This window comes from Nycticebus coucang, chromosome 1 (genome assembly GCF_027406575.1).
Source record: "Nycticebus coucang isolate mNycCou1 chromosome 1, mNycCou1.pri, whole genome shotgun sequence".
NCBI classification, from domain to species: domain Eukaryota; kingdom Metazoa; phylum Chordata; class Mammalia; order Primates; family Lorisidae; genus Nycticebus; species Nycticebus coucang.
The window spans coordinates 131,914,212-131,986,300 of NC_069780.1; the positions used below are offsets into that span (position 1 = coordinate 131,914,212).

Consider the following 72,089-nt stretch of genomic DNA (forward strand, 5'->3'; position numbering starts at 1 on the left):
GTGGAACTCAACTCTAACAAAAATGCTCGACCCCACCCAAAGGCATGGAAATTAAACAATCTTCTGTTGAATAACAGATGGGTGCAGGAAGAAACAAAACAGGAAATCATTAACTTCCTTGAGCATAACAACAATGAAGACACAAGCTACCAAAACCTGTGGGATAATGCAAAAGCAGTTTTGAGAGGAAAATTCATCGCTTTAGATGCCTACATTCGAAAAACAGAAAGAGAGCACATCAACAATCTCACAAGAGATCTTATGGAATTGGAAAAAGAAGAACAATCTAAGCCTAAACTCAGTAGAAGAAAAGAAATATCCAAAATCAAATCAGAGATCAATGAAATTGAAAACAAAAGAATCATTCAGAAAATTAATGAAACAAGGAGTTGGTTTTTTGAAAAATAAATAAAATAGATAAACCATTGGCCAGACTAACGAGGAATAGAAAAGTAAAATCTCTAGTAACCTCAATCAGAAATGATAAAGGGGAAATAACAACTGATCCCACAGAGATACAAGAGATCATCTCTGAATATTACCAGAAACTCTATGCCCAGAAATTGGACAATGTGAAGGAAATGGATCAATATTTGGAATCACACCCTCTCCCTAGACTCAGCCAGGAAGAAATAGAGCTCCTGAACAGACCAATTTCAAGCACTGAGATCAAAGAAACAATAAAAAATCTTCCAACCAAAAAATGCCCTGGTCCAGATGGCTTCACTCCAGAATTCTATCAAACCTTCAAGGAAGAGCTTATTCCTGTACTGCAGAAATTATTCCAAAAAATTGAGGAAGAAGGAATCTTCCCCAACACATTCTATGAAGCAAACATCACCCTGATACCAAAACCAGGAAAAGACCCAAACAAAAAGGAGAATTTCAGACCAATCTCACTCATGAATATAGACGCAAAAATTCTCAACAAAATCCTAGCCAATAGATTACAGCTTATCATCAAAAAAGTCATTCATCATGATCAAGTAGGCTTCATCCCAGGGATGCAAGGCTGGTTTAACACACGCAAGTCTATAAACGTTATCCACCATATTAACAGAGGCAAAAATAAAGATCACATGATCCTCTCAATAGATGCAGAAAAAGCATTTGACAAAATCCAGCATCCTTTTCTAATTAGAACACTGAAGAGTATAGGCATAGGTGGTACATTTCTAAAACTGATTGAAGCTATCTATGACAAACCCACAGCCAATATTTTACTGAATGGAGTAAAACTGAAAGCTTTTCCTCTTAGAACTGGAACCAGACAAGGTTGTCCTCTGTCACCTTTACTATTCAACGTAGTGCTGGAAGTTCTAGCCAATACAATTAGGGAAGACAAGGAAATAAAGGGAATTCAAATGGGAGCAGAGGAGGTCAAACTCTCCCTCTTTGCTGACGACATGATCTTATACTTAGAGAACCCCAAAGACTCAACCACAAGACTCCTAGGAGTCATCGAAAAATACAGTAATGTTTCAGGATATAAAATCAATGTCCACAAGTCAGTAGCCTTTGTGTACACCAATAACAGTCAAGATGAGAAGCTAATTAAGGACACAACTCCCTTCACCATAGTTTCAAAGAAAATGAAATACCTAGGAGTATACCTAACGAAGGAGGTGAAGGACCTCTATAAAGAAAACCATGAAATCCTCAGAAAGGAAATAGCAGAGGATATTAACAAATGGAAGAACATACCATGCTCATGGATGGGAAGAATCAACATTGTTAAAATGTGTATACTTCTCAAAGCAATCTACCTATTCAATGCCATTCCTATCAAAAAACCAACATCGTACTTTCAAGATTTGGAAAAAATGATTCTGCGTTTTGTATGGAACGGGAAAAAACCCCGTATAGCTAAGGCAGTTCTCTGTAACAAAAATAAAGCTGGGGGCATGAGCATACCAGATTTTAGTCTGTACTACAAAGCCATAGTGGTCAAGACAGCATGGTACTGGCACAAAAACAGAGACATAGACACTGGGAATCGAATTGAAAACCAAGAAATGAAACTAACATTTTACAACCACCTAATCTTTGATAAACCAAACAAGAACATACCTTGGGGGAAAGACTCCCTATTCAATAAATGGTGTTGGGAGAACTGGATGTCAATATGTAAAAGACTGAAACTGGACCCACACCTTTCCCCACTCACAAAAATTGATTCAAGATGGATAAAGGACTTAAATTTAAGGCATGAAACAATAAAAATCCTCCAAGAAAGCATAGGAAAAACACTGGAAGATATTGGCCTGGGGAAAGACTTCATGAAGAAGACTGCCATGGCAATTGCAACAACAACAAAAATAAACAAATGGGACTTCATTAAACTGAAAAGCTTCTGTACAGCTAAGGAGACAATAACCAAAGCAAAGAGACAACCTACACAATGGGAAAGGATATTTGCATATTTTCAATCAGACAAAAGCTTGATAACTAGGATCTATAGAGAACTCAAATTAATCCACATGAAAAAAGCCAACAATCCCATATATCAATGGGCAAGAGACATGAATAGAACTTTCTCTAAAGACGACAGACGAATGGCTAACAAACACATGAAAAAATGTTCATCATCTCTGTATATTAGAGAAATGCAAATCAAAACAACCCTGAGATATCATCTAACCCCAGTGAGAATGGCCCACATCACAAAATCTCAAAACTGCAGATGCTGGCGTGGATGTGGAGAGAAGGGAACACTTTTACACTGCTGGTGGGATTGCAAACTAGTACAACCTTTCTGGAAGGAAGTATGGAGAAACCTCAAAGCACTCAAGCTAGACCTCCCATTTGATCCTGCAATCCCATTACTGGGCATCTACCCAGAAGGAAAGAAATCCTTTTATCATAAGGACATTTGTACTAGACTGTTTATTGCAGCTCAATTTACAATCGCCAAAATGTGGAAACAGCTTAAATGCCCACCAACCCAGGAATGGATTAACAAGCCATGGTATATGTATACCATGGAATACTATTCAGCCATTAAAAAAAAGGAGACTTTACATCCTTCGTATTAACCTGGATGGAAGTGGAAGACATTATTCTTAGTAAAGCATCACAAGAATGGAGAAGCATGAATCCTATGTACTCAATTTTGATATGAGGATAATTAATGACAATTATGGTTATGGGGGGGACAGAAAGAGGGAAGGAGGGAGGGAGGTGGGGCCTTGGTGTGTGTCACACTTTATGGGGGCAAGACATGATTGCAAGAGGGTCTTTACCTAACAATTGCAATCAGTGTAACCTGGCTTATTGTACCTTCAATGAATCCCCAACAATAAAAATAAAATAAAATAATATAAAATAAAATAAAAAAAGAAAATGTGGTGCAAAAAAAAAAAAAAAAAAATGAGTAGGGTCAGGCAAGAGCTAGGATGGAATAACCTAGGTCCGGGGAAGACTATAGAGACAAGGGCAGATGGTCCAGACTTGTTCACAACCAGCACATCAGATAAAACACTTCCAATTTCTCTTGCCCAAGGTCAGCACTGGTTCTTGAGCAGCATGGAGCTTACAATCAGGGGTGAGCTGTGAGGAGAGTCTCAGAGAAGTCCCAGAGATGTGATCTAGCCTCAAACATTAGGCGTCTTAGTCACAGATTCACAACCCCAACTGACCCCAGCTCCCTCACAAATATCCTGGGGTGAAACAGTATAATCAAATCACTGTGACCCTTTGGAATACAAAGTAGGTGCCCCCCCAGGAATACAAGGGGCTGGGATGACATATTTGCTTAGAAAAACCAATAATGAAAACAACAGCCAACAAGTGCAAGACACTGTTCTTAAACTTTCAGTACATTTAGCCATTTAATATGGACAAAAATCTCATGAAGAATGTACCTTTACCATTTTGAAAAGCCACTATAAAATACCCCAATTTTACAGACTAAAACCTGAGCAATGGAGACATGTAAGTGACTTGCTCAAGTAGAGCTGAGATTAAAAGAGATTTGGCTCCAGAGTCAATGAACTTGGGAGGCTGAGGCAAGAGACTAGCCTAAGCCCAGGAGTTGGAGGTTGCTGTGACACCACAGCACTCTACCGAGGGTGATAAAGCGAGACTCTATCTCTAAAAAAAAAAAAAAATTGTGTTTTACTCAGCATAAGGGAGTCATGAGGATTAAGAGCCAGAAACTTTTGATAGTGATGTATATAACTGCCTTAGTTCTTAGATTATTAGAAGGACTGTGAAAAAAAGACAAAAGGATTCACAATAAAACTTCACAGGCTTTATTTTCTCTGAAATGAGGACTTCAATATCTTACACAACTACTCAAGAATTATATAGTCACCCATCCAGCCAGCCATTCATCCATCCAGGCATTTATTCATTTATTTGCTGAAGTAGTCACTCATTCCAAATATTCGCTAAGTCAAAACTTGTGCCAAATCCTAGGTACTTCTGCCCCTTTCAATCAGCATTTTTCCTTCTGCCTAGTTTTCATATTTTTAACAAGTCCAGTGCATAGGGAGCCTAGTATATTCCAATGAACTTTCTATTAAATGTGTCTCAGGATCCATAATCAGGCCATTACATATGGCATAGTTTAAAGCTTCCATCTGTTAATTCAAAATAAAGAGTTCACTTAGAAGTATTTACTTTTGTTGCTCAGAGCCTGACTTTTCTGCTCGAACATGCCTTTTAGATACCACACGCTTATTCTCAAGTCAAAGGTGAGCAAGACTCAGTCAACAGTAAACTGCCTTCATCATCACAGGACTCAGATTGCTGCAACTTGTACCTAAAACAGTTTCAAGGTCTTTGCTGTTCTTGTTGAAAAGCGCATCCGTTGTGACAAAGACATGTATTTTGAGTTTTCTCAGAAGATAGAGCAAAATGGATCTCTGCACCCAGCTTCCCTGCCAGGCCCAATCAGTTAACTTTGCTTCTGCAAACCCTGCAATCCTACCTCAGCTCTAACTAATTCTACTTCAATGATCCAGAGTTCTACCAGCCCTAAGAAGCCCAAAGTGATTGACCTCAGCTTTTGGTTCTGTACCACACAAGAACATTGTTTTCTGCGGGTAACAATGTAGGGGACTACTCTGGAAAGAAATTCAAGCACAATTATCAAGGCGCCAACTTTTGAATATATTTATTCATATCTGTATTTGTGGATGGAAAATGTTTTCCATGCTATAGAGTTTTGTTAGAAACAAGTTGGTACAAATTAATAAATAATAGCTATATATCTATTATAAACAGAATAATAAACAGAATATAACTAAACAGGTGCAACTACCTTACTGGACACAAGACTAAATTTTCTGTTATTAAGCCTATACAAGTACCACCATTTTTCTTCCCTTGAGATACAATTTTTTATTGCACATTGCTCTGCACTTCTCTCACCAGTTTCAGGTTTGTGATACACCAAAGAAGTACAAAGATTTCCATTAAAAATTATTTTCTGCCAAAGAGGGGCTTATTCTGCCACGTGTTCACTTATATATCACAAACAAAGAAGCAAAGCACAAAAATTATGTGTGGGGGCCGGAGGCTGAGAATACTGACTAGTATGAAAAGTTTTTAAGTAGCTGGGCGTCAAAACCATGTACAACAGCCATTACAAACTCACTTAACAGCATGTCAGTCATTGGGTTAGTTACTCAAAAACTGGACAGACAGAATTCCTGGATACTGTTTCCATTTGGGCTTTCCAATTCGTATGGTTCCAGCTGTCGATACTCAAAAGTCACACGATTTATGTGTTTCCCACTGGAGACCACGCGCACAACAGTGTTGTCACAGCCAATTTTCATTTGGGCTATAATTGATGGAAAAAAAATTATAAATGTTTCCCAGCAGGTTAGAAGCCACACAGTGAAACTGTCTACCAGATAATTTAAACGCAAGGAAAGCCAGGGGACTTCTCTTTCACACTCAAACCGTACATCTGTTATCAGGTGAAACGGCTTTGTATTCACTTTCATTATAATACTGTACACAATTAATTATAGAATAGTAAAACGGAACTCAGCCTTTGTCCTCATGTGCAAGAACACTGTTATACAAATAAAACTGGCTGGAGAGAAGCAAGATGTCTCCTGGCCTTTTGCACATTTTCCTATCTGCAAGGCTTGGATGATGAAGGCACATTAGGGCAGTCAGCTCTGCACCCTGGCTTGGCTTGGACGCTTGTCGTGGGGGCAGTCCTGACCTCTAGGGACAGATTAGAAATTTGCAGGGGCAGTTTTTGTGCCCTTAGTGGCCCTTAGTGGGCAGGGGCTAGAGGATGGAACGCTGAACATTTATGGAAGCCAAAAAAACACCTGTTTATTATTTTCTGAGTCAAGATAAAACTCAGTTCCACATATAAACAAACAAAAATCATTCGCGTGCTATAGGCATGCCAGAATATACTAGTGTTTGTTCTATTACCCAGCTGTACCTTTTCCCCTTCATTTTTCCCATACATCTTATATGAAATGGCTTCTGATATCCTCACTTCTTTTAAATCTAAACTTTATAAGCATCCGACAACTTTTATATATACAACTGCTTGAGCAGTTATATATTGAAACTCATATTATTTTTATTAAAAATTGCTTTCCTTGGCTCTGTGCCTGTAACTACAGGCACCCGCCACATGCACCAGGGCTGGTGGGTTTGAACCTAGCCGGGGCCTGCTAAGCAACAATGACAACAATAACAAAAATAGCCAGGAGTTGTGGCGGGCGCCTGTAGTCCCAGCTACTTGGGAGGCTGAGCCAAGAGAATCACTTAAGCCCAAGAGTTTAAGGTTGCTGTGAGCTATGACACTACAGAAGTCTATGGAGGGCAACATGATGAGACTCTGTCTCAATAAATAAACAAACAAATAAATAAAACAAAAATAGGAATTGGTTTCCTTGGCAGTGGCTCACACCTGTAATCCTAGCACTCTGGAAGGCCAAGGAGGGTAAATCGCTTGAGCTCAGGAGTTCGAGACCAGCCTGAGCAAGAGTGAGGCCTCATGGCTATTAAAAAAAGGAAAAACTGGGCGGCTCCTGTGGCTCAGTGAGTAGGGCGCCGGCCCCATATGCCGAGGGTGGCGGGTTCGGACCCAGCCCCGGCCAAACTGCAACAGAAAAATAGCCGGGCGTTGTGGCGGGCGCCTGTAGTCCCAGCTGCTCGGGAGGCTGAGGCAAGAGAATCGCTTAAGCCCAAGAGTTAGAGGTTGCTGTGAGCTGTGTGACGCCACAGCACTCTACCGAGGGCGGTACAGTGAGACTCTGTCTCTACAAAAAAAAAAAAAGGAAAAACTAGCAGGGCATGATGGCACATGCCTGCAGTCCCAGCTACTTAGAAGGCCAAGGCAAGAGGACGGCTTGAGCCCAGGAGTTTGAGCTTGCTGTGAGCTATGATGCCATGGGACTCTACCAAGGGTGACAGAGTGAGACTCTGTCTAAAAAAAAAAAAAGAAAAATTACTTTCTTTTATTTCTCCAGTCTCAAGCTGGTTCCTGAGTGAGATTTATCTGCTCTACAATCATACTTTCTGCTGTTTTAGTTTTCTCAATCTACCTTGCCCTTTGTCTCTATGCGGTGTTTCTAAATTCTGAGAAGGGCAAGCATTGTCAATACGTAACAGGTACCTCAGAAACGTGGACATGGGTTTAAGTGAAGTAAAACAATTCAATAGAGTTATTGAGGTGAAAGCCAATTATAAGACGTAGTAAATATAGACACTACAATTAGTTTAATATAAGTACTAGAGAGTCTAGGTTAAGTTTCTACCAGGAGGTCCAAATTTATTTTTCTTTTTATAATTAGAAGGTCATTCTTCTTCTGAATTTTTATCTATACAACATGACCTATTTATGTTAGTGAATGTGACTAATATTTACATATTATTTTGACATGATTCCTGATAAAATTCAGTAATGAAGTATGTAGCTCTTTTTCTAGGATGAGTTTGTGAACTTAATTGTCATGCTACTATCTGAGTCACAAGTTTTTCATTAGCAGGCAAACCCTTTAGTCTGCAGAGGATGAAAGCAGGGATCCCCAAGAAGATGGAAAGAGCATAGAGTCATAAAGCTTTGACTTTTTCAGTTTTTCTTTGGACCAAACTTAAAATATATACCCTTATTGCTTCATAGATTTCTCTCCCAATGTCAGATATTTTGGTAATAGATTTTGATACTAAACATAAGCTCAAATGTAAAAATCATCATACTGATTCACTGTACACAATTGACTTTTATTCTTTCTTTCTTTTTGGTCAAACTTGTCTTCCCATGTATAAAAAATTGGGAGTAGTTTACTTTTCAAAACACTCGATAAGCACTTAAATAATAATCAATGAAATCTCTCACCGGGGCCATGAAAGGGGTAGCAGAGATCAGCTAAAGGCATCATTTTGGAAGGGTCCAATCCAGCACCTCCCAGCAGCTCCACGAAGTCTCCTACCCCCCCACAACCTGCTGAGGGTTTCTATGGGGACAAAACCACAGAGAAAGATATGTTTGAACCACAAGTCAAACCTTTTAATCATCGACGAATTGGTAAATCCACTCAATCAGCCTCAACATCCTGGCAGTGCCATTTAATTTAACATCTGGGACTCCGGAAATTAAAAGACATTTAAAGGTGAAAAAAAAAGTCATAAGGATTGCTTTTCTAAATCAGATGAGTAATCATTTTCTTATAAAAAATGTGTCAGTACATTTTTTTTTCCCTCAGGCTGAAGGACTGGAATAATAAAATGGGAATCTGTAAGCCCCATATGAGATGTATGAAAATTGAACCTGAAAATGCTTTGCTTTTTGAATCATTTGGACATACATCCTGAATTAGTGGAATCTCTTAATGCCGACAGTCAGAGTTAAACCAAGCCAAATACCTGCACTTTATAGATACGGCGTTCACACTGCTTTTCCTTCACCTTACCTCTTTTCCTCTTTTTTGTAAAGCAATTTTTCTGCTACTGGAACATATCACTTCTGCCAACAAGGATTAGATCAATTATGTGCGTACTAAAAAAGGATAAAACACTGGTTTGGTGGCCCAAGTTACCAAGTCACTATCATCTTTCTCCTTTCAACTAGAGCAAATCTTTTTGAGATACTCAAAGGAAGAATTGATTCTAAGACTGTGTGTGGTTCCTTGTGACCATGTTTTTCAGCTTCCCTTCATCCTTCCCGAGCTGTCTTTTCCACAGTGCCTCATTTTCCCCCACAAAGCAGCCACTCTCAGTCCCCATTACTGTACTTTGGGCCACCCACCTCCTGCAATCAGGGGTGGCCTCATGGTCATGCCACCTGTTGCAGCCATATAGGGCCACACCAGGAAGGCCCTGAGCGTGGTTTAACGTTGTACTGCATTTTTGATAAATTTTAAATAAGGGCCCCTACATTTTCGTCTTTCATTGTCCTCACAATTTATGTTGTCCGTTTTGCCCATAATCCGCATCTCCATGGGGCGTGCTCATTAGGAGAACTAGTAGAACGGGTGAAAGCGTTCAGTAGTTAACTAGATAGACCTGACACAGGAGGACCAAGATCTAAAATAGAGAATTTAAAACACACATGTGCATAAACACACACACTCAGACATTTAGAAGGACACTGAAATACAACTGGAACTAAACTATAATTATAATGGTAATTATTTGGCTAATGAAGGGAAGCCGGTAGGGATATGTATTTTTAAAAGCACACCTACTGTGTGCTTCAATGCTTTACACATAATTTCATCATCTGATGAAACACAAGTTTAATTAGCCCCACTGTGTAGAGGGCTTCATGTTCTTGTATTGAGCATTGCGTTAGCCAGAGGGATGAAGGCAAAAACCCTTGATTGCCTTTCCTGGAAGATGCCCAGAGAAAACTTTTCTTAAGAGTAAACATTGGGCTCGGCACCCGTAGCACAGTGGTTACGGCACCAGCCACATGCACCGAAGTTGGCGGGTTCGAACCCGGCCAGGCCAGCTAACCAACAATGACAACTGCAACAAAAAAAATAGCCGAGCGTTGTGGTGGGCGTCTGTAGTCTCAGCTACTTGGGAGGCTAAAGCAAGAGAATTGCTTGAGCCCAAGAGTTTGCCGTTGCTGAGAGCTGTGATACCATAGCACTCTACTGAGGGCAACCCAGTGAGACTCTGCCTCAAAGAAAAAAAAAAAAAAAGAAGACTAAATATTCATTTGGTTCTGTGGGTTCCAATTTTTAGTAGATGGTTTTGAAGGGCAAAAGGCAGAATGGGGAGGGAGAAACGGGAAGTAGAGAAGGTGGGAAGAAGTAGGAACTAAAAGAGGAAAACAAAACAAAGAAGCAAGGAAGTTGGGAGCGCCTTTTCCCTGCAGTAACTTTCCTCTCCTCTTTGCAAACCTCTCTGCTTTATAAACAATGTCAGAAACTGAGTTATGTAGGGACCTTTCTGAAATTCCTCACCTGTGGACCCCTAGATAATGGTCCGAAGCCACCATTATCTCTTGCCCACACTACAACAGCGTACCAAAGGAGCACCAAATGTAAGATCCAAACATCTATTTGATGTGTAAAATTCAATTCTTTCCTTTTTGGTGGAACTCACCATCCAATATATAAACAAATCTGGAATGTTTTATTTAAGAAAATAATCTTTTTTTTTTTTTTTTTGAGATAGGGGTCTCACTTCATCCCCCTTGGTAGAGTGCCGTAGTGTCACAGCTCACAGCAACCTTAAACTTTTGAGCTCAGGTGATTCTCTTGCCTGTCTCCCAAGTATCTGGGACTATAGGGGCCCACCACAACACCCAGCTATTTTTACAGACAGAGTCTCACTCTTGCTCAGGCTGCTCCCAAACTCTTGAGCTCAGGCAATCCACCTGCCTTGGCCTCCTATATTGTTGGGATTACAGGCGTGAGCCACCATGCCCAGCCTTAAGAAAATAATCTTGATAGGCACATTAATAATAATTAAAGAAACATCTCACCGGGGCATCAAAAGGGTAGTATGGCCCCTACTGACATACTAGACAGTGTAAATCAGAGTGTAAATGTCACTTTTCTGCCTGAACCCCTCCAGTAGGTTCCTATCATGCTTAGAACAATAAAGTCTAACTCCTTAAAATGATCTGCAGGGCTCTCCACACTCTGGCCCTGCCCATCTCCCCCATGCTGTCTCAGGCCACTCCTCCCCACCTTGGCTTCTTTCGGTTCTCAGAGCCCAGGAAGCCCATTCCCACCTCTGAGCCTCTGCACTGCTATTCCCTCAGCTCTCTGTTCTTCCCATGGCAGCTGGCTCCTTCTGATCTATCCCTCAGGTCTCACTTCTCAAATGTTTTTTTCCTGGATATCATATTTCAAGCAGCCTCCTGCCCCATCCTCTACCCTCTTGCTCCCAGTCACTGTCTATCACACCACTCTGATCCTTTTCTGTACAGCACTTACCATTATTTGAAATGCACAGCAACTTCGCCTGTTTTATCCCACTAGAACACACTTTCCCTGTGAGCAAGACCTGTCTTGGTCATTGCTCATTTCCAGCATCTAGAATAGTGCCTTGCCCAAAGAAATAGATGCCCAGACACTGGAGGCTCTAAATTGTTCAGAGGGATATATCAAGATTACTCCTCATAGCCCTAATAACTAATGTGCAGTCCAAGCTCTGTGGCTCACACCTGTAATCCTAGCACTCCCGGAGGTCGAGGCAGGTGGATTGCTCAAGCTCAGGAGTTCAAGACCAGCCCTGAGCAAGAGCAAGATTCTGTCTCTACTAAAAATAGAAAAATTAGCCAGACGTGATGGCACATGCCTACAGTCCCAGCTCCTCGGGAGGCTGATGTAAGAGGATTGCTCAAGCCGAAGAGTTTGGGGTTGCTGTGAGCTATGACACCATAGCACTCTACCCAGGGTAGCAGAGTGAGACTCCGTCACAAAATAATAATAAATAAATAAAGTGCAGCTCTCCCAATTTGTGATCACACCTCCAATCTTCTATATTTTATATCAAGAATGATATACAAGCAATATTAAGCCAATAAGACTGTACCAAAGATAACCAAAGGTGTCCTTATCAAGATGTTATTCTTCCATTAAGGTCTCCCTTAAAAAGATAGGTATTGGCTCGGCGCCTGTGGCTCAAGCGGCAAAGGCGCCAGCCACATACACCTGAGCTGACGGGTTTGAATCCAGCCCGGACCACCAAACAACAATGACAACTACAACCAAAAAATAGCCGGGCATTGTGGCGGGCGCCTGTAGTCCCAGCTACTTGGGAGGCGGAGGCAAGAGAATCGCTTGAGCCCAGGAGTTTGAGGTTGCTGTGAGCTGTGATGCTACAGCACTCTACCCAGGGCAACAGCTTGAGGCTCTGTCTCAAAAAAAATAAGAAATAAATAAATAAAAATTAAAAATTAAAAAAACACTCTAAAAACATAGGTATTGATCCATGAATTAAGGGGTTTACGACGTTGGATGGACTCCTTTTCTCAGTCTTGGCTCTATTTATTTGGTTTTCACTAAAATCTGTCTGATTAGGAACTATGACCGCCTTTAATAGCAACAAATACATGAGTTATCTTAACTTGGCATATGAGCCAAGGAAATGAGGATGACTCAGAGGGAAGAAGCTCCCTACAAGGAGATATGGTCACGATCAGCACTCATTCTCAGGTCCATACAGAAGTTCATCTGAAGACAAGTTGATAGGGTTCCAAGCTAGCAGGGGCAAAATGTTCTGAATTACCTGCAAAGCAAAATACTCCTCAATGCTTTCCTGTACTTTGTGATATAAAAATCCAATTTTGTATTTTATGCTAGAGTTAGCATTCCTTCATAACACAGTTCTGTCAATGAGATACTTCCTTCATGTCAAAAGAAAATTCCAATAATCAGAAAAACAGCTGTGTAGATGACTCATACTAGGTTCTGCTAGGAAAGAATTTTTGTAAAAGAGGCAAGTACAAGAGAGTTCAATTGTAATTATAGACCACAACTTTACCAGTTGAAAACATTTCCTACATCATGAGAAGAGTGTTCAAGTCGCTGGAACAGGCACCTGAGCATGCGACTGGCAGCATACTAAAATAGAAAAAGGACTTCGTGCCAGCAGCTACGGCGAGCACGTGAGGAGTCAATCAGAGGGACCTACTGCTCCAATTTGCTCAGGTCTGTGTTTGGCTGTGCCACTGACGGCTTCTGCTCTGACAAAGCTGGGGCCTTACACAATGATTGGGCAGCAAGAAAGCAACTCACCTTCAACTGAAGACCATTTAGGTGTCCCAGGGTGAGATCAGATATTTTGATTACCACAGGATAAATGATGGAGAAGCTGCAGTTGCGATGTTGATGTGGAACTACCAAAGTGAACTTCCCATTTGGGGTTTGAGAGATGGCATTGCAGGCTTGGTAGGAAAAAAAGGCACATTCACATTACTTGGTTTGCTGGATTTTTATAGAAATGTATTGTAACTTTATTCTAGGCTCCTGTTCATGTCTAGGGCCTTCTGCCTGGGAAGAGAGCGTATGTATCACAAAGGCAATTTTGAAACATTGTCAGGAGGCCCTGGGCCACAAGGGTCTTCTGATCTTGATCTCAGGGGGTTACCTTGTTTGTAACAATCACAAGACATGAATCAATAGCTGAACAAAAAGTACTAGCTGGTAGTAGTTCTAGGAACACTTCAGTTAACGGAGGTCCAGGTGGAAGTTAGGAGTCTGAAAGAATTGAGGCCTATAGTGAGGCCTACACTTAAATCTCGTCTGTCTAAAGCCTTCACTCATAGAATTTAGAGCCATATTATTTTTTAAAATAATAAAGTAAATAAATAATTTTATTTTAAGTATTTTCTTGTCTTTTTTTTTTTTTTTGAGTTAGAATCTCACTATGTCATCCTCGATAGAGCACTGTGGCGTCACAGCTCACAGCAACCTCAAACTCTTGGCCTTAAGCTAGCGGTTCTCAACCTGTGGGTTGTGACCCACAGGAACTGTATTAAAGGGTTGCAGCATTAGGAAGGCTGAGAACCACTGGCTTAAGCGATTCTCTTACCTCAGTCTCCCAAGTAACTGGGACACCAGCACCCACCACAATGCCCAGCTATCTTTTGGTTGTAGTTGCCATTGTTGTTTGGCAGGCCCAGGATGGGTTTTGAACTCGTCAGCTCCAGTGTATGTGACTGGCGCCCTAGCCGCTGAGCTATAGGGGCTGAGCCTATTTTAAGTATTTTTTTTTGTAGAGACAGAGTCTCACCCTATGGCCCTCGGTAGAGTGCCATGGCCTCACACAGCTCACAGCAACCTCCAACTCCTGGACTCAAGCAATTCTCCTGCCTCAGCCTCCTGAGTAGCTGGGACTACAGGCGCCCGCCACAATGCCCGGCTATTTTTTGGTTGCAGTTTGGCCGGGGCTGGGTTTGAACCCACCACCCTCGGTATATGGGGCCGGCGCCCTACCGACTGAGCCACAGGCGCCGCCCTATTTTAAGTATTTTCTAATAGTGATTAAATAGGCTAAGAAAAAATAAAAAGACACGAGGCTGATAAATATTTTCTGGGTGTTATGTGAGAAGTTGACTGAATGTTAAATTTTTTTTTTTTTTTTTTGTAGAGACAGAGTCTCACTTTATGGCCCTCGGTAGAGTGCCGTGGCCTCACACAGCTCACAGCAACCTCCAACTCCTGGGCTCAAGCGATTCTCTTGCCTCAGCCTCCCGAGTAGCTGAGGCAAGAGAATCAGTACAGGCGCCCGCCACAACGCCCGGCTATTTTTTGGTTGTAGTTTGGCCGGGGCTGGGTTTGAACCCACCACCCTCGGCACATGGGGCCAGCGCCCTACCGACTGAGCCACAGGCGCCGCCCGAATGTTAAATTTTTTTGAGACAGAATCTCAAGCTGTTGTCCTGGGTAGAATGCCATGGCATCACCATAGCTCACAGCAACTTCCAGCTCTTGGACTCAAGCAATCCTCTTGCCTCAGTTTTTTTATTTTTAGTAGAGACAGGGTCTCACTTTTGCACTTTTGCTTGTGAGCTCAAACAATCCACCTGCCTCAGCCTACCAGAGTGTTAGGGTTATAAGTAGTAAATTTGTAATATTTAATTTAATATTTAATTTACTCTTATATAAAATTTTTTGTTTTGTATCTCATATCTAGATTTAAAATATATTTATTCTTCTGGATATGAAACTACAAGCATCAGAATTTGTACTCCTTTGCTGATTATAAGACAAACGTTTCTGGTTGATTAGAGCCACCTCTTGCTTCCTTATTATATTTTTAATTACATTTTTTAATTTCTAAAAGAACTGAAATTCCTTGATGATTCTGGAAGGTTTCTCATTTCTAACCAAACAAAATATAGGAAAACTACTGAACTTTTTCCTCTAGAATTATTCTGCTCCAGTCCTTAGAAATGGCCTTTTTGATAAGGGCTTCTTTCAGAAAATTTTTTTTTTAATAGAAATCATAAGATCGGTAGTACATTATTCTATGGCAGATTAGGCCCTATCCTTCAACTACATGAAGAGTTAATATTACTACCGTTGCATGCAATTTAAAATGAGTAAAATTCTTACTTCTAATTTTTAAAAAGATTTTTTTCCCTTAATAGGGGAAAACTACAATAAATAGATAAGTAAGCTCATTTTTGATTAAAATAATGTCCTTTAGGCTGTTCTGAGCGATTCAATTTTATAGCATAATCTATGTGAGTGTCCAACAGAAGGAAACTGCATTAGAGTAGTGGGCTGAGAATTGGAAGGCAGCATTAAGGTGCTCTGGTCCAACTCAGGGCATGACATATGTCCACTACAATCCCTATCTGTAGCCTTTCAGCCTTTACAACTGTAACTTCATATCTGATCCCTCAAGTTTATCTGGGATCAGTAGAATGACTTGGGAGGTTAAAGTTTGTCACTGAATGAATTGTATCTTAGGAGACCAGAATAAGACTTTGGGGGCGGGAGCCGGGGGGGGAACAGAGTTATACTGGTCTTAAATTAGTATACTATCTAGCCTGGGAAATAAATTACAATCTGTGATTTGATTTTTATCATGCTGAATAAAAAAATACCCACTAGGTCATTTCTAATTAAAACAAAATTTCCATGTGAATCATACCTCAGTTTAAATTATTTAAGTCCCTGCAATTATATTACCTTTGAAAAGTAGGTTTGATCCCCAAGTTCTGCCTTTTAATGCAGAAGACAGTGAACCCACTTACGAAAGAGGTTAGGATCTGTCTTTATGGTTAATGTGAATCCATTTCCGGGTTCATGGATCCGGAAGAAGAGCATGGCCACATTCTGGGAGGCTCTGATACTCCTTCTGCTAAGGCCACTCTCGCAGAAATCTATGTACCGCTCAGCCGTGGGGAGAGGATGATCCTGGGAACTGGGGAACTTCTCCCCCTTGAGAATCCAACCATCAAATACCTGTAAAAATATATAGACATAGAGGCTATCATTTCTATCACCTGAAGTCACAGGTGTGTTGGGAGGAGGGGAAGTTACCCAGCAATGGGCCTTCAGTCACACGTGAGGAACAGGCAGTCTACACCCCCGGCCTTCTTGTTTTTCATTTGTATATATTTTAACTTTGAAGGTTGTTCACAAGCAATGTTATTAATTAATTAATTAATTAATTAATGCTTTTTTTTCTTTACAAGCCTGAAAGTTTTGAAAGTACATCAACTTTCTTATATTTATTACATCACTTCAACCGTATTGGTTAGTGAAACTATAGGCAATGTACACTGAATTCTACAGAAACGTAATTTGGGTTCTGTTCAACTGCTCTCTTTCCCGTAGTCATTGAAATGTGAATAAAATATCTCAAAAATAAGTAGCAAAAGAAAAAACCTGAGCAGCAACTTTACCTGCCAATAGTTACATATGCCCATTTTTTTAAAAGTCATCAGATATTACTTTAAAATATCAAGAACTGCTTCAACACTCAGGCTGTTATGCCACTCGGGACTTTCCCCCTTCAATTGTTGAACTTTGCAGTTGGATAAAGGATCAGAATCTATTGACTTTACTTCCCAAATCACCACAGGTCTCCAGTTTAATGAGTCCGGTCTAGGACTCATTTTCCGCAGCCATCTGAGGAAAATTGCCAACAACCGGGCTACACATTATTTCCAACGCGTCTGACAGGTTCCAAAGTAATTCTACTTTGGAGGTTTAAATCATGATTATTTTTAATTGGAGAGTAGAACTCCATCAGCCATCCTCAGCTGACCAGTTAGACTTACAGAGATCGATTGAAGTGGGGATGCTGCTAATTTGGGGGGCTTCCTCTCACCTCCTGTCTGGCTCAAGTTAGATCCCCCTTTAGCATCCTTAGCAGCAGCCACTGCCCTCCTGCTCCAAAATTGAACACAACCCCTATACGCTTGGAACAGCTCCGCCAAGAGAGGGACCAGCAGGAGCGAGGCGGGCTCAGCTCTCAGCCGTGCGCTGGGAACCGGGCCCGCTAACCTAGACCCGCTGGTCGGAAGACTCGAGCTCTGGCGCTAGTTTTTATCTGATTTCGCCTGCCCGGGATTGCATCATACAGCACTTCGTGCTGCGAGTTAAGTCTTTAGAAGTTATTGGTGCCTCAAAAGCGCAAGAAGGGAGTTAAAACCACTGCAGTGTCCGGAGGCACCAGCCCTGCGGGGCGTGGGGCGAGATCCAGGGGTTGGGAAGAGCGTGGGAGTTCCCGAGCGCGCCTCTCCGACTCCAGCACCAGCCGAGCGTCTCACCAGGTGTTGCCACCCGCTCTCCGCACCCGGCAGCCCCGCGCTGGGCGCAGCGCCCCAGCCCTTTCCTCCCCTACCCCTCTGGGGCTGCGCGAGGCGGGGTGGTCGCCTCACCTTCAGGAAGTCTCCGCCCTGACAGTCGATGGAGACCAGGTCGTAGTGGATGGTGATGAACTCCTCGGGCTCGCCAATGAAGAAGGCGGCGCAGTGCAGCTGCGGCCGGTCGGCGGTGAAGGTGAACTGGCCCTGGAGGCTCAGCATGTCCAGGCATCCTGGGGGAGGGCACCGGGCCGGGAGTCTCGGGCCCCAGCCCCCAGCGCTCTGCCCGTGCCGGGGCTCTCCAGAGCGAGCTCCCCGACTCCCGCCTCCGCGCACCGGGTTCCCGCTCCCCGGAGGCGCCACCCCCGCTCCCTCCGGCCCTCCGCGTCCCCCGCCGCCTCCCCGCGCGCCGGGCGCCCCGCAGCCCCGACTCACGCAGCGCGCGGCGGTACGGCTGCTCCCCTGCCAGCTCCCGCTTCAGGTGGGCGCTGAAGAGCGGGAAAGGGTCGTAGTCCGCCGCTTCCCTCAGCTAGCAAGAAAAATGGGTCAGCCCAGAAAAGTTCAAGGGGTGGGAAAGAAAAGGAACCGGGAGCAGGGCACCCTCCTTGCTGTTGAGCAAAGCGAATTAAAGGGAAGGGATCAAGGTTTCCCCGCGTCCGGGGAAGACGGGAAGGTCCTGACCCTCTCCGACAGTCAGGGGCATCTATCCCCCAGCGGCCACAGGGAGGGAGGGAGGGAGGGAGGGATGCTCAGGGGCTGAGAGGAAGACGGATCTAGGGGAAACCAGGGAGGAAAGAGAGGGACAGAGAGGAAAGAAAAAGCAAACCTGCCAAAGGCTGGGAACAGAGGCAGCCTGCCTGCGCCCAAGGCTGAGCACTCATGCAACGCAGCTATGACGGGTCCACGCGGGGATGGCTCACCTCTAGGTGCCGGGTCTCGCCTCTGAGCGCCACCAGGAAGAGGAGAATGAAGTGACACTGAAGTTTGAAGTTAGGTGCCATGCTGGCCTCGCCTCTGCAGCTGGTGTGCTCTGCTCCGGAGGTCTTGGGCGTCCCTTTCCACACCTTTGCTCAGGCTGAGGGCTGGAAGCTGTTAGGGTCCCCTTGCTGGGTCTCTTTTATAGAGCAGTGGGGAGCGGAGGCTGTCTGTCCCTACTGCTCCGAGCTCAGTTACCATGGGTTACCTTGTCTTATTGACAAGTACGTGGTGATGACGAGGGTCCAGCTCTCAGCCACAAATCTTCAGCGTGGCCCAGCATTATTCACCAAGAAGGATTCCAATCACTACAACTTAGTAAACTAAAATGTAGGGGAAAGAATGTGGTAGGGACGAAGAATAAGGGAGGGCATTTTCTTGACCTGCCAAATGGTACCTTATACTTTTCTGTGGACATTGGAGGAATTTTCAGTTTTGCAAATCAAATTAGCAAAACTACACACATGCACAAAATAGCCAAACACATATAAATTTATCATGCTGCCTTGTCACATAACCTTGGATGGACTCATGCTGGGAATTATCAAAGAATTTAGTACTCATGCAATTGCTCATGCCTGTCAGTAAGAAACTTGAAGCACGTTCGGCTTCAAAGAAAGGGCAGCAGAAGTCAAAGTCTGATTTTGCAGACTCTGCAAAGTCTGTTAATTGAAATAACACAATTACAAGCTTTCTTCCTGTCCCTTAATCTTTGTTTTATTCTGATGCAGTTTCTCGTAAGCATTTCCTTAATGGACATCTAACTCTGCTGTCAGTGAACTTCTGGATTTTAACTGAGCTCTCAACTTGACTGAATGTTTATATCATGTACACACTCCTGAGCCAGATAACTGTATTATAGGGGATGACCTTACCATCCCTCTGAATCACTGAGAGATTAAGTTATTCCATTCCACGCCTTCAAATACCTGGATTATTTTAACACCCTGGTAGCAAGCACTGCGATTATAACTGCTCACCGGCAAGTTTGCAGGTCTAAACAAATGACTTAGAAATCCACAAATAAGGCTAAGCTTATCTTTGCTGATTAGAAGAGAAGAAAATTTTACGAATAGCAAGAGCATAATGGAGGATTTAACAGAAGGAAATGGCCATGTTTTTAGTTAAAAAATAAACTCAAAATTAATAGTAATTAGTCTAGTGGTGTTAGAACTTGATATTTTTATGTTCAATTCTAAGCCATAGAGAGTTTGGGGGAGAAGAACATCCAAATGTCATGAACGCTGGCCACCATGTCTTCCTCCCCCACCCAGTTTAGATTATGAATTTTAGAAAGTGTATTTAAAAAACTGAGAGGAATAAAAAAGGAGAAAAACAAATGGCTTAACTCCACCTTGCTTGGCCTCAAACACACCAGGCCACTTTGAGTCTGTCTTCCACCCTTTTTGAGCCCACACTCTTTTCCCATCAACTTAGCCATAGCCTTGTCCTGCTCCAGGGATTCACTCCAGCGTTCACCTTGGAGACCTTTCTTTCCCACCTTGGGGGTCTGGTACCTAGTGTCACTCGAGCTCAGTGCTGCTTTATTAGCATCACCAAGGAGACATTCTTCTCCAACCAGCCCCTTCATCGCACCCCCCCCAAACACGTGGACAATGATGTTATTCCCAACATGTCTTCATGATGCTCCCTCCTCAGGAAACTCCCACAGCAAGAGCTGGAATGAATGAGGGCTAACACATTAACATAGCATTTGATTTTACATAATAATCCACATATGGTACTATAAAATGAACTTCATTCCCACCAAATCCTATGTGGAGAAATTACTTTGTAATTTTTTTTTTTTGAAACAGAGTCTCACTATATCGCCTTCAATAGAGTGCTTCATAGCTCACAGCAACTTCAAACTCTTGGGTTTAAGTGATTCTCTTGCCTAGCCTCCCAAGTAGCTGGGGCTATAGGTGCCTGCCACAAACACTTGGTTATTTTCTTTTTGTTGTAGTTGTAATCGTTCTTTGACAGGCCTGGGCCGGGGTTTGAACCCATCAGCCCCGGCGCATGTGGCCAGTGCCCTAGCCGCTGAGCTACAGGTGCCAAGCCTACTTTGTAATTTTTACCAGCCTGGTAAATCTGTACTCAGCCAGTGGGAACTGCTTTTAAAAAAAATTAAGGATAATTAGGGCAGGTGTGGTGGCTCATGTCTGTAATCCAAGCATTTTGGGAGGCTGAGGCAGGAGGATCACTTGAGGCCAGGGGTTGGAGACCAACCTGGGAAATATAGCAATACTTCATCTCCACAAAAAATCAGAAAAATTATCTGAGCATTGTGGTGTATGCCTGTAGTCCCAGCTACTGAGAAGGTTGAGACAAGAGGATCACTTGAGCCCAGGAGTTGGAAGCTGCAGTGAGGTATGACCACACTACCATATTCCAGCCTGGATGACAGAGCAAGACCTTGTCTCTATGAAAAAAAAGAAAAGCAAAAAAAAGGGGGGGAAGGGGGTAATTAAAAGATGAAAACTATAACCTATGAAGGAAAACTACAAAGATAGAATTGGAGGACATCGAGAAGCCGAGTAGCAACTCCCTAGGAGTGAGAATATGAAAAACGGTGAGAGAAGTAGAGGGGTAATTGGATCAGACAGAAGAAACAGTCTCTGATCTATTGTAGGTCTACGTGTGAGGACTGAGAATGAGTTGTTTCCATGAACTGCTTTGGTCATTCACACAAATAGCTTACTATGCGAAAGCTAATATTAAAAATGAGCTGTTTGTTCAATCAAATTTACTGGTTTGTTTTCTTTTCAAGTACACTCTGGGAAAACTGAGTCCCAAGTTATGCTGATGGGAAATTATCTCTATAGTCATTTCTGTTCTCTTCAAATATTGTAGTTTTTCTCCATATCTTTCTAGACATCTTCTAGATGTTACATGATGTTATATGGTTCCTGATAGGTTTTTTTAGGTCTTCAACTATTGTTAGGCAGAGTTAAGACTTTCTTTTTGTTAGATAGGATTGAGACTTTTTTCTTTCACAAAGCCTCAGAGCAAATTGTTAACTGTGTTAAGCATCAAGGCCAAAGTGGTTACACAAGATTGGATCCACATTCAATTCGTAAACATGGGGTGGGACGTGCTAAATTTAAAATTGTACTGAAGAGGTAGATGCATACAGACAACATCTAACTAGCATGCGGAGGGACTTTGTGGCCTAGAAACATGGCCTACAACATGACTAACGGCCGAGTGCAAGCCTGTGGAGTCTCTGCCATGGCAAGCACTGAGGTGTCTGAAGCAGCAAAGGGGACCACATAATCCCAAGTCTCTTTCCATTCTAGGATCCCATGATCCCACTAAATATTCCCTCCCTGTAATACTAAATTCTTTCTTTTGTTTATCATGTCCACAGAGAATATCGCCAATACTTGCTGTAGAACTTCCTTTTTCCTTTCTTGACCAATTTGTTGAAATGTTGGGAAACATATTATTGAATTCAAGGAAATAAAGATAAGTGAATAAAAGTCATATCCAACAAAAACATCAATGAAATAGTTTTCAGTTGTTTTCATGATAATTTTTTTGTTTGGATGAATTTGGCTATTATTTTCTGGTTTATTGCAGTAAGAACACTTGACATGAGATCTACTCTCTTAACAGAAATTTAAATGTACTACATAGTACTGTTAATAATAGGCACAATATTGTATCACAGATCTCTAGGACTGATTTATCTTGCATAAATAAAACTTTATACCCATTGTTTGGCAGCTCCCCATTTCCCTCTTTCTTCAGCCTCTGGCAGCCATCCTTCCATCTCTGCCTTTATGAGTCTGACTACTTTAGATAATTCATGTAAATGGAATTGTGCAGTGTTTGTCCTTCTGTGACTGGCTTATTTCACTCAGCACATTGTCCTCAAGGTTCATTCATGTTGTAGAATATGACAGAATAACCTCCTTTTTAAGGCCAAGTACTATTCTATATATACATATGTACTAATTGTATATATATATATATATATATATATATACACACCACACACACATATATATATATATACCACATTTTCTTTATCCATTTATAAACATTTAGGTTATTTCCACATCTTGGCTATTGTAAATAATGCTGTAATGAACATACATCTCTTTGACACACTGATTTCAATTATTTTGAATAAATACCCAAAGGTGGGATTGCTGGGTCCATATGGTAATTCTGCTTTTAATTTTTTGTGGATACTCCACCCTGTTTTCCATAAAGACCATGCAAATTAATTTTCCTACCAGTACTGTACTAGGGTTCCTATTTCTCCACATCCTTGCCAAAAGTTGCCATCTTTCATCTTTTTGATAATAACCATCATAATAGGTTTGAGTTAATATCTCATTGTGGATTTAATTTGCATTTTCTTGATAATAGTGATTTTAAGCATCTTTCCATACACCTATTAACCATTTGTATGTCTTCTTCGGAGAAAAGTCTATTCAAATCCTTAGCCCAATTCTTAATCTCATTATTCGTTTTTTTCTGCTGTTGCATTCCTTATTTATCATTTAATTAATGCCTTACCAGGTTTGTAAATATTTCTCCCATCCTGTAAGAGAAATCCTATCTTTTCCCTTTGTAGATTGGTTCCTTTGCTATTCAGAAGTGTTTTAGTTGTAGTCCCACTTGTCTTATTTTTAGTTTAGTTGCCTGTGCTTTTGATGTCACATCCATGAAGTAACTGCCAACATCAACGTCATGAAGCTTTTCCCTATATTTTCTTCTAGGAGTTTTATAGTTTTAGGTCTTAAATTTAAGTCTTTAATCCATTTTGAGTTGATTTTTGTGTTTGATGTAAGAAAAGAGTTCAGTTTCATTGTTTTGCATGTGGATATTCAGTTTACCCAGCACTATTATTAGAAGAGACTATCTTTTCCCCTTTGTGCATTCTTGGGACCCTTGTTTACCAAATGTGTAGATTTATTTCTGGGCTTTCTATTCTGATCAATTGGTCTAGATGTTTGTCTTTCTACCAGTACTATGTTGTTTTATTTACTATAGCTTTATAATATATTTTGAAATTAGGACATGTAATATCTCTTACTTTGTTTTTTTCCCAAGTTTTGTTTTGTTTTGTTTTGTTTTAGCAGTTTGAGGTCTTTTGTGGTTTCATATAAATTTTAGAATTGTCTTTCTATTTCTGTAAAGATGGATTTGGCTATTTTTTGGTACATTTGGTACATTTTTAATAGATGAAATTTATTTTTTAGTTGTGTTTGAGATCAGGAAGGAAAAGACTAGGCAAAAATTCTTTGGGGAGCTAGTATAATCAGACTTTGAATGAAACCCTTGTGTGCAAGCTATTTTCAACCTAAATGACTGTCAGCATCAGAAGTTAGGACTTTCAGGGGTTACAAGTGACTAAAACCAAATTTAAACTTAAGCCATAAGGGGAAATTATTGTCGGGACACAGGGGCATAATATGTAAATGGGAAACTAAAGGCAGGGACTTCAATTACACTCTTCAATCTCTCTGTCTGCAAGCTGCCACCATGTCTGCAGTCCCTGTGGTGGTAAACAGGCCATCAACAACTCTTAAGCTTTATGTGTTACCATTAAACAAACAAAAATACCATCAACTAATGTTCTTATAGTCTCTAGTCCACAAAATTATGGGAGACGGCTCAGACTCCAGGGGGGTAGGACCCTATCACAACATGACTATTCCTCTGACAGCATGTTTATGTAGAAGGGTGAAGCAGTTTTCAGAAGAAGGAATACTGGATTCACAAAATAATAGGTATCTACAGAAAAGTGAAACAAAACCGAACCCTACCTGGGAACAGTGATATCTTTGATCATAAATTTTCTCACTTATCAAACATTAACATATATGTTAATTATTATAGGGATCAATATATTATAATATACATAATACATAGAGGATAGATTTAAATGGTAGCTATTATAAAATTACGCCAATCATACGTCTTTATCCCTAGGGTTTTACCTCTAATAATAACAGTGTTATATGAGTGCATGAATAGGATGCTTTTCATATTAGTATTATTTATTTTTTATTTATTTATTTATTTTTTTTTTGCAGTTTTTTTGGCCAGGGCTGCGCTTGAACCCGCCACCTCTGGCATATGGGGCCAGCGCCCCACCCCTTTGAGCCACAGGCACCACCCTCATATTATTATTAAATTAGAATGAATGGCTTCCTATTAGAACATTAACAGACTTTAAACATCACAGTTAGAAAAAGAACTGTAATGACAGAACTACATTTCAAAAGATTAGCTGAGACTGGATCTCATTAAAGACTATGCACTAGGCGGTGCCTGTGGCTCAAAGGAGTAGGGCGCCGGCCCCATGTGCCAGAGGTGGTGGGTTCATACCCAGCCTGGGCCAAAAACTGCAAAAAAAAGACTATGCACCATAATGGATAGTAGTTTAGCCATACTGGAGCAAAAAACTGAAATGTAGAGTGTAGTGAAATTAAGACAATTGAGGAAAGAGGCAAATTGGAGGATTTACAAAGCAGAAACAGCAGATTAAATCATTAGGAACTGACCAAAGGAAGAATTCTGATCGTATCAAGGATAGTTGAATGACGTCATTTGTTAAAGCCTGAGAACACTGGGATTAAGAAATAGTGATTTGGGCCGCACCTGTAGCTCAGTGAGTAAGGCACCGGCCCCATATACCGAGGGTGGCGGGTTCAAACCCAGCCCCGGCCAAACTGCAACAAAAAATAGCCAGGCGTTGTGGTGGGTGCCTGTAGTCCCAGCTACTCAGGAGGCTGAGGCAAGAGAATCACCTAAGCCCAGGAGCTGGAGGTGGCTGTGAACTGTGATGCTATGGCTCTACCAAGGGCAACAAAGTGAGACTCTGTCTTAAAAAAAAAAAAAAAGAAAGAAATAGTGATTTGGCAAGAAGGTTTACAAAGAGTAACGATGGGAGGAAAGAATGAGAGGTTATCACAGAGTCAGAAATGAAGTCCAGACTAAAAAGATCTCTCTACATCCAGCCAATCCTTCTTTAAAGACAAGCAGCAAAAAGTGGGATGGCTCAGCTGAAAGGAACACACCTGCAGATCAATAACTGTGCAGGAGACTGGGGATTGTTCACGTTCGTGCAAGACTTCCTTGACTTTGGAGTGACATTGGTATCTCAACTCCCCTCAGGCTTACTCTAAAATACACCATGACTAACATCCAGCCAGTAGATCATAATGAAATGCCATTTAATATCCCTCCCTGCCTGCATCAGAGGGAAAAGTACTGCCAGGTCCGGAACGGTTGGTGTGTGTGTCAGTAAGTAGTGGTGACGCGCATCAGCACGTAACATCAGCCTCTCCCCTGATGGCAGAGAAATGCAGTGTAAAGAGTCTCATTCCTTAGTGCCTTAGAATAGATCTAAAGGAGAAAAGTCTGACAGCTACGTGCAGTGACACAAGAGGTTCTAAATAAGGACAGCAGGAGAGAAAACTGCAAGGTTAGCAACCTTTATGTATCTGTGGTACCTCCGGACCTCACCTCTGTGGGACCCCTGCCCGCAGCCGCTTGTTTCCCTCCTCTGCCAGCCCTTCCTCCTTCCTTCTTTGGCAAACTCTGAGCAGCAGCTTTAGTTGTATACTCATAGTATTTTATGCTATATACATGGCTCGAACAGCCTTTATCATATATAATCTGACTTTTAAGATGTCTGTTTGCCACCCAAAGTGTTACCACCTCAAAGTTCTCCCCTGCATCTGATCCATCTCCCTCCCCAGCACCCAGCACCCATACACTTGGCACCCCTGGGAGCCACCTAAAGTAAATTGAAGAAAGGAGCTGGTCCCAAATTACAGAATAGTCACCACTAAAATGTGGCTGACAAGATCCGAAGAGGTGGTGCCAGACAGGCAATGAGAGTCATATGGAAAAACCTCAGGAAAGGGAAGAAAAGGGGTGCTAAAAAATTCCTGGGTCACCTCTAAAAGAACATAGCACAGTAGTGACACAGGTGGAGGGAGCTGGAGGGACAGGCCCAATAGGATGAGACAAGCAGGACACGGACATGGAACACAAAAGGTAACAGGGGTACAGGAAAATTGTCATGACAAGTGATATTGCAATGCAATCTGTTATATGAAAATTAATGCAAAAATGCAGACTGAACAAAATATCAAACTTTTAAATAAATAAACTGTCGGTATCAGCAACTTTCCCTTTTGTCTCAGGCCCCATTCGGGCTCAGCAGCACACTGTGGAGGTAGCATGTAGGCAAAACTTTGTGGGAGTAATCATGAGGTGGAAGGATTGCTTGAGGCCTTGAGTGCTAGACCAGCCTGGACAAAATAGTGAGACCCCATCTCTACAAAAAATGATTAAAAAATTAATCAGGTATGCTAGTGCACTCCTGTAGTCCCGGCTACTCAGGAGGCCGAGGCAGGAGGATTGCTAGAGCCCAGGAATTCCAAGCTGCAGTGAGCTATGAGCACATCTCTGCACTCTAGCCTGGGTGACAGAGGAAGACCGTAAACAAACTAACAAAAGGCTCCATGGGAGTAATCACAAATTTTAGGTTTTTCATCCTAGTTTCTGTACATGTTAGCTAACAAAGTGGAAACGAAGGGGCCCTGGATTAAGTCTCGCAAGGTGTCCACCTGAGGGGAGCTTGGCCACGTCATTAACCTCATTTCTAAGATAACATAGGTGGCAGGTAACTGTCAGGGCCACTGCAAGAAACAGATGGCATCTCAAAGTGGGTAATTTGAAGAGAATTTTATAAAAGTACTGTTTATAACGGTGTGGGCAATGGGCAGGGAAACCGCAACAGAGGATTCAGTGTCCCAGGACACACAGCAGAAAGAAACTGTTGCTCAGCCTCCTCGGTGCATGACAGGGGGACAGGGACACAGACAGGAATGGGCAGGGGCTGTCAACTCTCTAAAGTCTGGTTTTAAAAATTGTCTGCAAATTCCTTGATGCTTCCCACAAAAAGGTAGAATCTAATTCTCTTTCCCCAGAATATGAACTGATCTTAGTAACATGCTTCTAATGAATTGGGAAAGTGACACTGTGGGAGTTCTGAGGCAAAGTTAGAAAAAAAACAATATACCTTTGGTCTGGATCTCTCTCTTTCTTCTGGAACAGGAGCCATTAGTGTCCTGAGCCACCATGTAAGGAGTTCAGCTACCAAAAAGCCATCGTGCTGGAGAGGCCATGTGGAGAGATGACACAGAGATAGAGGGAGACGCCCCAGCTGTTTCAGTCCCCAAATGTTTGGATCATCTGGGTCCAGGCACCAGATATATAAGTAAAGAAGCCCTTGTGATGACCCCGTTCCAGCCACTACCTGATTGCAACATCAGGAAGGACTCTGGGCCAGGACCACCCCAGTGAGTATTCCCATTCCCAGTCCACAGGAACTATCAGAAACAATAAACAGCTGTGGTTTCAGGCCATTAAGTCTTGGAAGAATGTGTTATCCAGGACCAGATAACTAATACAGGCTTTTTCCATTTCTAATCTCCTACATTCTCTGGGGCTTTGGCTTGGGGAGTCCCCAAGAGCTCCAGCGATGTGACAGCCTTTGTCTGTGAAGCTCTTGAGCTGAATCACCATCTGTGAGGCACGGCCTTGTGCCCAGACAGCTACTTCCAGGCTGAGTCAACATCTGTAAAAACAAGCTGGCTGGTGCCAAGCTCAGCTTGCAGGGACATAGGAAGTGGCTGGAGGGCAGATACTAACACCCCAGTGCCTCAGCCCTGAAACCAGCATGCCCTGGCCAGCTGGTGCTGGAATTAAGCAGGAAAGATCAATAAACCCTGCTGCCTTTCCAATGCTCACATTTTTACATTGCTAATCGTTACTATTGTGCAAACAGAACAAAGTTCCTCTAAGCTGCCCTGAAGAGGAAGTCCATTTAATATAGAAGAAATTCGATTTCTTGCCAATATAATAGTTACATTGCGGGTCCCATTCATGTTTTAAAATTTACAGTATAAAACTGACCAGGACACTGAACAACTTTAGGGTTAAAAAGTAAACACATCCAGAACCAACTGAAAGAACTTTCAAGGGCCAAAGTGGGAAAAATTTGATCAACAAAATAAAGTAGTATTGGATTGTAACCCAGGGCTTAAATAAATTTCCAAGAGCCCATACTAATATAAATAAATGATAGAATAAATTCATAAATGAGGAGAAGAACTAAATCTCCTATGCAGAAGAATCCCAAAACATTAGAACCCCTGTGAGTTGACCACCCAAGAGACTATAAAAAACTGGTCAACATACAGAGATAGTCAACATAAGGAATTAGGCCTATTGTACTGATACATACTTGTGGTGCATGTCCAGTCTATGAAAATTAAGTCAACTTGAGGTGGTCAATGTAGGGAGGGGGTCAGCTATGGGGGTTCTACTGTAATTTACCTTGATACTTGGCCATCGAGAAAAGGGGGCATAATTCTCCTCTTATGTGGGCTACACATGATGACTTCATTCTAAAAAGTAGAGTATGGGAAGAGCGAGGAAAGTGTGGAGTGGGTGCGGAGTAACTTCGCAGTGGCGAAGACTGACAAGATTCTCAGCCGGATCAAGGTCAACGTCATAACTGATCTTGATCACAAATCACTTTGGTAATACACACCCTTGATGAGATGAAAATGGCACTTTAACTCTGAGAACTTCCTCCCATAAACCCATAACCCAGCCTAATCATGAGTAAAACATCAGACAAATTCTGATGGAAGAGCATCCTACAATATATGTGACTAATACTCAAAATTATCAAGGTTGTCATAAACAAGGCAAGTCTGAGCAACTGTCACGGCCAAGAGGAACCTAAGAAGATGTGACAAGTAAATTTAAATGTTGAATGGGATCCTGGAACAGAGAAAGAATATTGGATAAGTACTAAAGAAATCTGAATCAGGGCGGCACCTGTGGCTCAGTCGGTAGGGCGCCGGCCCCATATACCGAGGGTGGTGGGTTCAAACCCGGCCCCGGCCAAACTGCAACCAAAAATAGCCGGGCATTGTGGCGGGTGCCTGTAGTCCCAGCTACTCGGGAGGCTGAGGCAAGAGAATCGCTTAAGCCCAGGAGTTGGAGGTTGCTGTGAGTTGTGTGAGGCCACGGCACTCTACCCAGGGCCATAAAGTGAGACTCTGTCTCTACAAAAAAAAAAAAAAGAAAGAAATCTGAATCAACTATGGGCTGTAGCTAACAATAACATGTCAATATTGATTAATTATAACAAATGTACCATACTAACGTTAATAATTGGGAAAACTGGAAGTGGTAATGGGAACTCTGTACTATCTGCTCATGTTTTTCTGTAAATACAAAACTATTCTAAAACAGTAGTCTATTAATTTAAAAAATGAAGTTAATTTTTATAAGTTAGCATACACACATAAAGTTGTTAGCATCAGAATGTATTGGATATTTGTCAGGTGAGACCCAAGGATGTTTTAACTTCAAAATTTCTCAGACCTTCCTTTTGATCCCATAAAAGAATCATCACTTACTCTATTCATATATAGCTACATCCTCCCTTTCCTTACCCTCTTTTGCTCTGACTTCCTCTTACACCTGATGCAGAAACTTCTCTTGCTTAGCCTGCTCCTAATTTTTTCATTCTACTGATCCTTTTTTCCTTCTTTGATGTCTTTGTATTTTTTGACATTTTTCCTGTTTCTGCTCTCAGAAACTCTTATTCCTTTGGTTTTAGGTAAATTTGATTTTTCAAAAGAGTCAGGTATGTGCTAATTTTAAAAAACACTGAAAAATAAGTTAATCCCAATGTTATTTCTTATGATTTTATCCTCTATATTATACATAAATATTTGAAGCACCAAATTTAACAGCTGATTTTTCTTTTTTGAGACAGAGTCTCACTTTGTCACCCTCTGTAGAGTGATGTGATGTCATAGCTCACAGCCACCTCAAACTCTTGGGCTCAAGCAATTCTCTTGCCTCAGCCTCCCAAGTAGCTGGGACTATAGGCACCTGCCACAATGCCCAGCTATTTTTAGAGACGAGGTCTCCCTCTAACTCAGGCTGGTCTCGAACCTGTGAGCTCAAGCAATCCACCTGCCTCGGCCTCCCTGAGTGCTAGAATTACAGGTGTGAGCCATGGTGCCCAACTTAACAATTGATTTTATTTACATCTTCGACATTAGAAGGGCAGAGTCAAAGATAATGATTCTAGGTAGAGAGTAGGAGCATCTTCAACATCAAAAGGACAGAGTCAAAAAATAATGATTCTAGGTATAGAGTAAGGGGCGGTAGTCGGGGGTGATGGGAGGAGGAGGCGGCGAATCACTTATAAATGGCACCAAAGCAGGATCCGAAGCCTAAATTCCAGGAGGGTGAGCGAGTACTGTGCTTTCACAGGCCTCTTCTTTATGAAGCAAAGTGTGTAAAGGTTGCCATAAGGGACAAACAAGTGAAATATTTTATACATTACAGTGGTTGGAATAAAAATTGGGATGAATGGGTTCCAGAGAGCAGAGTACTCAAATATGTGGACACCAATCTGCAGAAACAGTGAGAACTTCAAGAAGCCAATCAGGAGCAGTCTGCAGAGGGGAAGATGAGAGGGGCTACCCCAGAAAAGAAGACATCTGGTCTGCAACAGAAAAATGTTGACGTGAAAACAAGAATAAGCGGAAAACACCTGGAGATGGAGACAGTGGCAGTACCAGTGAGAGACCTCAACCTCCTTGGAAGAAAAGGGCCCGGGTATATCCTACTGCTGAAAATGAAGAAACATTCATGAACAGAGTTGAAGTTAAAGGAAAGATTCCTGAAGAGCTAAAACCTTGGCTTGTTGATGACTGGGACTTAATTACCAGGCAAAAGCAGCTCTTTTGTCTTCCTCCTAAGAAGAATGAGGATTCCATTCTGGAGGATTATGCAAATTACTAGAAATCTTGTGGAAACACAGATAATAAGGAGTATGTTGTTAATGAAGTTGTGGCAGGGATAAAATAATACTTCAATGTAATGCTGGGCACTCGGCTCCTGTACAAATTTGAGAGGCCGCAGTTTGCTGAAATTCTTGCAGATCACCCTGATGCACCCAGGTCCCAAGTCTGTGGAGCGCCACATCTACTGAGATTATTTGTACGAATTGGAGTGATGTTGGCCTATACACCTTTGGATGAGAAGAGCCTTGCTTTATTACTGAACTATCTTCATGATTTCCTAAAATATCTGGCAAAGAATTCTGCAACCTTGTTTGGTGCCAGGGATTACAAAGTGGCTCCTGCTGAGTACCAGGAAAGCTGCGTGAGAGATGGTCTCACTCATGTATGTTTGGATCTCTGTAAACACATTTTTGTTCTTAGTCTTTCTCTTGTACAGACGATGTACTTTGAAGATGTTAGTGTATAACAGAATTGATGTTTGTTTTCTGTTTGATTTTAACAGAGAAAATAAAAGGGGTTATAGCTCCTTTGTTCTTTTCTTTTTTTTTTTTTCATTTCAAAGTTGCTACCAGTGCATTCAGTGATTGATAACAGAAAGACATGCTGTAGAGTGTTGAATTGCCTAGTTGCTGCCTTGAGGTTGGGCTTCTGCTAGCCTGCCAGACTAGTTGACAAAGCTGCTTTTGAATGCTGGTGGTTCTATTCCTTTGACACGACGCACTTTTATAATATGTGTTAATGCTATATGACAAAATGCTCTGATTCCTAGTGCCAAAGGTGCAATTCAGTGTATATAACTGAACACACTCATCCATTTGTGCTCCTTTTTTTTTTTAATATGGTGCTTAAAGAGCTCATCCTTTGCAAGTCATCCATGTTGTTCCTGAGGCATTTTATCTTTGCTCAAATTGATGAAGAAGGGTGGCTTGTTTCATGGTTTTTTATTTGTGTCTAATGCATGTTTTAACATGATAGACACAATGTGTGGCTAGTTTTAGGGAAAAGTCGATCTTTTAGGAATTGTTTTTCAGATCTTCAATAAACTTTTTTCTGTAAATTTCAAAAAAAGATTCTAAATATTTTTTCTTATAAATCCTTTTTCCTAAGTCTGAAATACATGATTCTAAACACAGTAAATCATTTGTAATTGCCTGGGATGGTAGGGGGGGCACCATAACAAGTTGTACTTAAACTTACTGGCCGTGTTTAAGGGCGGGAGTAGGATGTGGAAGACAGGGATGTATATTCCGGGATTTCAGGTTCAAGTTTAGAATACTTTTTTACTTGATGAGCAAAGGAAGGCTTGAGGCACATTTTATTAGCTTAAAAACATGGAGCGATAGATCAACTGGATATTGGCGCACTCAGACTTCATACTGTGGCTGGTGTCCACAGGGCAGAGACCCTTTCCAGAGAGTAAGCTTCAAACTGCCATGAGGTGAGTGAGGACAGGCCAAGGACTGAGGAATGATAGTCAAGGAGAGACCACCTCTCAGACAACTTCCAGAGTGCTCCTTATCTGGTGCTCTCCCCTCCTCCCTCCTCCAGCCCCCATGCCCAGTGAAAATCTCTGGCAGGAATCTGCAGTTGAAAGCTTTTCCCTCTGCTGCCTTGAGGTTGGGCTTCTGCTAGCCTGCCAGACCAGTTTCTGTGCTCACATCTGTTTTCTAGGTTCCAAAATGTTCTTGCTGTTGTCTCCTTCACAATTGTCCTCATCTGTGTGTGTGTGTAAGAAAACCTTTTTATAGGAATTTTAATGACGTTTTCAGAGAGAGTGAAATGGAATGCTGAGTTCAATCTGCTACCCACACTTCACAAATATAAAAAAAAAATTAGGTTTCTTTCTCTATTACATAAAAAATTACATGTTCATGATAAAAAAAAAAATTCTTTAAAAATATAGATAAATAGGCCGAGCATGGTGGTTCACGCCTGTAATCTCAGCACTTGGAAGGTCAAGGCGGGTGGATTGCCTGAGCTCACAGTTCAAGACCAGCCTGAGCCAGGTGAGACCTCATCTCTAAAAATAGTGGTGGGCACCTGTAGTCCCAGCTACTTGGGAGAGTGAGACAAGGGAATCCCTTAAGCCCAGGAGTTTGAAATTGCTGTGAGCTGTGACCCATGGCACTCTACCAAGGGTGACAAAGTGAGACTCTGTCTCAAGATAGACAGATAGATAGATAGATAGATAAAAAGGAAAAACCATAAATTAACTTTAATCCTACAGTATAGATTTAACTGTGGTTAACAATTTTTTTTGTGAAACTAGTTTTTGCTTTGTCACCAAGACTAGAATATAGTGGCCTCATCATAGCTCACTGCAACCTCAAACTTCTGAGCTAAAGTGATCCTCCTGCCTCAGCCTCAGAATAGCTGGTATTACAGCTGCATGACACCATGCCTGGCTGATATTTCTATTTTCTGTAGAGACAAGGTCTTGCTCTTGCTTAGGTTGGTCTCAAACTCTTGGCCTCAAGCAGTTCTTCCTCTTAGAACATTTTGGTATTTATCTTTCCAGATATATACATAATTTTTCTTACAAAAATGAGATTTTGGTGCACATACTATTTTGCAATAGGATTTCTTCATGTCACATACCTCAAACATATTTTACATAATTAAATATACTTTTCCACATAATTTAAATGGTTGCATAGCATTTGATTAGCATGAGATTTTATTTTACATAACCAATTCCCTATTGATGGACCTTTCTATTGTTCAGTAATTTACTATAGTTGTCAAACCAACACATAATTTTAAATCCCTTATTTTGAATCTTTACACTTAAAGGTAAAGGTATAAGTCCATGGGTTCTCAAAGGTGATATCTCTTTGAGTCTAGGATCAAGGATAAGTCAGCAGACCAGGGAGAAGTCAGTACCATATAAAGCATCAGGGGCAAGATGGATCAATTACTTTCATGAAATTATGAACACTCTAAATCAAATACATCCCCCAGTATTCACTCATTGGCTTCTATTCAGCTTAGAGGAGAGTTTGAAAGGAAAGACACGAAGTATGAGGCCAGACTGAGCAAAGTGGTTGCTTTATTTATAAGGCCAAGATGGTGGATTTTAGATTGCATTTCATAGCACACTCTTCCTGTCTGTAAAGACCTCTGGGTATTCTGATATCAAGAAAGGTCAAATTAATCTCAATGATGTGTCAAATTAGTAATCATATTAATTCCATATTGTCACCTGCTCTTTGGCAGGTTTGATAAACCACGTGTTAAATTGATTATGCAAATTATTTTAGGTAAATTAAAACATCTGTTCCACACATCACCAGATTTCAAGGTGAAAGTCTTTCTGAAGGTTAGTTCCCAGTCCCATGCTAAATACAGCATGTCTTTTGGCTACCTTGTGCATTAGTTTGCCAGCATCTCAACTCACCATTGGCACCTTTCTTGTGCCACACATCAGGATGCTACATTTTGGCAGCATTGGATGGTAAGCTAGTTTGTTTTTCATACATAATATACGCTGACATGAAGTATAAAAAATGAGAATGAAAAATACAACATAACTCTATGAGATTTATCTTTTCACTTCATAAAAGAATAAGTCATGGGTGGCGCTTGTGGCTCAGTCGGTAAGGTGCCGGCCCCATATACCGAGGGTGGCGGGTTCAAACCTGGCCCCGGCCAAACTGCAACCAAAAAATAGCTGGGCGTTGTGGCAGGCGCCTGTAGTCCCAGCTACTTGGTAGGCTGAGGCAAGAGAATCGCTTAAGCCCAGGAGTTGGAGGCTGCTGTGAGCTGTGTGCGGCCACAGCACTCTACCGAGGGCCATAAAGTGAGACTCTGTCTCTACAAAAAAAAAAAAAAAAGAAAAGTCATGAGGCCACAAAGGACATACGGGGGGGAGGGGCACATGGGAAATCATTCCTGAAGACCCCAACAGAATACATGGGCTTGGATGATCCTTATTGTTCTAGTCCAGTGTGCTGCTATAACAAAATACCACACAGTAGATACTTTATAAACAATAGAAATTTATTTCTCACTGTTCTGAGGCTGGGAAGTCCAAGATCAAGCCACCAGAAAAATTCAGTGTCTGGTGAGGACTGCTCCCTGGTTCCAACATTGTGCCTTCTGGCCGAGTCCTCTGGAGGGAGGATCAGTGGTGGAAGGGACTGAAGGACAAGAGGGTACACTCTTGAACCCTTTTTAAGTGTGCTAATCCCATATGTGGGGGTGAGGACCCTATGGCTTAAATATCTCCTAAGGACAATACTCTTAATATTGTTGCATTGGGGATAAAGTTCCAACATGAATTTGGAGAGACACCATGATTCAAAACATAGCACTTGTCTATTCATTTCTCCCTTTCAGGGAGACCATCTACCCTTGAGTTTGTGATGATGCCTGTGCTTATCTGCCATCATTTTTTTTTTAGCTGCATTTTCAATAGAGAACAATGAAGTCATTCTCAAATTTTAGTTGTATGTAAGATGCAACTGGGGAGCTTTTTAAAAAATACAAAGATTATCATTTAGTAGGACTGGGGTGTGACCCAGGAATCTACATTTGTTAAGCACTCCAGGTGACTCTGATCTAGTGGTCTGTGGTCTACAGTGGGAGAAACACTAGGTCAAGGCTGATTAAGACCATGGGCCTGGTGGTGCCCATAGCTCAGCGGGTAGGGCACCGGCCACCTGCACTGAGGCTGGTGGGTTCAAACCCAGCCCAGGACATCTAAAAATGACAATGACAACTGCAAAGGAAAAATAGCCGGGCATTGTGGAGGACTCCTGTAGTCCCAGCTACTTGGGAGGCTGAGACAAGAGAATTGCTTAAGCCCAAGAGTTTGAGGTTGCTGTGAGCTGTGACACAACAGCACTCTACTAAAAGTGACATAGTGAGACTCTGTCTCAAAAAAAAAGAAAAGACCATGGACCTTGCAGCGTAACTTCTCTGGATTTGAATTCTTCCTCTGCTACTTATTCCCTCTGTGGCCCTGGGTAGTTATTTCATGTAAGTCTCAGTTTCCTAGACTGTACAGTGAGATACTACAACATAGACCTTAAAAACACTGTGCTAAATGAAATAGGCCAGAAATATATGCTTCCACTTGTATGTGGTACCTAGAATAGGTAAATTTATAGAGACAGAAAGTAGACTGGGGGATTGGGGGAGGAGGAATGGGGAGTTTTTGTTTAACGGGCACAGTATTCACCGTATTCACTTGGAAAGTTCTGGAAACAGATGGTGGTGGTGGTCGCACAGCCATGTAAATGTACTTCCTAGCTCTGAATTAATTGCACACCGAAACGTGGTGAACTTTGTTATGTGTATTTTACCATAGTAAGGAGACAAGTGAGGCCATGAGGGAAGGAGAATAAATCTTCATGTTGTAGTTTTAAAAATAAGAATAAGGGGCGGCACCTGTGGCTCAGTTGGCAAGGCGCCGGCCCCATATACCGAGGGTGGTGGGTTCAAGCCCGGCCCCGGCCAAACTGCAACCAAAAAATAGCTGGGCGTTGTGGCGGGCGCCTGTAGTCCCAGCTACTCGGGAGGCTGAGGCAAGAGAATCGCTTAAGCCCAGGAGTTGGAGGTTGCTGTGAGCTGTGTGAGGCCACGGCACTCTACGGAGGGCCATAAAGTGAGACTCTGTCTCTACAAAAAATAAAAAATAAAAAAAAAATAAGAATAAGGATTCTGCTCCTTTGAGGTTGTTGTGAATATAAGTGAGATAATGCATGAAAAGCACTTGCTTTGTCCAGGGCCTGGCATGCAGGAACTGTTCAGTGGATGGGGGTACCACCTGGTAACAGGTGACAGTGCCTTCCTGCACGGTTCCACAGGATGTTCTGAGAAGGTGAGTGGGCAGAAACCATCAGATAAGGCTGAGCCTCCACCGGATCAGAGACTTCTCAGTGCTCTCACTGTCCGGAGGGGATTCCCCCAACACTCCACTACCATTCTAGAGCTACTTCTAGAAGAGGCAGACTCACTCCCCAGACTCTCCCCTACTCCTGCTCCCGACAGAGCAGACATCACTAGAACAGCATTTTCTTTTCTGTGCTGTCCCTGAGGGGAGTGAGAATGCCACCCAGCAACACAGCAGAGAGTGGAAAGGGACCCTTGCCCTGGGGACCCAGACTGCTCTTCTAGCTTCCCTGAAGCTGAGTCCCTTCCCCCACCTGTGACCTCCTTCTCTTCCCCTCTCCTTTGAATCATCTCAATTTTACACAAAACTCAGCGCATCATTAATGCTTTCAAAAGCACATCCTTAAACATTCTTTTAAAAATGACTCTTGCAGTGCAATTAGCAAGAATGAAGATTATTTCACTAAATTAAATTTAATTACAAAAGTACCTCTTTGTGTTCCCTTGGATTTATTTTAGCACTGATGGGGTGAATATAATTTTGATTTTTAATTAGTCTCGGCTCCCACTGATACTAAGCCGCTTTGTTTAGGTTTTAAATATTACAGAGAATCATCAAAGGCTTTTTGTCTGCTGGTCTTTTTTTTCTTTAATATATCTTTGTAAACCCCATCAGAAAAAATGTCTAGCTTCAGATAGTGTTTTATTTTTAATGTTCATGAATAAATAAATGAATTTTCTTAAAAAGAGGTAATGATGGAGTCATTCATCTGTGGGATGAGAATGAATGGGCAGCTCGGCGGGCTTCATTTGCCTAACCAGAGTTTCAAAATGGTTTTTATTTCTGTCTTGTCACTATAAGAGCGTAAAAATCTCATGTAGTTGGCTGGGCACAGCAGTTTGCTCCTGTAATCCCAGCACTTTGGGAGGCTGAAGCAGGAGGATCACTTGAGCTCAGAAGTTCAAGACCAAGCCTGAACAACAGCAAGACTCCTGTCTCTACTAAAATGGAAAAATTAGCTGGGCATTGTGGTGGGTGTCTGTAGTCACAGATACTCCAGTGCCTGAGGCAGGAGGATTGCTTGAGCCCAGGAGTTTGAGGTTGCTGTGAGTTAGGCTGAGGCCATGTCACTCCAGCTTAAGCAACGGAGCAATACTCTGTCTCAAAAAAAAAAAAAAAAAAAAAATCTCATGTCCCAACTTATTTAAATTACGTGACTTAGATTGTGCCTATAGGATGTCAAAACAGCTAGTTAGTCCTACATAAGAACCAGATGAACAACAGCAATAAATCTCACATCATGTGAGTAGGGAGAAAAACTTGGGCTAGGATTAAATGCTTGAATTTACAAACTATTATTGTGAAAGATGGAGACGCAAATGACCTTTGAAAACCACTTTTGAAAAGATAGATTGAGAAGCTTTTAGTGTAAATTACATCTATAAATAAGAAGTGGGCTAGATGTGGTGGCTCACACCTGTAATCTCAGCACTATGAGAGGCCAAAGAGGATCACCTGAGTCTAGGAGTCTAAGACCAGCCTGTGCAACATAGCAAGACCCCATGTCTACAGAATTTTTTGTTAAAGTTAGCCAGGTGTGGTGGCACGTGCCTGTAGTCCTAGCTACTCAGGAGGCTGAGATGAGAGGATCGTTTAAGGTTACAGTGGGCTATAATTGTGCTACAGCACTCCAGCCTGAGTGACAGATCAAGACTGTCCCTAAAATAATAATAATGATAATAATAAACAATCTATTTTAGAAAAACTGAACACTACAGGTGAATGGGGGAAAAAAGATAAAATAACTCATAATTTTACCATGCAGAGATAACGACCCTTATTGAATCTAATTCTAGTCTATTCTCTCCTCGTGTGTGTGTGAGACTGTGAGGACATACTGGCATCAGATTTTGCACACTATGACTTGTGGTGCAAAATAGAATAAAAGGAACAAAAGAAGTAGAAAGAAAAAAATGAAGATTTTTCCTCATCCCTATAAATAATGTCATCTTTTTCTCAAGATGGCACCTCGCCTCTGCATATTGCACTCCCACAGTCAGTGGCCTCCTAATGTAACCTTGATGTTCTCAGCTCCCCTACCCATGTCTTTTCTGTAGCCCTTCACCCTTCCTGCCAAGGTTCTACCACACTAGGGGGCCGGGAGTAAGGGCACCTCCTACTATGGATGGAATGTTTGTGTTCCCTGCCCCCCAAATTCATATGTTGAAATCCTAGCCCTCAATATAATGGTATGAAGGTCATGAGGGTGGGGTCCCCATGATGAGATTAGACTAGAGCTCTTTCTCTCTCCCTGCTTAGCCGCATACAAGCCAGGAAGAAAGCCCTCGCCAGGAGCTGAATGGGCGAACACCTTGACCTTAGACTCTGTAGCCTCCAGGACTGTGAAAAATAAATGTCTGTTATTTAAGCCCTACAGTGTATGGCATTTTATTAAAGCAGTCCAAACCGATTAAGACATCTCCATTTTCTAGCTGTGCGTGTTAGGGCAATTTATTCACCTCCCTGTGTTTGGGGACAATCTGTGAAGTGTTGATAATCTTAGCCACTCAAGCTGCTGAGAGTCTGTAAGATAATATGCCAGAAGCTTTATCTCTACTGGGATGACATAGGATTCATCAAATGTTAGTTCCTGCCTCTATCATTCTCTGCCTAGAGAAATAGGTCCAACGTAAACCATGTTCTCTCAAGAGTTAATTGAATTGCTAAGAAAGAGCTCAGAGTGCTTAGCCATAAAGAAAATAAATCACTTCGAGTCTAAGGTATCAGTGTGTTTGAAGGGCTTTCTAGTGCCCTTCATGAAATGTGTTTGTCCCTGCCAGGAGCAAAATTACCCTGTAAACTAGAAATTTGACTGTTTCTGTTGTGTTACCTTTTTACTTGCGTCAGTCCAGAGGTTTCAAATCCAGATGGTTTAAAACTCTCCTGGATTTCAGAACAGCCTCCTGATCCCACTCCAAAATCACAAATGGCACATATGTGCAAATATATGTTCAAAAATACAAGTCAATATGTCTAAATACGTCTACATGCAAAAATATGTTAACATGTCAAAAATACATCTGTGTGCAAAAACAAAAGTCAACATCAGTTGAATTTTGTAAGTTTGGGGACTCTTAGAATAAATGCAGAAACTACAGGTTTACACACACACACACATGCCACACACACACACAAGTAATTAATGTCTCTACCTTAAATTAACAACTTTAGGCAGAAAACACATTAATAGGACTAAATCTATAATGATTTCTTCATCACAGATCGCAATAATCATTCAGGAGCGCCTGTAGTCCCAGCTGCTTGGGAGGCTGAGGCAAGAGAATCGCGTAAGCCCAAGAGTTAGAGGTTGCTGTGAGCCGTGTGACGCCACGGCACTCTACCCGAGGGCGGTACAGTGAGACTCTGTCTCTACAAAAAAAAAAAAAAAAATCATTCAGGAGACCTAAAGACACCCCTTGACGTCTACAGCAGAGTTCTTTTCCCTTTTTGCAGTTTCTGTACATGTACAAACTTCCTCTGAACTCCGCTACCTCCACTCCTTCAGGCCAGGAAGATCTTAACTATGCAGAGATAACTCTAGCTCTCCCGGCTGCTCCCGGATTTGATTTAGGTGTCATTTAGGTCTCAAAACCTCTGCCAGGCTGTCCTTGTAAAATATCGCCCCTGGTGGCCTCCTACACCTTCTCCCAGGTAGGTAATATGCCAGGAAGTCGTGCAAACGCCCTTCTTCTCCCCGGATGCCCCCTTTACCCTTCAGACATAATAGTCAAATGCTCAAAAATATCAGCAGTGAGTCAAATCCAGTGATCAATAGAACAGCGCTTGGTGGCATGAAATAGAATTATGACTTAAACGTAAAGTTGAAGGAATCCCAGCTGACAAGCTAATCAGGAATTTTCAGAGCTGGATGATTATATCTTTTCTAGGATATTGAGCTTGGTAAAAGACTTCCTGTTGCAGATTGAACAGAAAGGGTTGGTCTCATCACCCAGAGCAACCAAACCTTAGGCTCTGTGGCTCTGAAAAAAAGCCATGAGATTTGTGCCCACATCGTGAGATTTATGCCCACATCGTGAGATTTGTGCCTTACTAAGTGAGACTGGATCTGTATGTGCTTTAGACCCGAGTTCAGTGTTGGTCCTGCCGTATTTCTAGGGACTTTAGGTGTGTCACTTCTGTGCAATCGTCCTGTTACCAGACCTGCCCAAGCCTGAGAACAAGCAGAGAGCTTATTCAGTAGAGAAATCCCAGCCCTTTCTCTGGAGATGCTGCTGGAGTCCAGAGCATCACACAGGACTCTGCCAGGCAGAAGAATTTAGAAAAAAAACTGGATCCTGAATGCCCTGGGCCTTTTCTAGCTCTTTGATTTCTTTGTTTTAAAGATGAAAAATCGGTCTGGGTGGGAATAAAAAGCATCTTTACTGCACATACCTTACTGTGTTTCAGGAAAAGCAGACCAGCTGCTGGATCAGTAGCATTTTATGAGGTCTGACAATTAAGTTCATGAAGTCGTCCTACAAAACGTCCTACATACATCATTGCTGAATATCGCAGCCGTCACCTTCAAAGTACTCCGCCTGGCCGTGTGCTGCCAACGCATAAGGTGTTGTTAGGAGCATTCCCCTCCTCGCACGAAGGTGTACACATCTACTACACACATGCCCATCTCCTTTCTTTCCACCTGGTTCTGTAAGCTCTTACTTACTAATTGAGCCTCTTTCCTGTAGTTAAACTGGATTAGCATCTCGGATCAATTGAACAATTTGTCTTTACCGTTCAGGTTTTTTTGGTATTGTAGATAATACCCATCGACCAGCTATTGGCTGTTTGGAAAATGTTGGAGACCATCTGCCCAAACTTTCCAGTCTATTTTGTAATGTGTAGTTCAGCTGGGTTGTACCATTCGCTCCGATTCGTGGGCTGCATGTGACAACATCAGCCTCTTTGGTGTCCAGCATGGTCAGGTTAACCATAATGGTTCCTGCTTCTGCATCATGTGACTTCTTGGCATGCATACCCCAAACAGTAAGTCCCATTAGAACAAGTGTAAGCAAAGGGCTAGACGAGGAGGAGGTGGCTCAATGTGCTGGATTCGAATCTGCCCAATTGGATGGGGTGCAGTCGGTTTGGAGACAATGCCTTCAATTCCCCTTTACTCCATATAGCAGAACAATTTTCTGTTAACTCACATGATGTTTCCTTTTACTGCATATTCCAGAGAGACAAATCACTCAGTTGGACTGAAGTCTCTTTCTCTGAATTAATAATGGAATTTCCTGATGAAGTGGACATACCACAACTCAGAGCCCTACTTATTAGCTTTTTTTCAATAAATATATAAATAAATAAAGTGTAATATGCATCTAGCTTCACCCTTCTCTCTGCCATGTAAAAATCCAGGATGATGATATAGCTCAAAGGCTGAACTTCTTCCTGTGTTTTTCTGAGTGTTGGGGGTGTCGTTCAGCCAGGAGCTTTCCTTCTGTGTTTGCAGCTCTGTAATTTTCTTTCTGCTCCATCCATCAACAAGGTTTATTGTGAAGTTCCTCCCAATGTGGCTCAGACTCTAGTTGTGAAGGTCACACAAGAGACAACCAAGCAATCAACCCAGTAAGTGACACTGGGAGTTTGTGGAAGGTCAGAGAGTCCCATCAGAACATGAAGAGAACCTCTGTTTTTCACTGAGCCTGAGCTGTGTCTGTCTTCTACTCATCTTCTGTTATTTAGAAAGGGGAGATGAGGGCCGTGCCTATGGCTCAGTGAATAGGGCACCGGTCCCATACACCAAGGGTGGTGGGCTCGAACCCAGCCCCAGCCAAACTGCAATTTAAAAAAAAGCATGGGGGGGTCGGGGTGGGGGATGAAAGCAGGGGTGGATGTGGGGTTAACAGTTTGCTACTTTCTGTACCATAATGCAGAACTGCCCTGGCTCCCTCCTTCTCCATAGGAGCACCTTTTATTATGTGTAAAATACCTCAGGAGGGACAAAGGATTCATGCCAGCCTTGAAGATGCATTACCTCATTTTCAAAATAGGCTCTGCAGCCACAAGCACCACAACATTTACATTTAATTCTGCCAAGTAAAAAGATTATTCAGGAAGCAATCAAATTCTAAAACTTCAGACATCTTTTGGCAGCTTTTATGTTTAGCTCCTCTCTCTAGGGAGATTATTGATGGCCTCGTTTCCTTTGCAATTGGAGGAACAAAAAGCTATAATTTATAAAGGTCTCTCTTGTATAAAAATGATAGTGAATTAAAGTCAGGTGCTTCTAACGGATACTTGAAATCAATATAGATGGTGAGGATCTGGGAGGTGTTCATGGATCTTTTAATGCCTGTGTTATGCCAGCACATCCCCCGCTCCCCTCAGTGTGCCCTCAGAGCAGAGAGGCTGGGACCAGGGTTGTGGGCTGGGAACAACATACACACAGATGGGCTCAGAGTCAGCTGGGCCTCAGCAAGAACACTGCTTTTCCATATGTTAGCTGCAGGATCCTGAGAAATTGGCTTAACCTTTTTGAGCCTTAATTTCCTTACCTGCAAAATAGGGATACTAATTCTTTCTCCATGGGCTCATTGAGAAGATCCAGTATCATAACTTAGGCAAAACATGGGCACAAGGCCTGGACCTTAGCAAGTATTTGTCCTCAACTCTCTAACTCCCTTCTTTCTTTCTATACCAGTCATTTCATATGTCGAAATCCACCCCCACCTTTTTTTTTTTTTGTGGTTTTTGGCCGGGGCTGGGTTTGAACCTGCCACCTCTGGCATATGGGACCGGCGCCCTACTCCTTGAGCCACAGGCGCCGCCCCCCCACCTTTTTTTTAAAGACAACCACAGAAGCCAAGAGAAGTTCAAATCCTTATTTCTTCCTTCACCAAAAAGCTCTTTGGGTTTTCTTTTATAATTTTCTGACCTCAGGGACCTAAGGCACCATTGGACAGGTCCCTGACTTCTTCCGGTCTTTGAAGTGACCGATTTCGCAAAGCAGATTGGTTGTGTCTGTGAATGGTAGTGGAAGCTTAACTAGTTAAAGAAGGGAGTCAAAGGCAAAGAAAACAAGTTGGCTTGACCTTTAGGGATGTGGAACTTTTTGCTATTCACTATGCATTCAACAAATCATTTCTGAGCAGTTAACTGTGTTCCAGACATGGTTTTGGATGATGGGGAAACAGCACTCGGCAGGGTGGTGTGGGTCTGCTCCCCTGGGGCTTATGATCTGGTGAGGACAGACACTAAATGATCAAAACGTTAACCAGATAATTCCTGATATCAGAAGTTTGATGAAGACAAAACAAGAAAACAGGACCAGGAGGAATTGGGAGAGGGGTCCTTTAGATGAAGAGTCAAGTCAACCTCTCTGAAGAGGTAACATCCAGGTGGACATGAGAAAGACAACAGAGCCAACCATGCAAGGACCTGGGGCAAGGTCCCCACGCTGCACAGGTTGGCATTCTCCATCGACAACCGGTACCCTGGAAAGGGCCCAGTGGATTGAGCCTGGGGGACCTGGTATTAGTTGAGGGTGGGGAGGTAGATAAGGGCCTGATGCCAAGGGCTTCGTAACCTGGGAGAGGACCCTGGTTTAGAATATGTCTCACCCAGAGCTTAGGAAGGACCTCCGGGATTCAAACCTCACTTGCTTTAGGGCCTTGCTGGATAACACTTATTTCCACATTTTTTATTTTTTATGGATCCGCATTGTTCCTTTGGGTCTTGATATCTTGCTCTTACTACTCTTGGTGTCAGAAGGACTCCGCAGAAACAACTTATAGCCATGCACACAGGAGAGCACAAACAGTAAATGAACAATTGCCCCAACCTCGAGTATTAAAGACAAGTAAGTTCCTGACAAAACAGCCCGAGGAAGAACAGTAAGGAAATTAAAGACAAGAGGCCAGGAGAAGAATACTTAATCCTTGTATTTACCAGGGGGGAGTTCTAAGAAAATAAAGCATAAATCAGATAGTTTTGCAACTCTGCAGGGAGAAACTTTTCCTTTCTGTTTTGAAAAGCTGCCTCTACTGCCTTGGGCTAGAAACTGTCAATAGCTTGAGCGGGGAAGTTCAGTCTGGGCTTTGTTAGCCTGGTCTCTCTCCTGACCTCCGTCTTTCCCTTGTCCTCTTGCTCTATTCTTTTCCTGTCTCTGCGTTTCGTTTCGCTGTTTCCTTAAGTCTCGGCCTTAAGTTTTATGCTTAGTTTTCTCCGGTGCCTCTCTCCCAAGCTGCAGATCTCCTAACCAGGTTAGGCCATGTGCGTACTTTCTTGCAAATTGTACAGCAGCTCACCAGAGGAGAGGCCAGTGTGTGTGGTGGGGGGCTACATTTGAGTCCCATCCCCTGCACAGCCCTTCCTGGGTCCATCACTGAAGTGCCACTTCCATCCCGCCCCCTCCCACCCCCCCCACCCCCCAAAGCTGGTTAACTGAATGTTGGGGGGAATTGAACTTGTTTTGTATTTCCTTATTGGTGTAGCAAACATACAAGTGCATCTCCCCTGGAGTGTCATCACCTTCTGTTTGGCAGCCAGGACTGCAGCCCCTCACACTCCTCATGGCCATGAATCAGCGACTCTGCACTTGACACTCACTAGCTTGGATAATTCTGGGTGAGTTCTAATTGTCACTACTAAGAGAGAATAGGTTTCTGCACTATCCTCTCTTTAAACCATCCCCTACTATTCCAGGATCCCCGGATAGTCCACGTGCCACAGTTACCAACCTTTGAAGTGAGAAACAATACCCAAGAAATTCCAGGAGAACAGGTTTTCTCAAGGAGACCACAAGGACACACCAACAGGGTCCTCTCCATGGTGACTCAGCTCTTGGAAATTTGTAGACTTAACTTCCTGAAACTTGGAAATTTCCACTTCTGTGAAATCCTGTAGTTCTGTGGGGGTTGAAACAGCATCTCCCATTTGATTCAAACTGGCCAATGGGAAAGGTATCAATGGGTTGGAACTTTTTGACTGGAGATAAAAAGAGAAAGACCAAGCCAGTCGGGGAGTGGGGCCATTTCGGATTCATCTATGCCGTAAGCTCCCGGCTGGTGGATAAAGCCCTTCCTCTTATAAACAAGGTGTTTGGGTGCTTTTTCTCTCCATTGGGCATCATCTTCCTGCAACAGAAGCAGCGTGCCTTTGTATTTTTATGTAACTTTATATGAAGGATTTCTTACCGTCAGCCATTAAGTTCTTCCTGTGATAAGCAGCATAGACTATCTAAGAGGTCAATGACCAACCATAAAACATCATTACGAAATGTGAAATGAAAGGAAATGGCGTCCAGTTTCTGTGTGGGCAACGTTGGCCTTTATTTCTACCCGGATGAGCTGAGCTTGAGAAGGAAGTCAACACATGGGTTAAGGTGGATGGAAATTTAAAGGTTCGGGTTGGTACATTCCCTTTTCCTGGGTGGAACATTCTGTTTGGGTTGGTCGATTCTATTTGGCCGAGTCAGTTCTATTTGGGTGGGTGCCTCCATTTGACTCTATCACTATCAAAAGATGTTTTGAAAGAAGAAAACTGTAAATTAAAAAGTATACATATAGCAGTTGTGGGAATTGGGGGGTGAGGGGAAAATATGCAAATGCAGCAGAAGCAAGAGGCAGACAGGCTGGGGAGGACAGAGAGACCCTCAGCTGTTGGGGACATCCCCTTGCCGGGATCGTGGGGCACCTGCTGAAGTGGAATCCACTGAATGGGGAAAATGAACTCACAAGACACAGGGAGAAAGTTCACTAGTGGGCCCAGGGGACCTCCATTAACCATGGTGAGATGCAACTGAGGCCCTGAGTGCTTTGACCACTCCGCTTTTATGGAGTTCTCTTAAAGCCGATTTTAGGTGGGAGGTCTATGACTAATGGAGAACTGAGCAGAGATCAGCCTGTGGGCTGTGTCATGTATTAGCTCCTCTTCCTTAATTGATAGTTAACTAAGCCTGGTGCATTCTTGAGAAACAAGGAACATAACCTTGAGGCAAACAAGATGTGCTCACATCTGCTCGGTTGGCCTTGCTCTTCAGGGGTCCAAAGGGGCAGGTAGACCCCTTGTTCCCCTGTGGGTCAAGCAGGCTGATGCCAGTGCCCACATTGGAAGCTGGGAGAGGAAGAAGTCCTTCCCATCTTTGCCCCAGAGGTCCTCCCTCTGTTTGTGTGGGTTTTGGTTGTACACCCCGTTTCCAATGACTTTTGCAACACCCACCTCTCTCCCAGGGTTTCTGCATTCCAGCCCTTGTCAGGGCTGGAGCCTTATCCCTTTACAGGGAGAGCTGCTGCCCCAGGCCAGATCGATTACCCGTCAGGCCTTGCCAGGCACGCGCACGGCCATTTACCCTCTAGGAGGCAAGTTGCAATTGCTGTTTCCCTCCTCAAACCTGTTTTCTGCAAGCACTGCACAGACTTGTTATTAGCCAGAAAACTATTTTTATTAAAAGCCAATTGAAATACTGAAGCAAAGCTGCTGTTTCTTTGCTCAGTTAAATTCCTAAGCTCTATTTTGCTCTTGGACATTTTTTCTTAGGGGGCTCAGAGTCTTTAATTTCCCCACACTCCTCTCTCTCTCTGCCTGGAGACGATGATCCCACAATTGCACTCCTGAGTAGGAGGAGCGTGAGGGCCGCTCTGTTTCCAGTAAGAAGTTTCCCATCCTCTTCACCAGGCAAAATCTCTGGTTACAGGTGCTGCAATGGTAGTGATGTTAGGGCGGTGTGGTGGTGGCTCAAGGTAGTCACCAAAATAATTGAAGAGAACAAAAGCAAGTAAAATTTCAGCAAGAAAAGGAAGATTTTATTTTAATGGCTCAGATAGCAAGCCAGGCCCTGTCACAGAGACAGCAGGCATCATGGAGAGTGCAGTGCTGGGATTTTATACACAACTTTTGAGGGGTATCAATTGCTTCTTAGAAGCTTCCCAGGATCTTGATCAACTCCGTTCCCATAACATGTTCTTTCATGACTTGTACCTGTCTGTCCAGGTCAAAAAGTCCCTGGGACATTGATCAGTCCCCCAGAACAACCAGTTCCCCCAATAACCCACCTGAAGGTCTTGTACCTGCAATGTCTTGATTAGCCCCATGACAGCTCAGGCCAGGCTGACCCAACGCAATTTAGAATAGCCTAACCTCATCCACTATGCACCCTACTTACCTCTAACTAACTACCTAACAGTACACCTGCAGAATGGTCCCCAATCATCCCTATGTGGTGCCACATTAGTGCGTGACCAATAGAATGTGACATGTCACTCCTAAGGTTAGGTTATAAAAAACACTGTGACCTCTCTTTCTCCTCTCTCCCTCTCTTTTTTCCATCCACTCTCTTTTGGGGACCCCTGTATCTCCCAAGAGCAGCCATAAGGAGAGAACTTGTGGCCTGAAACTGGAATGTTTTGCCAACCATATGAGTGAGCTTGGAAGTGTACTCTCTGGCCCCAGGCAAGCTTCAGAGACTGTCAGTCTGGCCAACCATCTGACAGTAACCTTGTAATACCCTGTGAGCAGATCCCCCAGATAAGCCACTCTAGCCCTCTGATTCTCTGAAGATAAATTAGATAATAGAACATTCAAATACATAACTACAGTGGAGGTGGACATGATGGCGGACAGGACAGACGTGTAGCCCACCTCTCCCAAGCCACCAGGTGAGAGGAAAGGTGGTCTGGACCTTCCCTGTGTGTGGATTATTGGAGTGGACAGACAGCTGGAGACGCCCAGCGAACTGGCGGTTTGCTATATATGAGGGGTAATTTAAAAATCACAGACTCTGTTGTAGAGATTCATCCCTGCTCGGCCGTGCCGGCCAGCAGGCCCCTCCCCCATGGAGGTCAGCAGCTTGTAAATGCTGACAAAATCCAATTGACAAGTAATTAATCCTGAACTGAGGGAGGCATCCGAAAAGAGAGCCACTCAAAACCACAGGGAGCTGGGCAAACTGTTGGACAATTGAAGGGAAGGGATCCTGCCCAGGAAACAAACAGACATTTTGAACTACCCAAAAGGGCGGGCACCTTTCCCCCAGGTGTTGGAGGGGGCTGGCAGTTCAGGCTGCGCAGCGAACTGGCGGACGCCCATCCAAAACTCTGAACCATAAAACTCAGAATAAATCCCCCGAGCGCTCCAACCACGGGAACGGCTTGAAGCCTAGGACCCGGCTTTGGCTTCAGGGGCCGCGGAGTAACTGAAGCCCCAGACCGGCTTTGGCTGCTGAAGCCCTGGGAACCAGCTACAGGAGATACCGCGCGAACTCAGCACCACTCCCCTTACGGCCGATTGCAGTCGCCAGTTTGCGGGGGAACCTGAGAGCAGAGTGGAGGGACTTAGGAAGCGTGGACACCTGCACTGAGTGGGAGGGTCGGTCGCAAGTGCTGTCCAGAGGAGAACAGCCGAGGTTGCACAATTCTTAGGCGACAAACTTTTACAGAAACTCCCAAATGGCGATCAGCCATGGAAGGTGGTTACCATGGTAACGGTATAAACTGTAAACCAGGTATGTCTCAAAAACCACTCACAGCGCCACCTGGTGTCCAGAAAGTATATTGCAGTATGAATATATTCCTACGAAAATTGATCCCTACAGCAGACATATAGACATTTATAGGTATATTTCTACCACAAGAATATTTTTGCAGTTGGTGCCTTTTTTGTTTTGTTTTGTTTTGTTTGTTTTTTGTGGGGTTTTTTTTTTGTTTGTTTGTTTTTTTGCTGTTGTTTTCTTTTTGTCTGATTTTTCCTCACCATTTTCTTAGAGGAGATTTCGATAATTTTTTATTATTATATTTTATATAGATATATTTTTTATTTCTATGTCTTCTAATTTTAATTTCTTCTTCTCACTTAAAATTCCTTCTAACACCACTTTTTTCTCTTTTTTTCCCCTTTCTTTCAATTATTTTACGATTATCACTATTTTTATTGCAGTTGTTCTTATATTGCTGTTGTCGTGGCTATTGCTTGTATGTTTATGTGTTTCCGTCTATCTCTGTATCTATGGGCCCATGTGCCTGGTAACCTTTGTATCTGTTTATTTGTTCATTTGGTCTCAATGAGCTTGTTGTTACAACCTGTAACCCTGAGTTCCTAACACCCCCCCTCCACTCTCACTCCGTGATCTGGAGACCTGCCCCCTCAGGAGTCCAGATTCTTGGCTGAACTATCAAGAGGTATAGACAGGACCTGGATTGCAGCTGACCAGTGCTGACTCCTCTGTAGCAAAGGAGGGAGAAGACGACGGTCGGCTGAGAGGGAATTACACTGGAGTGGTGGTGCCCCAAGGTGCAGAGCAACAGCCATCTTCAGCAATAACAAGGCCCACCCCCAGATATCCCATAGCCTCTCCTCCTGTCTTCCTGGGCAACCAGATGAGGCTGAGCATCTTCTCAGATGGCAACCACCATGGAACACACCTGGGACTGAAACACAGGACCCGTGAGTAAAGGGTTTTCCTGAGACGGTACCAACCTGCGTGGAACACGGGGACTAGAAAACACACCCGCAGAGCCGGGAAACTCCTAGGGTGGGGCTGATCCAGAGAACCGCTCTACTGAGCCTAAGATGCACCTGGCCCTTAGGGGATCACCAGCCTATAGACAAAGGAGGCCAAGAGGCTACAGCCAACAACTGATCGTGCTGCGAATACAAACCCGCAGGACTAAAGACAGGGCCTGAGACACAGGTTCTGGGAACTCAAATCAGCCTCTCCTCTGCAAAGGAATCTGGCAAGGTCAGAAACAAACTCCCACAGGGTTGTTCCCTTCACCCAGTAACATAAACTAAGGGTGGGGCTGGAACTGAGTAAACACCTCCAGCCTCCATCAAGTGCCCGAGGTTGACAGGCCACACCACTCCCTACTGGATAAAGACAGAGAATAGCGGCCTAGTCGAGCAGACGCAGACTACCCTGTGACTTAGGCAGGTGCAAACCCCTGGAGTATCTGCTTACTGCAGACAACTGACTGGGTCACACCCCTGTGGGGCTAGCAGAGACTGGGTGTGACAGAGCTGCAAGGTGGGGAAGGAGGCATCATTCTTCCCAGACTGATCTATTTACTGGTGGCTCTTCCTGACTCCACGCAGCACTGGAGCAAGCCATTTTAAAGCAGTCACCAGACCCCTGTGACCCAGTTCCCAGGGACCTCTTGAACTCTCCCACCCGAGGCAGCTGCTGACTGAGACAATTGACTTGGACCTTTTGAACTGAGTCACTCACTGGGGACTATCAGGTGGTGCCCTGGGTGTGGTTGTAGGAAGGTTTGATTTTCCTTTTCCATTTGTTGTCTGTGGTGGGTGGGGTGACTTAATTGCTGGTATTTCTCCACAGCTGAGACTTCAACCCAGAGTAACTGTTTCACTAGGGTCACATAGAAACCAGCTGAAAACAAGTCAGAACCACTTAGCCCCTCTACACCAAACAGGGCCCCAGTTTCTCAGGCCACAGCACTGTACGGGTCCTCGACAAAACACCAGAGGAAAATCAAAGGGAGTAAAACAATCATGGGGCGGAATCAGCGGAAAAACTCTGGTAACATGAATAACCAGAATAGATCAACCCCCCCAAGGAAAGATATGGCAGATGTAATTGAAGATCCCATTCACAAACAACTGGCTGAGATGTCAGAAATCGAATTCAGAATTTGGATGGCAAACAAGATTAACAAAATGGAATTAGGAATTCGTGGAGAAATTCAAAAGCTGTCTCAAGAATTTAATGAATTTAAAGACAAAACCATGAAAGACTTAGACACACTGAAACAAGAATTTGCAGCCCTCAAAGATATGAAAAATACAATGGAATCCCTTAGCAACAGAATGGACAAAGCAGAAGAAAGGATCTCCGACATCAAAGATAAAGCCTTTGAATGCTCCCAAACTCTCAAAGAGGAAGAGAAATGGAGAGCAAAAATGGATCACTCACTCAGAGAGCTCTGGGATAACTCAAAGAAGTCAAATATCCGTCTCATAGGAATTCCTGAAACAGATGAAGTGGCCTCACTGGGCGCAGAGGCCCTTCTGCATGAAATTATGAAAGAGAGTTTTCCAGACATGCCTAGAGAACCTGAAATTCAGATAGCAGATAGCTTCAGAACCCCAGCACGACTCAACCCCAATAAGACATCCCTCAGGCATATCATAATTAACTTCACTAAAGTTAATATGAAGGAGAAAATTCTCAAAGCTGCCAGGAGAAAGAAATCTATTACCTTCAAAGGGAAGAACATTAGAACGACTGCAGATCTCTCTGCTGAAACTTTTCAAGCCAGAAGAGGGTGGTCATCAACGTTTAATCTCCTCAAGCAAAATAACTTTCAACCCCGGATCTTGTACCCAGCTAAACTGAGTTTCATTTACAATGGAGAAATTAAATACTTTAATGACATACATATGCTAAAGAAATTTGCCATAACTAAACCAGCTCTTCAGGATATTCTCAGACCTATCCTCCATAATAACTAACCCAATCCTCTACTACAAAAGTAAACTCACTCAGAAACTTCTGATCAAACTCTAACTTCCACAATGGCAAAAAGATTAAAAATGCCCAATGGACTTTCAAAAAACTCAATACCCCAAATTTCACCAAACTTATCAATGCTCTCCATTAATGCGAATGGCTTAAACTGCCCTCTAAAGAGACATAGGTTAGCTGACTGGATACAAAAACTCAGGCCAGACATTTGTTGCATACAAGAGTCACATCTTAACTTAAAAGACAAATACAGACTCAGGGTGAAAGGATGGTCATCCATATTTCAGGCAAATGGTAACCAGAAAAAAGCAGGAGTTGCAATTTTATTTGCGGACACAATAGGCTTTAAACCAACAAAAGTAAGGAAGGACAAAAATGGTCACTTCATATTTGTTAAGGGTAAGACTCAATATGATGAGATTTCAATTATTAATATCTATGCACCCAACCAGAATGCACCTCAATTTATAAGAGAAACTCTAACAGACATGAGCAACTTGATTTCCTCCAACTCTATAATAGTCGGAGATTTTAACACTCCTTTGGCAGTGCTGGATCGATCCTCCAACAAAAAGCTGAGTAAAGAAATTCTAGATTTAAATCTAACCATCCAGCATTTAGATTTAGCTGACATCTACAGAACATTTCATCCCAACAAAACTGAATACACATACTTCTCATCAGCCCACGGAACTTACTCCAAAATCGATCACATCTTAGGTCACAAGTCTAACCTCAGCAAATTTAAAGGAATAGAAATTATTCCATGCATCTTGGGCGGTGCCTGTGGCTCAAGGAGTAGGGTGCCGGTCCCATATGCCGGAGGTGGCAGGTTCAAACCCAGCCCCGGCCAAAAACCACAAAAAAAAAAAAAAAAAAGAAATTATTCCATGCATCTTCTCGGACCATCATGGAATAAAACTTGAGATGAGTAACAACAGGAATCTGCCTACACATACAAAAACATGGAAGTTAAATAACCTTATGCTGAATGATAGCTGGGTCAGAGATGAGATCAAGAAGGAAATTGCCAAATTTCTGGAACAAAATGACAATGAAGACACGAACTATCAGAACCTCTGGGACACAGCAAAGGCAGTTCTAAGAGGGAAATTTATAGCACTGCAAGCCTTCCTCAGGAGAACGGAAAAAGAGGAAGTAAGCAACTTAATGGGACATCTCAAGAGACTGGAAATGGAAGAACAATCCAACCCCAAATCCAGTAAAAGAAAAGAAATAACCGAAATCAGAGCAGAACTAAATGAAATTGAAAACAAAAGAATAATACAACAGACCGATAAATCAAAAAGCTGGTTTTTTGAAAAGGTCAACAAAATAGATAAACCTTTGGCCAACCTAATCAGGAAAAAAAGAGTAAAATCTCTAATCTCATCAATCAGAAATAACAAAGACGAAATAACAACAGACTCCTCAGAAATCCAAAAAATCCTTAATGAATATTACAAGAAACTATACTCTCAGAAATACGAAAATCTGAAGGAAACTGACCGTTACTTGGAAACACGTCACCTTCCAAGACTTAATCAAAAACAAGTGGAAATGTTGAACAGGCCCATATCAAGTTCAGAAATATCATCAACCATACAAAATCTCCCCAAAAAGAAAAGCCCGGGACCAGATGGTTTCACGTCAGAATTCTACCAAACCTTTAAAGAGGAATTAGTACCTATACTACTCAACCTGTTCCAAAAGGTAGAAAAAGAAGGAAGACTACCCAACACGTTCTATGAAGCAAACATCACCCTGATCCCCAAATCAGGAAAAGACCCAACGAGAAAAGAAAATTATAGACCCATCTCACTAATGAATATAGATGCAAAAATATTCAACAAGATTCTAACAAACAGAATCCAGCAACATATCAAACAAATCATACATCATGACCAAGTCGGTTTTATCCCAGGATCTCAAGGCTGGTTCAATATACGTAAATCTATAAATGTAATCCAGCACATAAACAAATTAAAAAACAAAGACCATATGATTCTCTCAATCGATGCAGAAAAAGCTTTTGATAACATCCAACATCCATTCATGATTAGAACACTTAAGAAAATTGGTGTGGAAGGGACATTTCTTAAACTGATAGAGGCCATCTACAGCAAACCCACAGCCAATATCATATTGAATGGAGTTAAATTGGAATCATTTCCACTTAGATCTGGAACCAGACAAGGCTGCCCATTGTCTCCATTGCTCTTTAACATTGTAATGGAAGTTTTAGCCACCACAATTAGGGAAGAAAAGGCGATCAAGGGTATCCACATAGGGTCAGAAGAGATCAAACTTTCGCTCTTCGCAGATGATATGATTGTATATCTGGAAAATACTAGGGACTCTACTACAAAACTCTTAGAAGTGATTAAGGAATACAGCAGTGTCTCAGGTTACAAAATCAACATTCATAAATCGGTAGCCTTTATATATACCAACAATAGTCAAGTTGAAAAAACAATTAAGGACTCTATCCCATTCACAGTAGTGCCAAAGAAGATGAAATACTTGGGAGTTTATCTAACAAAGGATGTGAAAGATCTATATAAAGAGAACTATGAAACTCTAAGAAAAGAGATAGCTGAGAATGTTAACAAATGGAAAAATATACCATGCTTATGGTTGGGAAGAATCAACATTGTTAAAATGTCCATACTACCCAAAGCAATATATAATTTCAGCGCAATCCCCATTAAAGCTCCACTGTCATACTTTAAAGATCTTGAAAAAATAATTCTTCATTTTATATGGAATCAGAAAAAACCTCGAATAGCCAAGACATTACTCAAAAATAAAAACAAAGCAGGAGGAATCACGCTACCAGACCTCAGACTATACTACAAATCGATAGTGATCAAAACAGCATGGTACTGGCACAAAAACAGAGAAGTAGATGTCTGGAACAGAATAGAGAACCAAGAGATGAATCCAGCTACTTACCGTTATTTAATCTTTGACAAGCCAATTAAAAACATTCAGTGGGGAAAAGATTCCCTATTTAACAAATGGTGCTGGGTGAACTGGCTGGCAACCTGTAGAAGATTGAAACTGGACCCACACCTCTCACCATTAACCAAGATAGACTCTCACTGGATTAAAGATTTAAACTTAAGACATGAAACTATAAAAATACTAGAAGAGAGTGTAGGGAAAACCCTTGAAGAAATTGGGTTGGGCGAGTTTTTTATGAGAAGGACCCCCCAGGCAATTGAAGCTGCTTCAAAAATACACTATTGGGACTTGATCAAACTAAAAAGCTTCTGCACAGCCAAGAACACAGTAAGTAAAGCTAGCAAACAGCCCTCAGAATGGGAGAAGATATTTGCAGGTTATGTCTCCGACAAAGGTTTAATAACCAGAATCCACAGAGAACTCAAACACATTAGCAAGAAAAGAACAAGGGATCCCATTGCAGTCTGGGCAAGGGACTTGAAGAGAAACTTCTCTGAAGAAGACAGGCTCATGGCCTTCAGACATATGAAAAAATGCTCATTATCTTTAATCATCAGAGAAATGCAAATCAAAACTACTTTGAGATATCATCTAACTCCAGTGAGACTAGCCTATATCACAAAATCCCAAGACCAGAGATGTTGGCGTGGATGTGGAGAAAAGGGAACACTTTTACACTGCTGGTGGGAATGCAAATTAATACATTCCTTTTGGAAAGAGATATGGAGAACACTTAGAGATGTAAAAATAGATCTGCCATTCAATCTTGTAATCCCCCTACTGGGCATATACCCAGAAGACCAAAAATCACACCATAACAAAGATATTTGTATCAGAATATTTATTGCAGCCCTATTCATAATTGCTAAGTCATGGAAAAAGCCCAAGTGCCCATCGATCCACGAATGGATCAATAAATTGTGGTATATGTACACCATGGAATATTATGCAGCCTTAAAGAAAGATGGAGACTTTACCTCTTTCATGTTTACATGGATGGAGCTGGAACATATTCTTCTTAGTAAAGTGTCTCAAGAATGGAAGAAAAAGTACCCAATGTACTCACCCTTATTATGAAACTAATGTAGGACCTTCACATGAAAGCTATATCCCAGTTATAACCTAAGAATAGGGAGAAGGGGGAAAGGGAGGGGAGGGAGGGGGGAAGGAGGGGGAAGGAGGGGGATTAATGGGATTACACCTGCGGTGCATCTTACAAGGGTATATGTGAATCCTAGTAAATGTGGAATGTAAAGGTCTTGCAAAATAACTAAGAAAATGCTACAAAAGCTATGTTAACTAATGTGATGAAAATGTGTCAAACGATCTATGAACCAAGTGTATGGTGTCCCACGATCATACTAATGTACACAGCTATGGTTAATAAAAAAAAAATAATAAAAAATAAAAAAAATTAGATAATAAATGTTTATTTTTTAAGTTAATAAATTTGAAGTTCATTTGTTACACAGCAATGGATAACTAATACAACTGTTCTCATCCCTCTAATCCAGAGGTCCTCAAACTTTTTAGACAGGAGGCCAGTTCACTGTCCTTCAGACTGTTGTAGGGCCGGACTATAGTTTAAAAAAAAAACTATGAACAAATTCCCATGCACACTGCACATATCTTATTTTGAAGTAAAAAAACAAAATGGGAACAAATATAATAAACCGCCTTATGTGGCCCACGGGCCGTAGTTTGAGGACCCCTGCATCCAAACCTAACTTCTCTGGGGTCCTGTAGACAATTGTTCCTCAAATTTCCAAGGGCATACTAATCACAGGGGACATCTTGTTTCAGTGTGTACATGCCAAGGGAAATCGCTCTTCTGTCTTCTGATGGTCTGCTGAAAATGAACTGGCAACAGGCAGATTAATTGGAGAAAAGGATGTATAGATTCATCTAACACACATAAACAGGGATAATCACAGGAGAATGATTATCCAATAGCTCCATGAGATCCAGATGCTTTTATAGCCTTCTTCATAGAGGAAAGGAGATGGGGGAAATGGGGCAATTTGAGGGGCAGTAAATGATTTTTAAAGGAAATTAATGGCCTCAATGTTCAGGCAATGCTTAGTAAATAATGCTCTGTGGGAATTGAGTGGGACCAGAGAACAGCATCTGGGTTCTAGGTGTGGTGTTTATTTTTGGTCTCTTCCTCTGTGATTTGGGTTTCAATCTTCTTTTTTTTTTTTTTTGGCCAGGGCTGGGTTTGAACCCACCACCTCCGGCATATGGGACCGGCACCCTACTCCTTGAGCCACAGGTGCTGCCCTGGGTTTCAATCTTCTTTGGTTAAACTTCAGGGAGGGAATCAAAGGCAATTTTGTCCCTCTTTGGCAGGTCCAGTTTCTAGATAAATAAGGAAACTTCAGATAACAGCCTGTGCTTCAGAGAGGACTGAAGGATGGCGGGGAGAATCAGAGAGGCCTAAGGCTGCTTCTTTAGTTCGGCATGTCAAAGTGCCCTATTCTGTGGTATTGTTCTCTGAGGCAAGTTCTGATTCAGTAATTCTGTGATATGAGTTTCTGCAGTCCCAACAAGCATTCAGATGTTGATGCTGCACGTTCACAGACATTGAATAGCAAGGCTATAGGAAGCAGTTTGCCTGTGATGGTGCTGTAGTGGTGCGGTAGGCTTGGCGAGATGAGGAAACCTCCCTGTCTCAAAGTGAAGTCTGATTCTGCACCCTTGAGTGTGAGTCAGAGCTGGAAGAGAAACTACTGAGGTCGAGAAAGTATTTAGCATTTGTCTCGGTGTAGCCCTCCTCCCCACCCCACTGACATGGCACAGCTGGGGGCCCACCGTACTCCAGAAGTAGCGACTAATCATTACCTGGCTCCTAATGCAAGAGGAACTGCACCGCACGGTCTGTGAAATACTCATAGTAAGAGTCCATCTTGGGCCTAGTCCAAGATCTAGAGTTTTGTTGAATGAAAATACAGGTGAGAGGGGAACCAATTAAATAAAACAAGAATGCAAATGGACAGATATAGAATATAAAACTTTCTGCAGGGCTACCCAATTTCTATAACATGAGCATAGGAGAAAAATGAGGGAGGCTGAAGAGGATTGATGGATATTTAAGAGATTTAACAAACAGAGTGGCGCCTGTGGCTCAGTGGGTAGGGTGACAGCCCCATATACTGAGGGTGGTGGGTTCGAACCCAGCCCCGGCCAAACTGCAACAACAACAAAAACTAGCCAGGCGTTGTGGCAGGCGCCTGTAGTCCCAGCTACTTGGGAGGCTGAGGCAGGAGAATCACCTAAGCCAGGAGCTGGAGGTTGCTGTGAGCTGTGACACTATGCCACTCTACCAAGGGCAATAAAGTGAGACTTTGTCTCAAAAAAAAACAAACAAAACAAAACAAATGTAACTTGTGTTCTCTATTTTGTTCCTGATTTAAACAAACCAAATGCAAGAAGAGGTGTTTTAGACAGTGATAGAAATTTGATTCTGAACTGCATATTGATGATATCACCATGTTAAGTTATTAGGTATGCTAATGGCTTTGTGTGTGTGTTTAAGGAAAATGTCCATATTTTTTACACAGGCATTATGGGCCAGTGGGAAAACTTCCCCTACACCCTCTGAAATTGCACTGAAGATCATTTGACAAAGGCAGGTGAACAGGAGAAAAGGCATGCAAATTTTATTACTGTGCATATGTGTGCACAGGAGTGTACAAAATATGAACTCCAAGAGGGGCCAGATGGTTGATGCTTAAATACTCTCTCCACAGGGAAGAGATGTAGGGACCCAGGAGGCAGGAGACAGACATCACGGACAGGTGAGGGGCAGAAGTGCACAGAACAAAGGTTGTCTCAGTATGCAGGCAAAATCCCCCAGGTAATCTCTCAGTCTGCTCTCACAACACCAGATGGAAATTCTGTGTGGGCGTGGTGATGACTCCTCGTCTCTCCTGTTCTCTGCTGGGTGATCTTTTCTGGTCATTTAATGAGAACCATAGGGAGGAGGGCTTAAGACAACTATACTTCCCTGGGCTGGTGGCTCATGCCTGCTAATCCTAGCACTTTGGGACCCTGAGGCAGGTAGATCACCTGAGCTCAGGAGTTTGAGACCAGCCTGAGCAAGAGTAAGACCCTGTCTCTAAAAATAGCCGGTTGTGGTGGGCACCTGTAGTCCCAGCTACTTGGGAGGCTGAGGCAAGAGGATCACTTGTGCCCAAGAGTTTCAGGTTGCTGTAAGCTATGACTCCACAGCACTCTACCAAGGGTGACAAAGTGAGACTCTGTCTCAAAAAAAAAAAAAAATAGACAATTACATTTCTTCTCTCTCTCTCTCTCTCTCTCTCTCTCTCTCTCTCTCTCTCTCTCTCTCTCTCTCTCTCTCTCTCTCTCTCATAGAATCTTGCTCTGTCGACCAGGCTAGAGTGCTGTGGTGTCTGTCATAGCTCACAGCAACCTCAGACTCCTGGGATCAAGTGATCCTCCTGCCTGAGCCTCCCAAGTAGCTGGGACTACAGGTGCCCACCACAATACCCAGCTAATTTTTCTATTTTTAGTAGAGATGGGGTCTCACTCTTGCTCAGGCTGGTCTCAAACTCCTGAGCTGAAGTGAGCCTCCTGCCTCAGTCTTCCAGAGTGCTAGGATTATAGGTGTGAGCCACTGTACTTGGCCTGGATGTTAAAATTTTGACTGATACCTTGAGATAACAGATGCTACATTCCAAAGCAAAATTAGAGAACACACTGTAAGCCTTGCAAAAGGAGAGGGTAACACCCTTAGCTGATCACCCACATCTCAGTGGGTGGGGTGTGTGTGTGTGTGTGTATAATAATACATTATATATACACACACACATATATATATATCTGCAGATGAGGAGGCTGAGAAAATGTTGGTAGCTGGGTGAGAATTCTCTGGAGAGGTTTTGTGCCTGCCCTCCCCTGGGGACCCACACGCCTCTCTATTCCAATGCTCAAGGGAATCTCTGAGGAAATACTTCTCTCAGGGCAATTTCCTTTCTCTTGTCGGTTTCCTTGGAGGCTCCCCACATAATCACCTCAGTGGCTCAGACTCTTGAAAACAAAAGCTGGAAAGGGAAGTGGTTGGGGCGACTTTGGATTGCCATCCTATCACCGACCTTCTCTTTGTAAGGATGTCATTTCTCCTCTTGACTGGAACAGAGAAAATTAAAAATTGCAAACAGAAACAAAGCAAGACCTTAGAAACTCATGCTACAGCACTTTTTAAACCTCATTTAGGCCAAACATCCTATTGTTTAAAGTTGTGATGTAACAACACTTTCCATCAGAGTAAATGTACTTTGAAATCCTGTTGTTTAAAGACTGTGTAGGGTGCCATTTCTTGAGATGGAATCCTTTGAGAAAGCATGAGGGGTCGAGGGACAAACAGCCGTGTGAGAGTGCCCCGCTTATCCTGTGGCACGTAGCTGGCAGACAGCATCAGCACGGACCAACCTGAGAGATTAGGATGGATAAGACCAGGTTTTGCAGCATCTAGCTGGACCAGAGATGTTCACTCTCTCACTGTCATCACCATCATCACCATGGTTACCACTTACTGAGCACTTAATAGGCTCCAAGCGCCTGCTGTCCTGTTTTAACCATTAGAATTCTAGTTCTCCATTCTAAGGGTGCATAATAACCACCCAGTGTGCGGGCTATCAGTTTGGATCCTTACCCTTCCTGCTTCTCCGTGTTGGATCAATAGACAAGGCTGGGGCCTGGGAATTCCAATGGTCGGTAAGTACAGCTACTTCATTCTGAAGCACGTGAGGCCGCCATAGTGGAAACATCTCCCCCGCAAATGAGACTTGACTTAAATAACTTGCCTAAAACCTTTACCCCAAGACAGCCTGGTGACATCCCTTCTTTCTCCTGGCCCCTCCCAGGGTCCTTGGGAATGTTAGTCCCTGGTCTCTGCTACCTCTCTCCCCTTCTCTACCCTCCATGGGCCTAATATCTTTGCGTTGTCTTATTTCGGCCAAAGAAAGTATGTTCCAGCAAGAACTATTCTACAGGTGTCTGTGTCCCAAACTTTCCCTCCATACTCCATTTCACCCCTTTCTTCTTTGTCCCAGAGTCTAGACCATTTCTATTAGCATCATCAGCATCACCTGGGCATTTGTTAGAAATGCAGAGTCTCAGCTCCACCCCATCTATGAGGCAGAATCAGATCTCCGGTGATTCACACGCACATCAGAGCCAGAGCAGATGCTGTCCTAGGCAGTGCTCAGTCACATGTTGATCTGATTATTTGATGGCATAAAATAAAAGCAACAATTTTCAACACTGGTTGAATTAAAAATCACCTGATGCTCTTTATTTATTTATTTTTTTGAGACAGAGCCTCAAACTTTTGCCCTGGGTAGAGTGCCATGGCATCGCAGATCACAGCAACCTCCAACTCCTGGGCTTAAGCAATACTCTTGCCTCAGCCTCCCAAGTAGCTGGGACTACAGGTGCCTGCCACAATGCCCACCGTTTTTTTTTTTTTTTTTTGGTTGTAGTTGTCATTGATGTTTGGCAGGCCCAGGTTGGATTCGAACGTGCCAGCTCTGGTATATGTGGCTGGCGCCTTAGCTGCTTGAGCTACAGGCACCAAGCTGCCTGATGCTCTTTAAAACGCCGGTGCCTAAGCCCCAGCCCCAAACTAATTGAATCAGAATCTTCCTGGGGTGGGGTTTATTCATCTACATTTAAAAATATACCACAGCTAAGTATGATATGAAGTAAGGGTTCAAAACCACTGCTTTAAAGTTTAAAAATTTTCAGAGAATATTTACAGAAACAAATATGATTTAAGTAAAGATGGTAAAATCTTACAAAATGGTTTCCCATAATGTTCAGGATGAAGTTCAAATTTCTCACATTAGCATCCCAGGTGGTTTCAGACTCTGAGCCCTATTCTCCTCTCCACCCCCATCTCCCACCTCCCCACACCCAACACTGGGTGGTGTCCCCAACAGAACATTTTGCTATTTCACACCTATGTGGCTTTGCCCATAGTCTCTCTTGCTTTAGTAATCTTTCTCCATTTCTTTGCCTCGTTAAAAACTAGATTTAAGACTCTGCCTCTGGAAGGCCTTTTTTGTCCACTATTCTTCTAGGGGAAAGAAAAATATCTGTTTTCAAAGTTAAATTTTAAAGTGTCGTTTGTTTTACATTTTCTAGCTATTGGCATTGTCAGTTACATCTCTAACCCTGGGTCTCCAGCAGACTGAGGCTGTTGTTTCCCATAAGCCGCACTAATAACCACAGTAGGAAAATGTTTAACAGTAGAATGGGCTTACTCAGAGATGGTCTTTGAAAGTTATTTAAACTTCAAGGATGTTTAAACTCCAGAAAGCCAAGGCCAGTGCCCCTGGGCATAAGAAATAATCAGTTTTGCTTCCTACAAAATTATTGTGTATATCTAATATATTAAACAAAAGAAAAAGCCTCTCTTTTACTAGAAAAGAACTTTTGGTACATCACGTAATTCTTATTCATTTGAAATTTAATTTGAAACATAAATTACTTTTCTCCACTTTTGATCAATTTGTAGAAACACCATGAAATGAACATTGTTTTTCCATTTCTTTCTCTATGTTGAGAATGTTCTTCCTAGAATAGACCGTGAGGAAATTTTTGGATTTATTTTTCACATTTTGGTGACCCATTGTAGAATATGTAAACTTGGGAGCAAATTAAATTAAAAGTTTAAAGGCCCACTCTCAAGAAATGTTCAAACTTTTTCTTGCATGCAAAAAAACTTAACACATCTGGAAATATATGTTCAATTTTTTCCCTTGTTTTTTCTTCTAACTTTTCTTTTTTTTGAGACAGAGTCTCACTTTACCACCCTTGGTAGAATGCCATAATGTCATAGCTAACAGCAACCTCAAACTCTTGGGCTTAAGCAATTCTCTTGCCTCAGCCTCCCAAGTAACTGGGACTACAGGTGCCTACCAGAAGGCCCAGCTGTTTTTAGAGACAGAGTCTCACTCTGGCTCAGGCTGGTCTCAAACTCCTGAGCTCAGGCAATCCACCTGCCCCGGCCTCCCAAAGTGCTAGGATTACAGGCATGAGCCACTGTGCCCAGCACTTCTAACCTTTTGAAAGACAGGACTAAGTAAATGCCAATAGTATATATATTTTTTCTCTTGAATGTTCTTTCCTTTAAATTCTCCCTGTCCTGTCTACTAGGTATTGATTTGAAGGAGACAACAAATATAGTTCAACTTAAAGGAAAAAAAAATGACAGATCTTAGCACTAGAAAGTCAAGAGTTGGCAAGTTCTTTCATTTATTCCTTAACCCAAAAGTTATTGAGCACTCACTCCCTGCCACATAGGGAGATCAGCTCTTTCATAAGCAAAATCAAACTCCTTTCCATGTCAGGGGTGCTAGATACCTGACTACATCTCCATTTTCATTTTACTCCTCCTCTCAATGGATTTTACTCTTCCTCCTTCTCCAATACTTTTTCCCTCTTTTCTACTTTTTAGATTTCTAAAGCACCATGCCCTCCTGGTTTTCCTTCTATCTCCCTAGCCATGCCTTTGTCATATCATGGCCAGCATTCTTGGACCTTTTTCTTCTCCAGCTAAGTCCTCTCTAGTCCTGTGGCTTAAGACCATGAAGATGGCTCAGTGCCCATAGCACAATGTTTACTGCGCCAGCCACATACACCAAGGGTAGCAGGTTCGAACCCAGCCTGGGTCAGCTAAAACAACTGCAACAAAAAAATAGCTGGGTGTTGTGGCAGATGCCTGTAGTCTCAGCTCCTTGGGAGGCTGAGGCAAGAGAATTGCTTAAGCCCAAGAGTTTAAGGATGCTGTGACCTGTGACGCCACGGCACTCTACCGAAGGCAACACAGTGAGACTCTTTCTCAAAAAAAAGACGACCATGAAGATGCTGGTAACTCCCAACTCCATGTCTCCAGTCCGCTCTCCCTTGAACTCTAGCCTAGATCTTACATCCAACTTCCCATTTGATATCTCCACCTGGATGTCCAGTATCCATCACAAACAGAGCTGTGAATTTCCCACCAATGCACTCACATCAGTGCTCCTCCCTCAGTCTTTCCCATTTAGTAAATTGCATCATTTCACCCAAAATCTAAACATTAGAGATTGTGTTTGGCTGCACATAAAAGAATCCAATTTAAGCAGAGTTATCTTCTTTCACCACCACCCTCCCCCCATGTAATCAAAGGGCCCAAAACAGGGCTGTGCAGTGACTACTCCATGACAACAATGTCCCAGGTCCCTTCTCTTTCCTCTCCACTGCTCTCATGGCCCCACCTCCAGGCTTACACACACGTGCCAAGGGAAAGAAAAGGAATTAACAAGCTGGAAGGCATAGAGCCTCACTAGAAATACTGCAACATTTCCACTGGCCGACCTGTGCTTACCTCTCATTGCCCAGTCCCTGTTAAAGCCCCGCCCCCCTCTGAGAGAGGCTGGGAAGCACAGCTTTTTAGCACACTGCCACCCTGCATAGCTCAGGGTGCTTATATATGGAAGAAAAGTAGAAGGGATCTCGGGTAAGCAAGCAGCGGTGGCTGCTCTGCCATCCTGGACTGTTCCCTTTTCTTCACACTTCCCTGAGTTCATCAGTAAGTCCTATCAGTCCCACCTCCAAAATACTCAATAAGTTCAATGGCTTCTCTTCATCTCTACTGCAGAAATCCTGGTTTGGGATCTCTTACCCAAACCACAGCAACAGCCTCCTAACTGGTCTCTGTCCTGCACAACTGCCCTCTCCGTAGTCCTTTTTTTATTTGCATAAGCTAGGGTAATCACTTCAAAGAATAAATATCGTTATAACATTCCCTTTCTTAAAATTTTCCAAAGGATCTGTCGTACTTTGTTTCCTCTACAAGCAGACCTTGACACAAGGATTCATTTGTAAGTCATTTATTTGAGAGGTGCAGAAACACAGGTAGGGTAGTGCAGTGAGACAGGAGAAAGGAAAGGAGCCCCCACCTGCGCCCAAGGCTTAACTCCAGGGGGAAGCACTGGGGAATTCTGGGAAACTCTTGCTTCAGAATTCTCCAACCCAAGGAGCATGGAAGGTTATTTATACACCAAACCCCAAAGGTTGCTGGCTTCGGCTCTCTTGGCTTGAGCACCTCACCCTGAGTCTACCCATACCCTGACCTAAATCACTGAAAAAGCCAGCACTTCTAATTCCTTAATACAGCTTCTTCCATCTGAAGCAAAGCCATAGGAGTATGGGGAGTCAGTTTATTAACAGGGTAAGAAGTTCAAGTACAATTCAATGGTGTCTTAGAAATTTCCTGAGTTCTAATCTCATTTGAAAGTATCTAAATTTTTGTGATGCTCTCCTTTTGACAGACTAAGAAAATCCTTATAACATCTTTAATAATATAGGCAAATTTCAAGTAGGGAATATAAGATTTGGAATAATTGTATAAAGTCAATATATTAAGGCACACAAAATTTAGGAATAATAGCAATTAACTATATGTGCTATTTATTATATCTATAAATGACATGAATGTGTCTGTAGATCTGAAGGGTACAGATGAAAAATAAGTAAATAACTTTGGATATATTTCTGCCTTTACACTGGCCTGCTACTTATCTTTATTTTCCTTTCTTCTTCAATTGTTCCACAAAGTAATCATTACAAGCAACTGTCAGAGCCGCCACCATGACCACGAATTCATTAAAATCCACTTCGTTGTCCTTGTTTGCATCCAGGTCCTGCATTATCTTGTCAACCAACTGGGGGTCCTTTTGGCACTAAGAAGAAAAAGGAAATTTCTTAACTTGGAGGCTCTGAGGTTCATGACGACAAATGAAATCACATTTTCTTTTTATTTACATTAAAGCCTTCATTTCCATTTTTTAGCATCTGAAGACAATTTCCGTGAGCCTATTTGCAGGTAGATTTGAACCAGGCACAAATTCTAAATGAGTACTGCCCCCTGCCCAATGTCCTTGTAATTCTGGCTCAGGCCTGAAGACCAAAAAAAAAGCAAACAGCAGCTGATCAAAGTGAGCTATTGATGGTGAACTTGCTCCAGCCAGGACCTTGGGATAGCAGGTGGCTGTACCATTTTCCAACACTGGGCCTTTGAGTAGATCACTTGAAGTTTTTAAATATTAAAGGAGGAAAAATGGGCGGCGCCTGTGGCTCAAACAGGTTGGGCACTGCCCCATATGCCGGAGGTGGTGGGTTCAAATGCAGCCCCGGCCAAAAACTGAAAAAAAATTAAAATAAAGGAGGAAAATATTTACCCACACGTTTTAGGGGACACTTCAACACATTTTTGAGAGTGCTTAGCACCAAGGTTGCTAAATTCAGCAAATAAAAATACAAGACAGTGGCTTGGCGCCAGTAGCACAGTGGTTACGGCTCCAGCCACATGCACTGAGGGTGGCAGGTTTGAATCCAGCCCAGGCCAGCTAAACAACATCAACTGCAACAAAAAGTAGCTGGGGGTGTGTGGCAGGCACCTGTAGTCCCAGCTACTTGGGCGGCTGAGGCAAGAGAATTGCTTAAGCCCAAGAGTTTGGAGATGCTGTGAGCTATGATGCCACAGCACTCTACTGAGGGTGACATAACAAGACTCTGTCTCAAAAAAAAAGAAAATACAAGGCAGCGAGTCAAATGTGAATGTTACTATGCAACACATAACTTTTTAGTATGTCTCCACTATTGCCTGACACAGGATGTTTAATATGGCAGAACCTTCTTAGCCCAATGCCTGACGTGCAAAGAAATGAGGCACCTAAAAAAGGGTAGATCTTGTAAGGATGACTGTACTTTACAGGTGGAGAGCAGAGCAGGGAGTCCATAAAGAAGAAAGGGTGGCACAAGGGCAGGACTCGGAGGCACCCACATCTCCTACCACGATTAGCAGTTGCTGAGAAACATTTCTAACAGCAATTCACTTCCTCCAGGAATTGCCCATTGCCTTCTCATTTACTGCCAACCATTAAATGGCCGGAAACTTAATTGTTCAAAATTAACTTGATCAAAACAATTATAAATGAAGGTGCCAAGTTTGCCCAGCATGGTGGTTCCAGCACTCTCAGAGGGTGGATCGATTGAGCTCAGGAATTGGAGACCAGCCTAAGCAAGAGGGAGACCCCCTCTCTACTAAAAATAGGAAAACTAGGTGGGCCTTGTAGTGGGTGCCTGTAGTCCCACCTACGTGGGAGGCTAAGATAAGAGGATCACCTGAGCCAAGAGTTTGAGGATGCTGTGAGCTACGACACCAGGACACTCTACCTAGGGTGACAGAGTGAGACTCTGTCTTTAAGAAAAAGAAAAAAATGGCTTGATGCCTCTAGCCCAGCGTCTAGGGCACTAGCCACATACACCAGGGCTGGCAGGTTCAAATCCAGCCTGGGGCCTGCCAAACAACAATGATAACTACAACCAAAAACTAGCCAGGCATTGTGGCGGGTGCCTGTAGGCCCAGCTACTTGGGAGGCTGAAGCAAGAGGAACACTTAAGCCCAAGAGTTTGAGGTTGCTGTGAGCTGTGATGCCATGGTACTCTACTGAGGGCAACATAATGAGACCCTGTTTCCAAAAAAAAAAAAAAAAGTGCCGGGCGGCGCCTGTGGCTCAGTCAGTAAGGCGCCAGCCCCATATACTGAGGGTGGCGGGTTCAAACCCAGCCCCGGCTGAACTGCAACCAAAAAAAAAAAAAAAAAGTGCCAAGTTTGACCTATTGAGCTTATTACTCTAAATGCTATGCAATCCAGGAGTAAAACCAAATTTGAGAGGGAAAAAATAAATTGCTGGAAACCCTGTAAAATCACTAAAAAGGTATTAAGAATTACTTTGTATGTTTTAAAAAAAATCTACTTCAACTTTTTCCCATAGATGGCTCTTCGCCTGTGGCTCACGCGGCTAAGGCGCCAGCCACATACACCTGAGCTGGCGGGTTCAAATCCAGCCCGGGCCCACCAAATAACAATAACGGCTGCAACCAAAAAATAGCCAGGCGTTGTGGCAGGTGCCTGTAGTCCCAGCTACTTGGGAGGCAGAGGCAGGAGAATCGCTTGAGCCCAGAGGTTAGAGTTTGCTGTGAGCTGTGATGCCACGACACTCTACCCAGGGTGACAGCTTGAGGCTCTGTCTCAAAAAAAAAAAAAAAAAGTTTTTCCCATAGAGGGTGGGGAGGAAAGATTGTGGTAATTGCAAGCTGTGGTCTTAACACAGGGTTTGGACAGGATAACGGCTTGCAGGCATAGGACCCCGTGCTCAAAATCAATTTAAAGCAATTCCACAAACATCAGAGTGTTTTCCTCAAAGGGGGCCCCAAACATTTCACTGCAAGGCTTCATATATAGATTTCTTGAACTTCTGGCTATTTTGAGGCATGAATCCATTTGCTACCTTACTGGTCCCTGGTGAAACACATGCTTCCCAGCAATTCCAATTAAGTATTTGCTATTCACTAGAAAATTTGCCACCCCAGCATGGAGTGCCCCAGGCTTCATTTCTGACCTCATATATATAGAATACGAATTCACAGACAGTGGGACACAGCTCTGGGTGTAACTAGCTAAGACTAGTCGTAACTATAGTCTGGATACAACTAGCTGTATCTTTGATTACTGTGGCAGAATGTTGAATAATTGGTAAAAGTCTCAAATATAATTTTCAACACTTGGAAACTCTGACATCAAGCAATATGGAAAAGAACACATGCCTGTGTGCACGAAAACAGGGGTCTCTGGGGTTGGCTTCCTGCATTTTGAATCTGTATACAAATTACACGGTGTGTGTGACAGAATCATAGGAGAGTACAGACATAAAGGCTGTCCCTAAAGCTGTCTACTCTCATCCTCCCCCCTACTGGATCCGTCAGAAAAACCGTGACTCACCGAAAGGAAGTCTGTGAGCTCTCGCTGCAGGAGCATTTTCAGCTCCCCCTTGTTGAGCTTGAACCTGTCCCCTTCCTTGCAAGAGTATCTGTGAAAGACTCTGATCAGGGTGTCCATGGCCATCTCCAGCTGGGTGGGCATGTTGGAGCAGAACTGACCCCTCCAGAAGCAGAGCACTGAACTTATTAATAAGGGAGAAGACATGTATTCAAAATAAATAGAGGGGGAAACAGGAGCATTGTCATTAAAACAGAATATTACAATCCTTCCAGTCGGCTTGCTACCCAAGTGACGGCTGTTAAACCATAATAATCTGTTCTGCCCATTCTAGGGCAAGCTGCAAATGAGAGCTTTGCAGATGAGTTTTTTCTCCTTCCTAATCCCCACTTCCCTAAGATATAGCAGTTTAGCACGTTCATAAGACAATCAGACAAGTACAGAATCATATTAAAACATAGAAATAAAAAATAAAGAGAGGAAGAAAGTACCCGACTTCATACCTGTTCGGCAATGCACACTCTGTCAATGGTTGTTTACAATTAAACTATAAGCATTTTTTACCTGGGGTTCCACCCCAGTGCACCTGTTCCCAAGATGATGAAAATTACCAGTGACAAGAGACTCAAATGGAGGTGCTCTGCTGTTTTTAATCACCAAAATGAACAGGTGTGAGCTGCTGCCCCCAGGGGCATCCAGGAAGACTGGGTCCACTGTGGCATTAGATAAGAAGGCAAAGAGAAGCCTCCAGTTATCCCTCATTAACCAGAATGTAGTTAGTTGCTAGGAAGTTCATGACAAGAATAATGCTAAAAATAGAGGAGCAAAGAAGAAACCCTAGTTCACATCGGGAGACTCCTCAGCAAAGCCAATAGCAAGGTCAAGGGATCATAAGGACAGTTGTGCACCAGTTACAAAAAAAACATAATGAGGAAGTTCTCCATGTGCTGATTTTGAAAGATACAAAGCAGTGATGCAACCTGTACAACAAGAAATGAAAATAAGATTATATGCCTTATACAAGCAAGCATAGATGTTTGCATTTGCCTAAGGAATCGCTGAAAGGAAACAAGAAAGGAATAAATTGGTCCCTGTCAGGGGTAAGGTGGGGAAGTAGAACACAGTGGTTGGGAGTGAAACTTCTTAACTTACACCTTTTTCACTGACTTTAACTTATGCAGTAATAGGAATGTATAACCTAGGGGAAACATTGAACTAGAATAACTGGCAGAGGAGCCGTGTATGCAGGAGTCGGCAACAGGAGATGTCCACAAACCTCAGGACGAAAAGGAGTCCCCCGGGCTTGGTGCCTGTGGCACAGTGGTTACAGTGCCAGCCACATGCACCAAGGCTGGCAGGTTTGAGCCCAGCCCGGGGCCAGCTAAACAATGATGACAACTGCAACAACAAAATAGCCGGGCATTGTGGCGGGCGCCTGTAGTCCCAGTTACTTGGGAGGCTGAGGCAATAGAATTGCTTAAGCCCAAGAGTTTGAAGTTGCTGTGAGCTGTGACTCCATGGCACTCTACTGAGGGCGACGTAGTTAGACTCTGTCTCAAAAAAAAAGGAAAGGAAAAGAAAAGAAAAGAAAATGAAAGAAAAAAGAAAAGGAGTCCCTGGAGAAACCAATGTCAGAAATTGGCCACTGCACTTTTCAATGCTGTCTGTCCTCCCAGGACTGAAACTTAAATAAACGCAAAGCAAGCAAGCATCTCTTCTTTATTTCTTTCAACAAGCCAGTGAGGGAGGGATTCTGGCTGTTATAACTTCCCCTCCTGCCCCCACACCTCACCGTAACCTCCCTGCAGGTCCCCATGATGCCCTTGCTGTACACTGAACGCCCAGTTCTCAAACATATATTTAGTCAGTGTTTCATTAAAGTAATACTGTGTATGGTAAAATAGTAATAATATCGTGAATACTCAAAAGTATGAAGTAAAAGCAAGAGCCTCTCTCCACCACTCCCAACCCTCACGGCCCTCAGTTAATGCTTTCCTGCATGAAGGTCAGTATCATGGGCGGTAAAAGCAGGGACTGTCTGGGTTTAACTTTCACCTCTGCCACTAACTAGCTCTGTGATACCTGGCTGGTCACTTAATCACTCAGTGCCTCAGTTTCCCCATCAATATAAATGGGGATAACTTGTAGTTTATACACAATAGGAAAAACTATAAATGAGTTAAAATATGTACCTGGAATATAGTAAGTGCTATGTATGTGCCATTTATTATACTATTGTGCTTACAGAAAACATTTCTGTTATTTATAGAATTACATATGCTGCACACACATCCTTAAATATACATAAACAGCCTCAACATGCATGCACTTCACTCTTTCACTTAATATATCTTTTTTGTTTTTTTTTGAGACAGAGTCTCACTCTGTCA

The 72,089-nt window shown here is 42.7% G+C and overlaps 2 protein-coding genes and 1 pseudogene across 2 annotated transcripts in view; 1 reads left to right on the forward strand and 2 right to left on the reverse strand.

Annotated features, from left to right (window-relative positions):
• Positions 1–4,905: 4,905 nt before the first annotated feature.
• On the reverse strand, positions 4,906–27,766 carry CRHBP (corticotropin releasing hormone binding protein). Its single transcript, XM_053588223.1, has 8 exons — positions 27,747–27,766; positions 18,634–19,011; positions 18,149–18,242; positions 17,789–17,946; positions 16,154–16,364; positions 13,185–13,333; positions 8,324–8,441; positions 4,906–5,791 (listed from the first exon to the last, which is right to left on the reverse strand). The coding sequence occupies exons 2-8, from the start codon at positions 18,712–18,714 to the stop codon at positions 5,634–5,636; spliced, it is 969 nt and encodes a 322-aa protein (XP_053444198.1). The 5' UTR covers positions 18,715–19,011; positions 27,747–27,766; the 3' UTR covers positions 4,906–5,633.
• Positions 27,767–30,954: 3,188 nt separating this feature from the next.
• On the forward strand, positions 30,955–32,032 carry LOC128591169 (mortality factor 4-like protein 2; annotated as a pseudogene).
• Positions 32,033–66,360: 34,328 nt separating this feature from the next.
• S100Z (S100 calcium binding protein Z) overlaps positions 66,361–72,089 on the reverse strand; it is an 18,174-nt gene continuing 12,445 nt past the window's right edge. Inside the window, exons 2-3 of the mRNA XM_053596858.1 lie at positions 69,703–69,883; positions 66,361–66,598 (exon numbers count right to left, since the gene is read on the reverse strand). Of these exons, the coding sequence (XP_053452833.1) occupies positions 66,440–66,598; positions 69,703–69,843 (300 nt within the window). The 5' untranslated portion in view covers positions 69,844–69,883 and the 3' untranslated portion in view covers positions 66,361–66,439. The remainder of the gene's footprint in view (positions 66,599–69,702; positions 69,884–72,089) is intronic.

What these genes read in the sequence shown, in the direction of transcription:
- CRHBP (XM_053588223.1), bottom strand. Translation starts at nt 18,714, where the DNA reads ATGGCACCTAACTTCAAACTTCAGTGTCACTTCATTCTCCTCTTCCTG. An exon ending in AGGGCGGAGACTTCCTGAAG is followed by an intron (nt 16,365 to 17,788) that starts GTGAGGCGACCA and finishes ATATTTTTACAG; the next exon opens with GTATTTGATGGTTGGATTCT. An exon ending in GACAGATCCTAACCTCTTTC is followed by an intron (nt 13,334 to 16,153) that starts GTAAGTGGGTTC and finishes TTTCCTACCAAG; the next exon opens with CCTGCAATGCCATCTCTCAA.